The sequence below is a fragment of the Anopheles moucheti genome, chromosome 2 (genome assembly GCF_943734755.1).
Source record: "Anopheles moucheti chromosome 2, idAnoMoucSN_F20_07, whole genome shotgun sequence".
NCBI classification, from domain to species: domain Eukaryota; kingdom Metazoa; phylum Arthropoda; class Insecta; order Diptera; family Culicidae; genus Anopheles; species Anopheles moucheti.
This window is the reverse complement of record NC_069140.1, coordinates 31720333-31791540: the sequence shown is the minus strand read 5'-3', so window position 1 is coordinate 31791540 and position 71208 is coordinate 31720333. Positions and strand designations below refer to the sequence as shown.

General features: G+C 43.7%; 5 protein-coding genes across 10 annotated transcripts; 3 read left to right on the top strand and 2 right to left on the bottom strand.

The window, feature by feature from the left end:
• Positions 1 to 8347: 8347 nt before the first annotated feature.
• On the bottom strand, positions 8348 to 9040 carry LOC128298186 (uncharacterized). Its single transcript, XM_053033932.1, has 2 exons — positions 8903 to 9040; positions 8348 to 8828 (listed from the first exon to the last, which is right to left on the bottom strand). The coding sequence occupies exons 1-2, from the start codon at positions 8976 to 8978 to the stop codon at positions 8437 to 8439; spliced, it is 468 nt and encodes a 155-aa protein (XP_052889892.1). The 5' UTR covers positions 8979 to 9040; the 3' UTR covers positions 8348 to 8436.
• Positions 9041 to 11919: 2879 nt separating this feature from the next.
• Positions 11920 to 31373, top strand: LOC128298994 (phospholipid-transporting ATPase ID). Of its 3 annotated transcripts, none has more exons than XM_053034822.1 (21): positions 11920 to 12241; positions 19638 to 19696; positions 19777 to 19989; positions 20064 to 20600; positions 21283 to 21366; positions 21449 to 21583; positions 21664 to 21912; positions 23588 to 23605; positions 24229 to 24395; positions 24491 to 24614; positions 24680 to 24853; positions 24980 to 25256; positions 25344 to 25496; positions 25569 to 25776; positions 26968 to 27257; positions 27336 to 27559; positions 27645 to 27870; positions 27935 to 28038; positions 28111 to 28359; positions 28429 to 28548; positions 28705 to 31373. In XM_053034822.1, exons 1-21 carry the CDS (start codon positions 12190 to 12192, stop codon positions 29053 to 29055), a joined length of 4014 nt encoding a protein of 1337 aa, XP_052890782.1. In that variant the 5' UTR covers positions 11920 to 12189; the 3' UTR covers positions 29056 to 31373. The 3 variants fall into 3 exon arrangements, with proteins under 3 accessions (XP_052890782.1, XP_052890781.1, XP_052890780.1); XM_053034821.1 differs by lacking the exon at positions 23588 to 23605 and adding an exon at positions 22967 to 23242 and having other exon boundaries at positions 25569 to 25719; XM_053034820.1 differs by lacking the exon at positions 23588 to 23605 and adding an exon at positions 22967 to 23242.
• LOC128298995 (septin-1) lies at positions 31252 to 48630 on the bottom strand. Its single transcript, XM_053034823.1, has 5 exons — positions 48174 to 48630; positions 34455 to 34647; positions 33007 to 33265; positions 32562 to 32927; positions 31252 to 32486 (listed from the first exon to the last, which is right to left on the bottom strand). Exons 1-5 carry the CDS (start codon positions 48192 to 48194, stop codon positions 32243 to 32245), a joined length of 1083 nt encoding a protein of 360 aa, XP_052890783.1. The 5' UTR covers positions 48195 to 48630; the 3' UTR covers positions 31252 to 32242.
• Positions 48631 to 49024: 394 nt separating this feature from the next.
• LOC128297530 (cyclin-dependent kinase 7) lies at positions 49025 to 50298 on the top strand. Its single transcript, XM_053033196.1, has 2 exons — positions 49025 to 49162; positions 49233 to 50298. The coding sequence occupies exons 1-2, from the start codon at positions 49103 to 49105 to the stop codon at positions 50199 to 50201; spliced, it is 1029 nt and encodes a 342-aa protein (XP_052889156.1). The 5' UTR covers positions 49025 to 49102; the 3' UTR covers positions 50202 to 50298.
• A 2522-nt stretch (positions 50299 to 52820) lies between these two features.
• LOC128299928 (phosphorylase b kinase gamma catalytic chain, skeletal muscle/heart isoform) lies at positions 52821 to 63785 on the top strand. 4 transcript variants are annotated; one of them, XM_053036081.1, is made up of 10 exons: positions 52821 to 53755; positions 56745 to 56914; positions 56993 to 57277; positions 57367 to 57457; positions 57551 to 57687; positions 57756 to 57853; positions 59260 to 59343; positions 60244 to 60258; positions 63154 to 63312; positions 63401 to 63785. In XM_053036081.1, the coding sequence occupies exons 1-10, from the start codon at positions 53664 to 53666 to the stop codon at positions 63533 to 63535; spliced, it is 1266 nt and encodes a 421-aa protein (XP_052892041.1). In that variant the 5' UTR covers positions 52821 to 53663; the 3' UTR covers positions 63536 to 63785. The 4 variants fall into 4 exon arrangements, with proteins under 4 accessions (XP_052892041.1, XP_052892042.1, XP_052892043.1 ...); XM_053036084.1 differs by lacking the exon at positions 52821 to 53755 and adding an exon at positions 56038 to 56098; XM_053036082.1 differs by lacking the exon at positions 60244 to 60258.
• The last annotated feature ends 7423 nt before the right edge of the window (positions 63786 to 71208 follow it).

Genomic DNA, 71208 nt, shown 5'->3' with positions numbered 1-71208 from the left:
TCCATCCCCTGGTCCATTGCAACGCCCGGATAAACCGGATTTGAACATTCCCCTTTACAGTAGCTCTTTTACATACGGTTCACAGTTGTGCCACGCTAGGCATTCACCGAACGTGAAGTGATTTTGCTTGTAATGTTTGCATCTCAGCATAGCGCACTTCATAGGAGGCCTTGGGAAAAAAATAATGAACATAGACACCGGTTTGCATGAGCTGGTTGGTTTGTGTGTGCAGAGATTGAGAACAACTTGTTGCGCCGCGCATTGCATGGTCAGGTGGTTTGGAATTCCAGTGCCCGACTGCCGTATGAGAGCATATATCCCCCGTTGCACTAATCTCGGTGAGAATGTGCCGCTTCTTTAATAACCAACAAACCTTGGCACACGAGATCCGACGGCATTGCGCGGTCAATACGCGGGAATCGTCCGAATGCCGAAGGTTAAGTCATCGCCGGTCATCACCAGTCTGCCTCACGCATACCGATCTCCACCGGTCTGACCGTATCGAGGTCTAACCTGGGGCCGCTTCTGGTCCGTGTGGGGCGATATGGGGTGGTATGTCAATGTGCAACACTCGACCCTAAGTCCTCAGTGTTGACCCCTTCCTGCCAACCGTGTGGCTGGCGAGACGTGAGGCTTTCCAATGCTGTACCGCGAAGACTCGACCCATTCCACACGGGGAAATGGTTATGTAAAGATCGCAACACAAGAAATATGAAGCCGGTGGGGCAGACAGGCAGACTGATGATGACGACGGTCAGCCGTCGTGTCACCGAGAGGAAACGGGCAGCGCAACAGTGTGTGTCCCTCCCTGTCTCCACCGGTGTACCAAAAAGGCGAAACCATAGAAATCGGGGTAAACCGAAGAGCACGTGTTAGTGTAGTAATTATTCAACATTAGCCACACTGGTACACCGACGGTGTTTGTGACGCGCCGTTCCGAATGGGGTGGCCTTTCTAATATGTTTGGCCGCCTTCAAAACCGAATTAAAAGCGACCCGTTTTTTGTGTAAGAATCGACCTGTTCGGGCCCGTAAACTCTGCCGTGTCGAATACAAACGATCGGCGACCCGATCTCGAGAAGCGAGCGGTTATATTCACAGCACATCGAAGCAACACCACCACCGAAAACCATGGCCTGCTTGAATAGCGTCGAATTGGAATAGGAAACCAAATCGTCGTAGCAGCTTCCATCCGCGATGGAGATGCGTAAACCAAAAAAAAAAACAGAAACAGATCATTTAAAGTCCGAAGGACACAGTGGCAGGGGTTTTGTGTGCATAATTTTTTGATCCACCGTACCCTTGAGCGGCGTAGCTGCGCGAGGCTTTGTTGACCACGAGCAAGAATCGCAAGAGGTGGTTTCGGATAGACCGACAAATCTACAACCGAACACCCGCCAACGATCGCGACCTTGAAAGGGTGTACCTACGGCAATTAGCAGTTTACGATGGTGTGTAAGCCTGTCTGTTGCAACAATTAGTCTGCTACCTATAATTTTTCCCAGCTATCTCTGGGCGCGCACCCCTTGCATACGATGCTGCAACGTACCGCGAACCTGTCGTTGATCGGGGTAGATCGATCAGCAGACGGGGGCGATATGCATAAACAAAATTGCTTACTTCATTAGCGCCTATCGAGCACAGTACATCGATTCGTAATTCAAGATCACGATAGGGCTGTAACTTTACGGCAAAAGCTACAGACGATCAATTTTTGCTATTATACAGTTGTTTGGTAGATCATGTTTTAGTCAAAACTAGTTGTTTTTTCGAAGAACATGAATACATGATTTAGGTAAAGTTCGATGTGAATGCTTTCACTAAACAATGTTTTAGGTTCTTTTTCGTGATGTAAGTTCGGTGGGTGTGATTCATAGACTTCTGTATTTCCTTGCTGTCTACTCATGCGGAACAGCGACATGTTACTATCCCTTTCCCGACCCGGAAATACTCTATCATCTGCTTACTTGATGTCAATCTCATATGCTTATTGCCATATTGATGATACTTTGTCCATTAGTGTAGTGCTTAATGAATCATTTGAGAAGCAAATCTTCATATGAATCATTTGAAGAGAATCATACGAATCATCATTGAGGAGTCATTCAAATCACAAGTCGAAACTCAAAAGAATCATGAATCCTCAAGAACCATGCTACTAGTAAAGTGCTTTCTACAACTTTACTTAGAATTAACTAATTACTTATTATAAACAGCTTTAGTTTATAATTCGTATGGTCATGGGTTACTCAATCAAATGCTAGAAGTGCTTCTAATTACTTCATCTGCTTAAAAATCCTGACTTCTGAAGCAAAAATAAAAATAATAATTGTAAGTCTATAAAGATTCATCTGGAAGAATCGTGAATCTTTGCCGCTTAAGTATGAGGAGTAATAGATTCAGATTCAATCGTCAAATAGATTCAGATTCATGAATTTGAATAAGATTCACCCAACACTATTGCCAATGATAACCATTTATAATAGAATGCCATTGTTCGAATGAATCATACATGGAGGTGTTGTTACAGTACCGAACAACAAGCAAGAAAACTCGTTAAAACCTATAGGATAAAGCCTCTCACCATATTTATGAAGCATGTCAAATGCGAATACACGTGTTTGTCGCGCTCAAATATTTGCAGTAATGATGTCATAGACATTCAGCACATAAAACACGTAATGTGCACTAAAGTTGAACTGTTTCTTGTTGTTTTATTTTGTGTTGAGATAACCGCTAAAGTCTACGGATATAAGTCATCGTTGTGCGATCATCGCCCGTTTTGAGCTAGAGAAAGAAGGAAGCGACACTAGTCGTCTTGGTTTGTAAAATTACTGTAGAAAAAGCCACATCCATGCGAAAGGTCCTCTGCGATGCGCTGGAGGGGTAGTGTCGTAACGCAACCAGGCCATATAGAAAAAATACCTCCATTCACCTGCCCAAATCCGGTCAATTGCTATCCCCGATGGACCGTAACACACGTTCGCTCATAAATTGGCGAACTAACGCCGTAAACCGTGCCGGTTCGATCGCGCTTCGGCTCTTTACACGCCAGTGCTGTCACAAGCTCAGTCATAGAACAACCGCCGGCACTGTACACAACATCCCTTCCTCTTTCTCTCTCTTGGTAGCCTAAAGTCTGTCAAAAGAATGGGTATGACTTTGTGACCGGATGGGGTTAGCAAATCGATTTCTCTTTCGCTTCATTGCACTGCGGTCAACCTTCCGGATTCTCGTGCCGGGCCAACCATGAATTCCTAGCACCGAGAGGTTCCCGCTCACCCGCTCGGACCGGAAGGTGTACCGGTAAAGTTGAAGTACAAGAAACGGAACCAAGAACACACACACACAAGTCGAAAAATCAATTGTCATCATAAAGCTAAACGACTTCCATTGACCATCACCTTCCTCTAGGTTCTTATTAGTGTCCTCCTAAAGGACGCTTAGCGTCCAGCGAGCGTACCGAAGGTTTCGCCTCGAAACGGAAATTGTCCTTTCCAGCCATGGCCCAGGAAACCGATGTAGTGGTTGTACCACGGTTTGTTTCTTTATTCATACGGATGCAAATTTTCTCTCACTGTTTATGTGGCCTTGCACACGGTAACGTACTGGAGATGGGCGGGGGTATCTTACAGAACAGGGTTTGGGGCCGGGATCGGGTGCTGAACCAGGTTTCTTTTTCCCATAATTAGCGAATACTTACATTTAGCATGTTACCCCGAACGTGAAACGGGTGAAAGGACCAAAGTGATTGACAGTAGTGGTTGTAGAATTATACGGGCCCTAGTACTACCAGGTACGCTACAGGGCCTTACATTCTGTGAGCCGAGTTTTGTGTTAAGATTTATTTCTTTGAAAATTGACAAAAAAACCACAAATGTCCATGAAACTGAGTCTTGCAGGTTTTTGTTTTGCTCCAGGGAACGGATAAAACGTTCCTGTTTTTGCGTGGCTCTTCTTGAATTACACTAATGTGCAATAGTACGCCAAATTTACTACTACTCTACATGCGCTAATCTTACCGCTGACCTTGCAAACGTGAACTCTGAGGAACGTTCGACAGTGGTGCCATGGGCCCTGCTTAATATACAGCAGAATTTCATTAAATATTTTATGCCCCAGTACCGTACCAGCCTCGATCGTCGAGCGTTGTAGTTCGTTACCGCATTACCAAGGCACAATCTTAACCGCAATCGTGTCCTGAGTCCCGTACGTCTCTTGGACGAAGAAGAAACACCTAGAAATATGGGCACCACCACAAAACTGGCTGATAAATTTCAATTAGCTGTGATAGCGCTTCATTTCTACCACCGAATTCGGGTTGAGATTAAGCGGCATTTAATAGTCCGCGAATAGCGAACCACGTGGAATCGGAATTAATGTGTGCACGTGGACCTGGAATCGATTCCAAACGCCTTCGCACGGGCTTTGTTGCGAAGCATGCAAACCGACCTCCCCGGGATTATCTTCATTGCGCATTGATAATTAACATGGGCACAAACACCCACCGCTGGGGTTTTTGTTTTAGGGGGTGTAGTACATAGTAAACAACCGGTGGTGGTGTGTACGGTGTATGTTCGAGTACAATCAACTTCCACCCTTGTGTAGGCAAATGCGCGTAAGTTATGAGCCGATTATACCGCACACTACAGAGCCCACCATTTCAGACAGTGACATAATCGTGAGACCTTCCTTGGCGGCACTACTTACAACGAAAAATACTCCCGCATGTACTACAGAGTACCCGCAGAGTTACTTTTGTCAGTGGGCGAGCTACGAACGCAAAGCATGATAGCCAGTGCAGGTGCACTGTTATCTTCAGTGTATTTAGCTATTTTGGCAGCATGTTTGCGAGCGCCTAACCTTATTTTAAGTGCACCACCGTATGTCTTATCGTTTGACAGCTCCACGCCGTATACAGCACCCTCCGTTTATAGCACCGGGTGCAGCACTTTTATCGCCGTTACGACAAAGTACCCGCACAGTAGAGATAAAACAATTCGCTCGCCCAATAATAATACATTTACATGGTGAGTAAGTTTCTGTTGCACAACCTGTTTTAGTAAGTAGAAAGATAGTAATAGTAATTAGAATGCATCGTTCCGAAACGGTTACCGTTGGGGGAATAATTTCAAACACTTTCACCGGTTTCCGGATAGCTAATCAAACATTCTGATAGCACATTTAGAGTTCCCAGCCACGGACACGGCTGTCGCCCAAACCCTTTTGTCCATGCTACATTAGTGCTGATAATGTCTATACATCGATAGAAAATGGACTACCACCGCCGTAGTTAACTTTTGTTCCATTCACGGCTGTACCAAAAAAGTAGGTCACTCGGAAAAACTCACCCACTGTGCTCGGGTCCGCGTCGTGATGAGGGGAATGAAATGAAAATGGATATGAAATCGATCAACTTTTCAATACCCGGTCATTCTCAATCCTTCCCGGTAGTACTCACATTTTCAGTGTGCGTTGTAGTCACGGTACGATCGGAACTCGTCTCTGAACTCGGATGGGGTCATCAGATTTGCCTCACCACTACGTGCAGTACTAGGACGATACACCTGCACCTTGGCTGTGAAATGACACGTCAAACTGGCGGTCGGATTCTAGTGTCAAGGTCTGGGGTAAAGCGAGTATCATCAGGCCCGACCGTCGTCCATAACCGTGCACTTACACACACAGTATGGCTTCCCTTCGTGGGGTTTTTTTTTTTTTTTGAGTGCTGGCACAACACTACCCAAGCACACGCAACCAACCTGTTGGCCAACGTGTATTATGCCCTGCGGATCGATAGATAAACATGCCGCTTGCGACAGTTTATCGTCATGATCGATGTCGGAAGGAATGGTGCGTTGCTTCCGGGTACGCGCTTGGAAGATTTCTGTCCCCAAACAGTAATGAGGTTATTAAAGTTGGCTTCGGTATAGCCTCATCTAGCTTATTCTCGCAATCAAGTAAAATGAAACCGTGGCGAAAAATTAATCGCACCTAATGGAACTTTCTTCGTGTGACGCGTGCGCTAATCAAAACCATGCGTGGCGACGTTTCGAGTGTGGTTGCAAAACTTCCATCCCGCATGCAACGTGTGTGAAACAATCGTCACGAACCATCGACATCGGCTTGACTTTTAGCAATAAGGTGCGGCTGTGGTTGTCCAGCCATAGCGCACCGTATCGATGATTCACCCGCCCAGGTCCAGGCGATCCTTTACGCTGACCGTTTAGCTAATGATTTACACCTAATCTGCAGAGTTAAAACATTCATGCAGTTCCCACGCTAGAAAGAACGCAAACTGTGGATGTGGGTACACGTAGCAACACCAAATCGTTCACTACCCGGTTGGGTGCGTCCCCGTTTAAGGGTCCCCATACCCCTGTACGCGATGTCACGTGAAAAAGTTGGTCGTAAAAATTTAATGACTCATCCTCAATAACGAGACCCGCTTCTTGCGACCTGAAAAAAAACAAGTATTGGTGCGGTGCTAGTTTGCAGCACACGTTGATGAATTATGTCCCACGGACAGTACGGGAAACTTCGCCAAAAGCTGTCCGTGACAGAGTGTCCAGAAGCCGACACGAATGCTACATCGCTGTGCACAATCGTCACTTCCATCAATGCGTTCCCTTCGGTGGTGTAGCACTGTGGGACGGAAATTGGTTCCAGTCCATCATGCTAGGCTGTTCGCCTGCTTCCGTTTCCTCCATTAGCGCAGGGTATTAGTAACAACGTTAATGCTGGTAAGGTGATATTCGATAGCACGAACAAAAAATCTTGAGGTCACGGCTGAAGATTAGCCGCTCAAGGTGGTATCTCATTTGTGTGCTCTGCATACGGACGGCACTAATCATAAACGACCCCAAAAAAGCACTCACGGTGAATGGGCAAATGACAGCAAACAAAAAAAAAAGTCCAAGCAGTGGAATTAATCAAAAATTGCGTTCCATTTGTAGCACAACGCTAAAACAAAAGGCGAAACATGAACTTGCGGGCAAAACACGGTGCTGATGATGCCGGATGACCACGGAGGATTTGTTGTGCGAGACTCTGCTGGCTGGAAATAGGCAAATTGATCATTATGGCTTGGTTTGCACAAAAAAAAACGCTAGCAATTCCCGAACGAAACTCATTCCACGGCAAGAGGTTCTTGGGCATCCTTACGCAGTGGTTTGCGAATTTCAAAGACCTCCATCCAAGGTAAACCAAATCGCAACGTTTATTTCAGAAAGTTGTGTAACAATTAAGGTTAATGGTCCAACACAGGGCGAATCGATTTGTTGTGCGGTTTGTTTGGCAAAGCAATCGTTAAGAGATTCCCTGCACTGATATTGTGTGGTTCGAGTGAATGTCAACACATATTCGCTATTGCTTCAATGTAATAGCATTTTGCAACGATTTGTTATGAGAACAAATGGAGCAACTCAATGGGCTGCTTAGCTTAATCAATATTGACTTTAAGCTATGTTTATGATAAGACCAAGGCTTTATCTAATCGGTCTTTGTGTCAACTGTACACGTTCGTATACTTATGATGGTGTGTCCTTATTAAATCAGCAACAGTAGAATTTGTTTTGAAATTCTGAGTTACTCGATCACATGGTCTTCGTTTTGTAAGCAGTAACTGTAAGATCTGTTGAAGTTGGATTGTCTAATGTAGGTAGTACGTCTATTTACTTTGTGATGTATCATTTCTTGGTTAAATTATAGGAACTTTGTCAGATGATGTGCTTTATCGGAGAAGAGAACTGGATTTACGAACTGGTTGTCTATTCCAATCAATCATGGAGTAATAAACTGCGAAGCTCATAAATGCTAACTATTGATGCTGATTCAGAACGAAGGAATCGGTGTTGAGATATAACGTTTAGAGCTACAATACTGTAAACATTTTTGCCACTGATCTTGTGCAAAATATAGGATCTTTTTTATCCACCTTTAAACAATGGTTGCTCCAGAAGGAGGGACTATATAGGAACTAAACAGCAGAAGATCACGCACTATGTCAAAATGATTCTGCGATACCCAGATTGAAAAGCGGGTTTAGGCTGTTAAGGAATCAAACACTTCACACGTCATACTGCTGACCTGCAAACGGCTAATCGAAACCTTCAAAACATGGTTCCCCATTAGCAATAGATAGAGAAAAATCGATTACGACAAGATAAGTACTCACGCCTGAGCACAATCGTTCACGGTTGGAGTAATCGCGACCGAGCACATCCAGGGATAAGGTACCCGAATGAGACTTCCAGTACTGACTAATGAATTCGTGCCATTGGTCGTACGCAAAACACAACAGGGACAACAGAGATATTTAGAATCAGAATTCGTTTCCTTATGTTGAATTAATTTATTGCTTTTTAAGTGCGAACATCGTTGGTGTAATAAATTAGCTAACCGAGCCGTTCGTTTTCCCTCGAACTAGGTGTTAATTTCACTTCCACAACAATACTGCGACGGCCAACAGCACTACACTGGAAAGGGTTACACTGATGCTGCCCGCACCATTACACAGGTCCGTCGTGCAGAGATCGCAATCAACAATTTTGATTTGGGACGGTAGTGTATCCTGAATCAAGCTGCACAGAGCCTTGTCGTTGAACAGGCAATCCCGGACGTAAGCGTATCCGGTAACACCACCTATCGTACCCTTGGCGTACACCGATACACAGGCCGGCTCAATTTGGCGTGCCTCCGCGGGTAGAAAGACATTCCGGCCCATCACCGATACCTGACTGGCGCTGCTACATTCCACCGTTACAGCACTCGACATACAATTACTCCAACTGTCTCCACTGGCACATTGGTAACATTGAAGGGCGGACACTGTGTATTGGCAAAGGAGTAAAACGTCGTGAAAAACTGATGCATGGTACGTCACTACCGCAATTTCCTCTCACCACTATTTGCCAGGGAAAGAAGAGCACCAAAGAACGTGCACACTGCCACAAAGCTACCGAAACTGACGGACTTCATATTGTTTTAATTTTTTACCACTTGCAAACTATCGAAGAATCGAACACTTGACGCTTGGTACTGCGGACCTGCAAACGGTTAATGATGTACGTACGGTCCGGTTTCAATGCTTTAATACGTCCCTCCAAACCCAGCTACAAATATCAATTGATTGGGGAAAAAAGCGATAAGATAAGCAATCACTATGTCCACAATACACGATGGGCGCGTGAATCATTTCCCGAGCAGCATAGCCGTTGCATTCGCTAAGGGTCGCTATAGCTAATTAGTTGTGCAATAGATTAGCAGCATATCATTTCAGCTGCTAGTTTACAATAACGAAGAATTTATTCACGAAAATGAGCTCGTCCTTGGATCGATTGCCATTAGACGTTTGGAATCTGTTCGGAAACGCACACTCTATGCAAGTTTATTAAGTTTGGCATGATTGTGTTTATGAGTATCTTTAAGAGATCCAATCACTTCCTTAGATTATTGCATTGTACGTACGTACAGAAATTATGAATCACGTTTGATTGCTTTGATAAGGCACTGTTCTTCTCTCAGTCAACTGAGCAACTCAACTCTTAGCAGTTAATCCAACAAAAGGGTCTTGTCTTATCAAAAATTTAGCGTGGGTGTAGTAATACGTATCGATTTGTTTATCTTCTATTCTTACACGGTTGAGTAAGAGACTTATCTAACGTTGGTAGGGAACCACCGAATTATAAACGACTGTTACTACCCCCGGTCAGGTCAAACCAGCGGGATATTGTTCTGCCAAACATAATCGCCTCGGAGTCGCGTGCGCTGTATGCATTGTGATAAGAAACGTTGTGCGGGTTGTAAATAAAACTGTTGATTAAATTCCTGAAGGATTTTTAAGTAGACAATACTGTGGTTCCTTTTATCTGTATAACCTTGCTGTGTTATCGTGCTTATACAATAGTAGATTTATAGCCATAACTGCTATAGCCATTTGATCATTCAATCCAACACATTGTTTAATGGTGAAAGATTATCCCGTCCTGATGCGTGTGCTACACGTTGTTCATTATGCATATGTGATCAACTGTGATCTAATGTTGTTCGGAGACATTTTTATTTTACTAATTTGTGGTTTCATCTTCAATTAGTACACCTTAGAAAGGTATCAAAGCATCTACACGATGAGATCTTGGGAGATCTTGATACAACGAGATCCTCACGATTAATCGTCTCCAATGTGAAGCATAACTGTTTGCTCGCCATATTCTCGCCAACTAACTACATTTCAGCTACAGAGCTACAGAGAATTAAGATGTAGAATTTGCAGCACACGTGCCACGGACAACACGAGAGACTTCGCCAAAAGCAGTCCGTGACAGAGTGTCCAGAATTAAACAGCTTCATGAATGGTGATCTGTTTGATTCTAATGGAGCACTTGGAAGGACACTCTTAAGCCCTTAGACCCCCTCGAAATTGAAAACTCCTGCAAGCAAATCATCCCAGAGCTCTCGGCATTTTAGAACCCCAAACAACAACGTTTCTTCGACGAATGAAACATTCATCCACCACCTTCCACGTCGTCACTTTCGGCGATCATTCGAAGCAGCACCAAACAAACCTCCCCGGTTTGTGGGACTTTGCAGTAACCCGTACTGTGGTGATTGTAGGGCTTGAAAGTACGTACCATATGGTCGGATTCTCTCACTTCAAGGCTGTTCACATTCCCAGCGCTATATCCAGTTCAAATAGAATTAAAATCGGTAATAATTTATCGGAATCACTTTCTCCTCGCCGCGCGGCCGGCTTTTTCGCGGCCAAGTAACGGCCAATATCGGCCCAGACGACCTTCTTCCCGCATGAAAGCTTTATACACACATACCACCTCGAATGCACCACCGTCCCTGCTGCTGCTGGTCGGTTCCTGTTGTCCGATCCAATCAGCTTCTTATGTTGTCGCGTGGTAGAACATTCGTCAATAATTCATCTGCCGGGACCGTTATTGACGGGAAGGGCACATGGTACACAGCCGGTACGTGGCATAACCACTTACTCTAAAGCCGCTGTATGTCCAAACTTTCAAGTCGTAGCAACTCGGGCCGGATGCCGTTGAGGTTGGGGACATGCTTTTCCCCGCAGAATAATTTGACAGAAAGCTGTCACTGGATCGGAGCAGAAGAACCGCTAGGAAAATTGTAGTCGGATTTCCGTACATGGACTGATCAGTATGTTAAGTTTCTCACCGTGTGTCGAATATTGCTGGATGGGACAAGCGTACCACTAAAGCGCTGTTCAAACTGTTCTTTCCCGTGTTTCGTGTATCCGTTTGTCGGCAATGTTCAACGACTGATTGGTTCACCTTTTCTCGTTCACACACAGGGACCACATTCCGCACGTGACGCTTCTAATGGACGGGTGTCCTGTACCACGCACCGTGCCACCGTTCGAGCATTGGCTTTGGGTGCCACCGATGAAGTCGCGACCCTGGCAGTATCATCTCAAAGATTGAGCGATTTCCCAACGGACCCCCAACGCATCGTGGAAGAGATCGTGCATAGGACACGTGATTTGTTGTTCTGTTTTTTTTTCTAATTTTTTGGACACCGAGTACTTTGGTGAGCAAGTGTAATATTTATGTATTTTAAAAGTGCAAACATAAAACATCAAACAGTGTAGTGAACTCGGTGAAATAATCCTCGCAAAGCAAAGCGTTCAAGTGCCACAGTGTTAAGATTATGTTAGTTAGCGAAGGTTGAGGGAAGAAAGTAGCTTATATTTGTAAGAATCTTCAACGCATGCCGATGAAAGTGCATCGGAATGGTTCGCGTATCGTAGTTCCTAGCAGTAGTGTTTGTACTGCACGGCTAAATAGATGTGCAGCGCGCACGTATTTTCCAGTGCAATGAAAAGGAAAAAGTGCATCATCTCCTTGCCAAAGTGTGTGCGTGTGTCGTCACCCAGTCTTTGCTAGATCGTGATCTTCGGCTTCGTGTGAAGTATGTGCCTAGTGATTTGTGAGTAAGTTTCGCTTGTTGCCAGCACGATCGGTCCATAACGGGAGCGGCGTAACTAGTGGCAAACATATCCTACACGACGCCATATCATAACCACCAAGTGCAATTCATCTACCATTGGGGCCAAAGATTAACATAAAACATCGTTAAACGCCGTCCAATAGTCCATAGTAGTGTACCGTTGTAATATTTCTGGAAAGCGAAAGCGGATACATTGACCACTCGCCTCAATATGGGCGAATCGAGCAAGGTGCAGCAACAGCAGCAGGATAAAACCAGACAACGTAAGTAGACGACGGAAAACATGACGGTCTCCGTCTGTTATCATGGTCCTGCTTGCGGTTTAGTGTAACGCGTCGTTGTCATCGCTAAATCTGCCACAGTAGCCACATTCCTTCAGCACGTTCCGTAGCCGTTACTAATTGCTTTGCCTGTATCACGCTTGCTTACTCATCATCCGGCTTCCGATCGATCACAGTAGCGTACGAAATGCTGTGCCCCCGATAGATTGCATGCATATTCAGCAGTAGTTGTAGCGTTAAGTAATAGCGAACGCATTTGAATTTCAACGCACCGATTGTTATTGTTGTCGATTGCTTGTGTTTTAAAGGGTGTTCCACATTAAATTGCATCACCGTTAAAATGCTGTAGAAAATTAACCGATCTGTTGACCGATCTGTTCCAAACTTTGTGGGTATAGAATATAACCCTTAGCTAAGGCTTTTTCCAAATTTAATTCATTCATCTTCTGTACCATAACCGTTCGCTTGCAACTTGCATTTACCACCACTCATTTGGTTATGTATAACATTTCGTCGCAGTTTCTTCTGTATTTTAAATATTTTTCTTGGTGCCTGATTAATATTTGATCTCATTCGGATGTTCCCGTAGTGCTTGCTTCATAAAAGTCTAGTTTTTTATTCGATGGTCCCTAGGTCCGATGAGTTGGAGGATGGGGGGATCATGACATTGGGTGAAAACGTGACCAACTTGGCTTCGTATCAGGCCAGGGAAAAAATGAATAATGGCAAGAAAGTAGATCAGGTCAGAAGATCGTAGGAGCCGTGTTCTTTCCACAGACGAAACAGACGCATCTGTAAACATTCCTTGAGGTAAACTGTGTTTGTTTGCAAACTTTGGAAGATTTTTTTTACTTTACGTTCTCCGCAACATCAAATTTGTGTTGGGCGTTGAAGAACGGTAGCCCCAGATCCATTATGCCACACAGAGGCTTCGTCAGCATCTGGCGCTATGGCAAATTTCCACGTGTTTTCCACGTGTGGCGTGACGCCATTTTTTTTTAAATGATCAAAACTTTGTCATCGTTCGAAAAACATTAGCATCGCTTTTCAACCGTGCTGCAATTTGATGTGGAACACCCTGTACCCGATTACATTCAGTGCACCAATAAGGCGTCCCAAGTGCATCAACGGCACCGTTATGCGACGCATCCAAAATACTCGATTATCATCTGTTTTGTATTGGGTAGTATGTGTGTTCGTGCGAATAGACTATGTTTTGTGTGTTTGTGTATTGGTGTAAATGCACCCCGTGGAAATGCATATGCGAAAAAAAGGCGCCACATAAACTTCCCCGCCATAAACCCCCATCGACAAACAACTTTCCCACAGAAAAGTGCATGCCATGCGCAGTACGCGCACGACGTTCGAGTTTCACTTTCTCACAGGCGCGCATCAGCACGCGTCGTGTTTATGTTTTGGTCGTACCCCACAACAACACAACGGCAATGCATCTTCGTGCCCGTTCGCTGAAAGGGGTGAAAGGGGGGGGTGGGAAGAGGTACCGAACAGTCGCATTTTCCGAACTGGTTTTTCCCCTCCCCTTCCCCTTCCCATCAACACTTGCTAATGACAGTTATGGACGCAACGGGCAATGTTGGCAACACTGGCACAACTCACTTTTTGTGACATTTGTCGGAAAACGTCAAACTACTACACCACCACCAATGCAGCAGCGAACACAAACGGAAAACGAAAACATTTCCCAAGCTTTCTCACTCTCCCGGTGTACAATTGCTCTCTCTCTCTCTCTCTTTCTACCTCTCGCTCTCTCGCTCGTCCGTTTTGTACTGCGTTTGTGCTTTCGGTTTGCTATCTCTGTCTACTAAACGGGCATACTAATCATGAAAACTACCCTTTCTTCAGCCCGCGATGGTTTATATTGCCCTCCCGATCACCCCACCACCCCCAATACCGTTGCGTTAGTGCGTCTCTCGCAGTGAAGCGAGCAAAAACGACGACACACTGGTGGTGGTTTTCCACCGACCAAAAACATCAGCCGCAGAAGGGCACAGCAAACGCACAGTCCCATTTTCACTTGACAAGCGAGCGGACACACACACGGGGGAGACACCAAACATTAAAAGCAAAACGACCCAGGTACGGACAGCGTCTCGTAACCCGTGGGCCACTGTTTGAATCGATATTTTATGGACACTCGTGCCCGCGGGTTTGATGGTTAATTATTGCACCAAAATTGGAAAACTCTCCACGACAAACACGTGAGCCCAAGTGTGTGCCAAGCGGGTGTGTGCGTGTGCGCCCACCAAAAAACCTGTGGGGTAAATTGTGCGTACGCTATAAAACCAACAAAAAAAACAACAGTTACCGTGAAGTTGTGGTGCGGCACCCCCTGCTACTGGGGTGTAACGCCTTGATTAGTCGCGTTGCACAATATAACGTACGTGTGTGACTGTGTGTTTTTGTGTGTATTGTGGCGATTGAAAAGCTTTAGTAAGTTTTCCGAAAAGCGTTACTTTTATGTGTGTGTGAGAAAAATCGCCCTCAGAAAGGTGTCTGCAAGCGCATTCCCGATTAGAATGCAGCACTAGAAGGCGTTTGTGAGCTGAAGGATGGTACAGCAGTGTGGGGAGTGTAAAGAAAACAAGAAGAAGAAGTATTAATCCGCACGTTTGGAAGAAAATCGATCGAAGGCCCTCGTGCGCGTCCTCCACCCCCTCCGCGCCCTTGGTGGAAGATCCATTCGTATAGCAACAACGGTGTGTGGTACTTTTCCAATACACAAACCCTAAGTACACACTGGGGCGCCATCTCCACCCACCGTCCATGTTAGTGGGGCGCCTCAGTGGGTCTGTGTGCGTGACTGAGACACCGACCGACCGTGTTGGATGCGTGTCGTCCGTACGCGCCCAACAGGAAGTCATCCATCCAAGGGGGTGGTGGTGGTCCGGGAGTGTGTGAAAAGTGTGCGCGAATGTCTTCTACAGCCCGGTCCCCTTCCCATTCCAGTGCGGAGTATCGTTCCTTTCTCGGTCGCGTTTGATGTGACGCGTGGGATGTGGACCGTGAAGAAGCGATAAGAGTTGTGGTGGGGGTGGGGGGGGGAGGGGTGATATCCGGTTGGAAAGTCCGTGAAGGACGAAACAACACCCAACTGATCACCCGTTCTCGTGAGGTTGAATCCGACCGGATTTAGCTGGATGACTCATCGGCACGGAGGAAAAAAGGAGAGAACAAAAAAACACAAACAAACAGGAACACGAAAGAAGGGGGGGTGCACCTTCAAGTTTTCTTATATCCTCCCATTGCGTTGTGGGATGTGGCCAGTGATACAAAGTTGTGGGTATGTGTGGACCGTTTTTTTGTTTGCCGTTTCTGCTCTTTCTGTCCATAGAATATAGCGTAAGGGAATAAACACAGTGGCCATAAATTCATCTGCCAGGCCCATTCACGCGAAGGAAGACAATGCCGTCATATGCAGTGCAGAGCAGACTTCTTTATCCTTCTGTTGATATAGAGTGTCCTTTCTGCTTGATTCCACCGTCGCCAGTCGATGGCTTAACGCTGTCTCCCGCACATCGTCATTACTGGCAAGACAACACCGTAAAAGACGCTCGGCATGATTTGTTCCACTCCGGCCTCGTTGTTATTAAATCGATTGCACCCAAGGCGGATGCGAGCGTGGGTGAGGATACGCGTGCGATCAGGTTCCGGGCCGGGAGAGCCGGGTCGTAACGCAATCAAACCATTTCCCGCAATTAAGCCACCCAAACCGCTGCTCGTCTTCAACTTCGGCACGTCTCTGGCAAGATGTGACCCCGGCAAACAGAAAGTGACCATTTCCTTCGTATGCACATCCTCCATATGGAGGTTACGTGCGGTGAACCCTGTGTACGGAATGGATCATATTGCCACTTTCCGTGGTACTTAGAGGTCGTTTTACGCCCGATTGTAATGGTCGGGTAAATTGTAAAACCATCAACCAACAAGCTTATGCCATCAGCGCAAACTGTGCCGTGGAACTTTTTAATCCACTACCGATAATAACCAACCCATTCTATTGAAGTATCGACGTTCGTGCCAAGGGTTAAACGTGCCTCTCTGGTGTGTCCCGGCGCGTTCAAGAGTGCCGCCTCGCCCGGCAAGCGGCTTATTATCATTAGTTGTCGGCATAACCTCACAACGACCTCTCCCGGTGCTTAGTTCAAAAAATGGCCCTTTACCCCTTATTAACGTTACCGGTGGAATGTTGTTCCCAGCAGAAGGTGGAACGACGGTACTCGCAATGTGTTGTGTTTGTGTGCGCCTAAAAATGACACGCACCGGGTGTAGACCCTTTTTGCCAGCCAAATTCTCCACCCCACCCCTTCCTACACACGGCAATAAACGACACACCTGGTGCAATAATCGCCAATTGTTTTGAGTGGAGACGAAGCCCCATTACATTCTTGCTGCTCCCTACACGATACTGTTGCAAACCTTTAAAATGCACCTGCATGTCTCTAGTGTGCAATTGTGCTGCAACTTTAGCAAAGCAAATTTATCTTACCCAACAAGTCTGTAGCAATATTTAGAAATTGTTTCTCGTTGTGCTTTTTACGACCCAACCCAATCGGCAATCTTCTAGCGTGCGGGGGTTTTTGGACCACCTCCCCACTAACGATGCAAACAACTTTGTGGCATCGGGTTTTTCCACTTTTTTTCTCTCTCTCTCTCTCTCTCTCTCTCTCTTCTGTCAGCAAATTTGTCTACTACTGCGAGCCTGCGTTCTGTTCTGTTTTGTTTGTGTTTTTGAGACGCCGTTGTACTGCGGATTGCAGCAATTGCGGCTGTTTTTTTTTTATTGCGACAGATCTGTACAGTAGAAAGCTTCACCATTTGCTACGTGCGTGCACTAATTGTGACTAGGAAGAGCTGGTGTTTGTGTTGCTTGTCAGCATGAAAACAACGATAATAATGCAAGAGGAAAATACTACGCATTGTTCTTATTTGTCCAGTCGCTTCTAAATATAACCATATTCGAAGAAATGGTGCCGTCTCGAAGAAAAACCTCTCTCCCGCTATTTATTTAAATTGATCGATCGAAATTTAACCCTCCGCCACCACCCCCGCCCTTCCCCCCCCCCCCCAAATGGGACACAAATAACCGAAAGGGGATGATGACGAAGGCCCCCCTTTGACAACAGCCGTCGTGACATCAGACGCCGGTGTGACGCCAGTGTTTACTGCTTCGGGACAATTTGTCAATTTTCAACACGCCCCGGTTACGGATTTCTCTTTAATTAAGCCAATTAAACAAACAGCTTCCTCTTTGATCCCCCCCCCCTCCTCCCTCCCCCCTCCCCCCCTCCACACCATCACGAGGTCACCTCTCAGGAGTAATAAAATATCGTTGGCATTGCGCTCGGGAATCCACTTGCCTGCCGCTGTTGCTGACCTTACGGCTGCAAGTGCGCTTGAACTTCGCTTGAACTCGCACAGCCGTTTCGTGTGGGCCCGCGAACTGCAAGAACCGTGCGTATTGGGCAGTATCGATGGATGAATGTGTTTTTGATTGGGTAATAATCAAAGTGATTCTGCATATCTTATGAACGATCCCAACTGCAGGGCAGTGTGCAGGCTGATAAGTGAAGAGCTATAAAACCGATCCGTCGCCCTTGTTTGCTAAAGTGATTTAATTGACACGTACTGTAGAACAAGCGCGCGCCTCCGGGGCGGACGGGACAGTGAAAAGGTGGACATAGTTTGTGTCACAATTATATTAGCGGAGGGCACCACCGTCGCGATATGTGACTGGACCTTGCGTACCGGAACAAAGACAGATTCGTACGCGTGAACATCGTTTCCCTTCCCACCCGGGCGCCATTAAAGGGCACACGCACGGCGGCGGCGACATCATCGGTGATACGATGGTAGACAGCTGCATACCGTCCACGGTACAGCGGTTATAGTGAACGTGCCGGGTTTGACAGCATGCCTATTTCGCACGCCACCACGGATTCGGTCGAGCTGGAGATCCTGGAGATACGGCAGGATTCCAGCGACGACGACGATGAGCACGATCCGGCCGGTCGGTCGTACGGGGCGCGCAATACCCGCGGTCGACGCAACCCTCCCGCGACGGTCGTGCGGCGCCAGCAGCAGCAGCAACAGCACCAGCACGAGATAGCCCTGGCCGGCAGTAGTAGTGCTGCACGCGGTCCAGAAACGTTCGGCGCGGAACGCGGCATCATGTGCCGGACGGGATCTCCACCGAAGCGGAAGCGCTTTCGCCGCAACCATCGCAGCAGCAGCACCCGGCACAAATCCAACTCGCAGAGCTGTGGCAGCCTGTACAATCTGGCCGCGACCCGGCCACTTCATCCGCAGCGTTCCGAGCCGAACGTCAACTTCTACTCCAGTCCCGGTGAGCACGGGTACGAGGGCACGATCGACGTTAACTTCCACGTGCAGGACAGCTCCAACACGCTGGACGATGCACCGGTGCTGGAAAGTTGCGAAAGTCTCGGTGCGGGGCGACGGTCGCGTAACGGTGGTGCCGGTACCCGGTGTGGATCGGCCGGCACCGGTCGACTGCTGCTGCGGCCGGGTGGTGATGGGGACGGTTTCGGTGATGAGGCCGACGATGGTAGCTACGGCAGCGGCATGGACGCGCTCGACGACGGTGATCGAGGGGACGACGGCATGACGGCCGGGTGTCTCGGTGGTGGTGGTGGTGGTGGTGGGTCGGGTACGGGCCATCCGCACACACAGCACGGGCTCCGGGCCTCGATCGTGTCGGTGCTCGGCAAGCTGGGCATGTGGAACACCAACAAACCACCGGGCGGGAAGCCGGTCCCGGTGCTGATCCATCGTAGCGACACGAAGTCGTCCTTCGATCGTGGCCAATCTTACATATCGAACGGAGCCAGCCGACTGCGATCGATTTTCGGGGGTAAAACCATACATACGCACACGCATCCGCCGCGCATTCTGTGCCCGGTTACTATTCTGCTGTCTTGTTCCATTCCCATTTGGCCACCCAGGGATTGCATGCTTCCTTTTTGTTTTCTAACGCACATTAACACCTCATTAACACCATTGTGAAACAGTGGCCCTCGTTACAGACCCGTGTTTATATATGTTGTTGCACCATAATTGCACCTGCTTGATCGATCGCTCACATTGCCTCACATTCGCTAACTTCGCCTGCACCATTCGACTAACTCTCGGATGTGTCATCCCATATGCTCATCACATACTTCACGGTATGCATTACCTTTTGCTTCTGTTTCACTGTTCTTTGTCAATCACCATGCCAATGCCAATTCGTAGAAAGGAACTGTCAACAGAACTTTTTTGTTTTGGCTAGTTTTTTCGCCATCTTTTCTAAAGTCTCTACATACGATGATACTAATTTACATTACTTTCGTTTGCACAGAAAATGAACGACGAATACGAGCCAACGACAGAGAATACAATACACAATTCAAATATGCTGTAAGTGTAATGTTCATTGCGATGCGAAGCATTATCGTTTTTCTCCCGCCACTAACGATCGTTTCACTTTAACGTTCCAGAACAACTACATCAAAACGTCCAAATATTCGATATTAACATTTTTGCCTTTGAACCTGCTGGAGCAGTTCCAACGTCTTGCCAACTTTTACTTTCTGTGTCTACTAATCCTCCAGCTGATACCGGCGATCTCGTCACTGACGCCCGTCACCACCGCGATCCCGTTGATCGGTGTGCTCATGCTAACTGCCATCAAGGATGCCTACGACGATTTCGTAAGTGTTTCAGCGGATCGGGTTTGCAAGTGAGTTTTGCCGCACGCAAGTAACACCTTCCATTTTCCCCGCAGCAAAGACACATGTCCGACTCGCAAGTTAACAACCGACGGTCGAAAACGCTCCGCCACGGGAAGCTGGTCGATGAGCGGTGGTCCGGCGTACAGGTCGGTGACATTATCCGGATGGATAACGACCAGTTCGTGGCGGCCGACATACTGCTGCTGTCGTCCAGCGAACCGAACGGGCTGTGCTTTATCGAGACGGCCGAACTGGACGGGGAGACGAATCTCAAGATCAAACAGTGCCTGCCCGAGACGGCCGCGATGGGCCAGCAGGAGGATCTGCTGTGGAAGTTTAACGGTGAGATTGTGTGCGAACCACCGAACAACCTGCTGAACAAGTTCGAGGGTACGCTCACGTGGAAGAACCAACGCTACCCGCTCGACAACGATAAGATCCTGCTGCGCGGTTGCATCATCCGCAACACGCAGTGGTGCTACGGTGTCGTCATTTTCGCCGGCAAGGACACGAAGCTGATGCAGAACTCGGGCAAGACCAAATTCAAACGGACGACCATCGATAGGCTATTAAATTTTATAATCATAGGAGTAAGTATTGGATCAACCGGGACACAGTGCAGCGTGTTTGTGCATTGCGTTGGGATTTGTAAAATGTTTGACGTTGTGCAATATAAAACCCGCGGTCCCGCGGTGGAAAATTCCCCCTTGCACGAAGATGGATATCAACAACAGCTTGGAAACCAGTCATCGCAGCTACTGCTGCGAGATCGTGCCCGTCACGGGTGGTCCGGCGGCTGAATAAAACTGCATCCAACAGATGCATCTGCAAGATAAATAATGCAGATATCGGTGTGTGTGTGTCTTGTTGTCCCTTTCGGTGCAACTAGCATGCTTTAAACGATTGTCGTCGCTGATTGAAAATGACGGCAATCGATTGGCATTCCGTGAGCGCGCCACCAACAGCTGGGGATCCGGTCCACTCAATGCAACGCGATGGAAGTTCTATTACCGATTTAACGTACTTAATGGGGGTAGTTTAATTGCGCTACAGATGCGTCCCCGGAAGCTGTTGGGCGATGAAACGCTTTTAATGTTTCGGAATAATTATCGACATTGTCTGTTGATTAATGGGTCGTGCATTGGAGTACATCGATCGAGGTCTATTACATCATGCCCAATCGTTGCTCCACGAATCTCTGGATTTAAATGAGCAATATATGGCAGCAGTTAAGAGCAGTTAGTTAAAATTATTTTTCCACTTCCTTTGCAGATAGTGTTCTTTCTCCTATCGATATGCGGTTTCTGCACGATTGCATCCGCAATATGGGAGGCATTAGTAGGATACAAATTTCAAGTAAGTATTGGCAAAGTCGCACTCCCCCTGCCAACAAATGAGCCCGCAAATACGCTCTGCATCTGCATTCTTTCTCTTTCAGATTTATCTGCCATGGGAAAGGATAATCCCGAAGGATTACCTGCAGGGTGCAATCAGTATCGGGGGTCTAGTCTTTTTTTCCTACGCAATCGTACTGAACACAGTGGTGCCAATATCTTTATACGTGTCGGTAGAGGTGAGACGAGGATGAGGGCAGCTATTCGCAGCTTAGGAAAGTGCATCGCAATTCTTTACACCGTTGCTCTATGTTTGTAGGTGATCCGTTTCGCGCAATCCTTCCTTATTAACTGGGACGAAAAGATGTACTATGAGAAGACGAAAACCCACGCCAAAGCACGAACCACGACGCTGAACGAGGAGCTGGGCCAGATACAGTACATCTTCTCGGACAAAACGGGAACCTTGACGCAGAACATTATGACGTTCAACAAATGCAGCATTGCCGGTCGTGCCTATGGCGATGTGGTTGATATGCGTACGGGCGAAACAGTCGAGCTGTCGGAGGTAAGCACAGGACACGGGTACGGGTACAGGAATTCACACTTTAGAAAACCCTTTTCTCCTACCACTCTATGTAGACATTTAAAGAAGTGCTTGCAGTAGTGTACCTTTGCTCTTCAACTCTTTTGACCTGCATCGTAATCCGTTGTCTTGTAATGCTCGGGGTGGGGTAGAGTATGGGGGATCCGTCGGCAGGCGGCAAGCCAATCCGTTTGTCTCCAAGAACTACCTTCCTGAATACTGATACTCAAGCAACAATCGCACCTTCCCTTTTTGTAGGACCTTGTTCCACGAAGAGCGTATAGAAACCATTAACATTAGATACTATTGTAGTGTATTTGCAAAGATCCATCCATGGCCATCGGCGCTGTAACTTACCATGCTACCAGCAGCAACAAAATGGCACCGCCATATGTGCTTTTCCGCAGCAAAACGCTGTATAATACGCTCAATTTTCTTACTTCCTTAACAACAGCTTTTGTCGAGTGGAATAGCCTGGACAAATGCGTACTTCATTCCGAATGCCACCAAACAGGATTTGTGCGATTGTTTTGTTATCCTTTTTTTCTATCTCTCTCCTTCTACGTGTATGTCCGTGTGTAACATGTGTGTAATCATTAGTTCTGTATCTATGGAACCGATTCAAGAGGGGGATGGGGGACAGATTCTACTGTAATGTACATGTTTTGAAACGTGTGTCAATTTACAACTGTTTTCAACATCTTTCTTGTACTTCTTTCTTTCTTCTTCCTTCCCATTTCCTTCGTGGTATGTGTATTACTCCCTGTTCATTACATTTGCCAATGAAACACGTTCGGTTTTATTTATTGTTTTGTCTTTTATTAACTGTTACATTCTACTTACTTTTCTGTATCTCATTTATCTTCCCCGTGTAATCCGTTTACCTGTTTTCCCTACCATTTGTTAAAATGCGTTTTTGTGTGTGCGTTTTATGTTTGTTTGTTTGTCTCTTATGTTTTTCTTCTTTTTGTCTTTTCTCTCTTCTATTTCTCTCGTTTTTTTTTGTGCATTCCTTGCGCCCATACGCTTGGTGTAGCCTACATTCAACAGTAACACATCGCTTTTGTTAAACGCTGAAGAGCCGCCAGGTCGCAGCACACCACAGCCCACCACCGAACAACCCGTTCAGACTAAAAGCCCCACAAACAAAAAGCATCCACCTTCACTACATGTTAGATTCAGTCAGCACAGTAATGCCCAAGAAATGCAGACGTCCATATCCACTAAGCAAGCCACACCACAAACCCATATCCCGGCGCAGTCAACTACCGATGTACCACCAAGTGGGAACAATACGCAAGAAGGACTGCATGTATGCATGAGTTTTGTTACTGTACTACTGTGAACTTGTTGCGCTTTACTGTCGCTTTGTCATTAGTTTGTCGGAACGTTATTGTGTTATAAGTTTGCAAACTCTGTGCGTGTGTATCGTAAGTCATCGTAGAATCGGAGTAGAATGTATTGAAAATTACATACCCATATCCATTCACCATTATTGGGGAAAATGCACTAGAGTACTCTTGTCGATCATGCAGCTAACTAGCTTTTGCAACATCCACTACAATTGTTTCACTATTCAGTATACTTTTGTATTCCCTGTTCAATGTCTAATTTCTGTAACAAATCCAATTTCATTTTACCACTTTTTTCAACCTAGGTTTCTTCATATAGTGTGGTGAGTTTCCTTTGATGATTGCTTTATTGCCTTTTTTTTATTCGACATCATACCCATGTGCAACAAAGTGCTTTAAATGCTTTATTTTGAAATGCAATTTTATATATTTTGACCATTGATCCACATATTTTTTAAAATGATGTTTTAATACTCTTTCAAACATGGACAATCAAGAGTACTTTAGTGTGTGTGGTTTTTTTTTTATTAAATCGGTACACCACAGCATGTTATGATAGTTTCGAAATTGTGTCATAATTACATTCAAATTTAGTAAAATTGTTAACCAGCACAAAAAAGGCGAAATTGGAATCAGAATTTAATAGTTTGCTGTAAGTGCTTGGTACACTTTCGTTTAAGTTTTGTTACATTTTCCATGCGCAACGTATGCAACATTGGCTCGATCAACCGTGCTTACCGTTTATTTTCCTTTACGATTCTTTCTCATCCATCTACTATTACTACTACTACTACTACTACTGCCACTGCCACTTGTGCACCTCAACAACATGTGTCGTCTAAATCGTCAACTCATTTCCAATCCTACTCACTCACGAAACTACACAACCTCTACAAAAAAAAACTCCCACTCGATCATTGTGTGTACCACTACCGAAATGTGGTAGGTGATGGAGTCGGTTGACTTTTCCTTCAATCCCGAGTACGAACCCGAGTTCCGGTGGTACGACCAGGGCCTGCTCGATGCGGTCCGCGCGGGCGAGGAGCACGCGCATAACTTTTTTCGATTACTTGCACTATGCCATACCGTGATGGCGGAGGAGAAAAATGGCAAGTAAGTTGTGACTCCGCCGGACGGGTGACGAATGTTGAGCATTTTGGGCGTACACTTCTTGCAACCATTAACCATTATCTGTTCACCGCGCGCAGGTTAGATTATCAAGCACAAAGTCCTGACGAGGCGGCCCTCGTATCGGCGGCGCGAAATTTTGGATTTGTTTTTAAATCACGAGCACCGAATAGTATAACAATAGAGGTCATGGGACGAACAGAGGTATGTATCGCGAGCAGGGGAAGTGTTATTTCGAAGTGTAATTAACAACGTTGTCCCATTCGCAGGAATATGAACTGTTAAGTATATTAGATTTTAATAACGTTAGAAAACGAATGTCGGTCGTGTTGCGTCGCAACAACACCATCATACTGTACTGTAAGGGTGCCGATAGTGTGATATACGATAGGCTAGGACCGAACCAACATGACCTAAAGGCACGTACGCAGGAACATTTAAATGTGAGTATTGTTACTTCGCTTCCCTATTTGGAAGTACCGCTTCATCCCTGGAATATGTGGCGCTGGCTTGTGGAGATCTAGTATTGGAGATCGGAATATATCTATTTTTGTTTTTCGATCATCCAGAAATTTGCCGGCGAAGGTTTGCGTACGCTGGTGCTTGCCGAAAGGCGACTGACGAAGGAGTTCTACGAGTCCTGGCTGGTGCGACAGAGAGAAGCTGCCTTATCTTTAGACGGTAGAGAGGATAAGTTAGGTGCAATCTACGAGGAGATCGAATGTGATATGCAGCTGGTCGGTGTGACGGCTATAGAGGATAAGCTACAGGACGGTGTCCCCCAGACGATCGCCAATCTACAGCTGGCCGGCATAAAGATTTGGGTTCTTACTGGTGACAAGCAAGGTATGTAGAAGAATACCGCCACAAAAAAAAACATACATTTAAGCAGCTTGTTAATTGAATGCCCTCTGCTTACGCTTTGCTTTGTAGAAACTGCAATAAATATAGGATATTCCTGTCAGCTGCTAACGGACGATATGGTGGACGTGTTTGTGATCGACGGCATTACCAAGAGTGAGGTGGAGCAGCAGCTGCGCAAGTACATGGACTCGTTGCGCATCGTGAACACCTACCATCCAGCTAGTGAGTGATGCATTTTCCCAACCCCCAAAAAAAAACCTGTATTCTAACGTGGTCACACTCGACCCGTTTCAGATGTGCAAAAAGCCAACAACATGCACTCGCAAACGGTCGGCAGCAGTGAAACGAGTGCGGTGACGGCCAACGGTGCGCACAGCAGCAGTTCGGGACCGATGGTCGACATACAGAACACCTCGCCGCCGTCCGTGTCGGTGGTGACGTTTAGGTGGGATAATAGACATAAATATACAAGCATAGGAGGAAGCGAGGAGGCACCGGACAGGTACACACCGACCCCACAATCACGCCGAATGTTGTTCGGTCCGCGAGCGGCGATCGTACGGACGAACCCAAAATTTATGCTCTCCATCAAAATCCCCACTACTGCAACCCATGGATCGGTCGGACCAGACTCGATCATGAGTCTGTGTGTGTGTGCGTGTGTGTGTGTGTAATCAGTTATCCTGTATTCTGTGGGGTGTTTTCTTTTAATTTTCCTGATTTATTTCTGTTCTATTTACCACAGTGCCCTGGTATATATATATGTACTCCAGTGTATTTAAAACAACAAGTTATTTTCTAACGCTAGTATCTTGTTTTTAGCCCTGTATTAAGGTTCAAAATGTGTTTTTTTTAACTCATTCGAGGCCCTGGTATTCCATTATTCTTCACTTTCTTTCCTTCCGTTCCGTTCTTCTTACGGTTCCCTCTGAAACGGTGTTAGTGTAATTGCTATATTGTTCGTATACCTAAACGTACTGCGAGTTGTACAAAATCAATCTCCGCGCCATTGTTTCGTAGGGCGGAGTATAACAAAATGACCCACAGGACATGAATGTGGTGCGCACAAAGTGTCCAGGGGCATTAATTACACTACACGACGTGAGGCACCGAACATACATACTATACAGAAACACAAATGTGTCACGCTAGCCAATGCCTTCCTCATATGCCTGTACAGATGAACAAACAAATCAATGTAGTAAATAGTAGCGTAAGCACACTTCCCCTTATCTAACATTCCTTCTAACTAACTCTCACACTCTGTGTTGTGCTATCTGTTCGATTCTCTCTGTTCTGTCCTGTTCCCAAACTCCCTTCGTAGTGTGTTACGTATGTTTAATATCCCGTTTTACATTTGTTTCTTACCTTCCGTTACTGACCACTCCGGGTAGTGCTGCTAAGAATAGTAGCAAAACTCTTCGTTTGTTAGACGTTTTTCGTAAAGCTTATGTCAGAAATTTCCCTCTCACTTTCTTCTCGTTTCACCTTTATGTCTAAATTTTGTTTTGTCCAATTACCACCCATCACTCCATGTGCTCATTACCTGTTTGGCGTATTTGTTATCCATTTTCCCCATGTTGAAACCTTTTCTCCAACCTTTTCCCCCTTTTTTTCCTGCATCCTTTCCCCTCACTTAGCGCTCGCAACGGAGCAAGAACATCTCTAGTAATGCAAAGCCTTTCGTTCGCAGTGTAAATTGTAGCAACTATTCCGAGGGCTTTGAGAAAGGCGAACCGACGCTAACGGATATAGACGAGAACACGGGTGTCGCGCTGGTCATTAATGGGCACTCGCTCGTACACTGTTTAACGTCCGAGCTGGAAAGCAAATTCCTCGAGATCGCCTCCCACTGTAAGGCGGTGATCTGCTGTCGGGTAACGCCGCTACAGAAAGCGATGGTCGTGGAGCTGATCAAGCGTGCGAAGAATGCGGTCACCCTAGCCATCGGTGACGGTGCTAATGATGTGTCAATGATTAAAGGTTAGCGGCGCATCAGATGTGCGCGATCCCCTTGCGTGACAATCACTGTATCACTCTTTTTCTCATTTCCACACACAGCGGCACACATTGGCGTGGGCATCTCGGGCCAGGAAGGTATGCAGGCCGTGCTGGCCAGCGACTACTCGATCGCTCAGTTCAAATTTCTCGAAAGACTGCTGCTGGTACATGGCCGCTGGTCGTACTATCGCATGTGTAAATTTTTGCGCTACTTTTTCTACAAAAACTTTGCATTCACATTGTGCCATTTTTGGTATGCATTTTTTTGCGGCTTCAGTGCTCAAGTAAGTCACCACAGCTAGTGAATCATCGGGATCGGCGACTAATTAATGGTATCAACTCGTGTACCGTCTTCTCTCTGTTCCGCAGACCGTTTTCGATCCGATGTTTATATCAGTGTACAATCTATTCTATACATCGTTGCCGGTGCTGGCGCTCGGCATCTTCGAGCAGGACGTGTCGGACAAGAGCAGCGTCGATTATCCGAAGCTGTACGCACCGGGCATTACCAACGCACTGTTCAACACGACCGAGTTCATACGCAGTGTGCTGCACGGTATCTTCAGTTCGCTGATATTGTTTCTCATTCCGTACGGTAAGTCCGTTTGGCTTTGTGCTTTGGGTAAATTCCTAACACCTAATAAATGAATCTTACGCAGGTACGTATAAGGATGGTATCTCCCCGGATGGATATGTGCTTAACGATCACATGCTGCTCGGTTCGGTAGTGGCCACTATACTCATCCTGGACAATACAGCGCAGGTAAGCTGTCGTCCTGGAATTCTTGGGACCTCCTGAATTTTCAGCAACTCATTTGTCTCCCACTCGCACTAGATCGCACTGGACACATCGTACTGGACCGTTTTCAATCACATCATGATCTGGGGCAGCCTGCTGTGGTACTTCTTTTTGGACTACTTTTACAACTACGTTATCGGTGGTCCTTACGTTGGTTCGCTGACGCAAGCAATGAAGGAAGCGACATTTTGGTTCACGACAGTGCTGACCGTGATAGTGCTGATGATACCGGTGCTCGCCTCACGCTTCTACTTTGTCGACGTATTCCCCAGCTTGCCCGATAAGGTAGGCTGCAATGTGAAATTGCTTCATTTAATGATAACCTTACAATAACCTGCGCTAAATGCTTTCCAGATTCGTGTACAGCAACGATTAGCTCTACTGCGTTCCCGTCAGAGCAGTGACGTGCTAAGGACACCGTCCGCTCGAAAGGCTCGAAGATCGTTACGTTCCGGATATGCTTTTGCCCACCAGGTAATGAATCGGTCTGTGCTATTTGTTTTCCCGATTGCATACATTGGGGCGCTTTTATAATAAGTTCTCCTGCAAGTATGCAACCGGCATTGTAAATCTAACTTGGCAATGGAAGGTGTAATCAAACGTTCTTTATGGTTTTCTTTCCCACCGTAGGAAGGATTTGGTCGGCTTATTACGTCGGGCAAAATTATGCGCAAACTGCCACAGGACTTTGCCTTCCCGTTGGGGCTGGGCAGCAAGAAGCAACAATCAACCGAATCGACCAAGAACAATAACAATAACAACAGCAGCAACAATGCTAACAACGTTACGAATGCGCCCAACGGTGCCGGGAGCGTAACCCGAACCGGAACGAACACAACCGCAACGACACTGTCGGCGATGGCTGCGGGTAGTGCGGCGGCGGCTGCTAACGGCAATCAGCTGGTAAACCTGCCCGGCAGCTCAAACGGTGACCATAGTCCACGGGCACCCTGTCAGGATCTGGATACGATTAATCTGTAGAATGCATACGCGATTCCGCCCCTCCCATTCCATCGCGAGTCCCCCAAAACGAAACCAAAAAAAAACCTTACAAAGAAAAAGCACTCGCTCGTGTACGGTTTTCCCCAATGCATTGGCAGACGAACCGTGTTTTTGCTAAGCCAAAAACATACCCATTCGGAAAAAAAAGTGTTCAGCATAGTGATAAAAGTTCACTGGATGTAAAGTTAACCATGTGGGGCAACATATTTATCGTTTTCTGCCCTATCGCACTTGAACGTTTGGGCACGTTCCCCAACATGTTTGCAAAGAGAGGGAATGAGCACCTTTTGTCATTTGTGCGTATGCATTAAAACTGTTTGGCCAAAAGTTTGCTTGCATTCTGGCAGAATGGATGGTGAGCCATCCGGCACCGTACCAAATAATCGCGTTCCAGTACCAGACTCACGCGCGCACCATGCAACGTTTGAGATGTGTAAGAAGATAAGTTGACAAATAACAATAAATGCAGTCGAGTATTTTGAACCCGTAAGGGCGAGTTAATGCGTTAGTAGCTTGTACAATTTAAAAAAAAACACTACCGTATTATAAGAAAAGAGGTACGCTTTAGTGATAAGTCGATACAAGAGAGAACAAAATACAACAAATCAGATCGCCAAGCGACACAATGCCTCACGTTTAATTTTTCATATACTGTTTCGCATCCGTTATTCGAATCTCCATAGAAGGGTGAAAGCGACTCATTCATATACTTAGCAGATATAGACGAAGCGCCCGAAATCCGGTAGCGAAGAAGAAGCAGCAAGGCAACATTTAGCATTATTACGAACTTATTGTGATTGTCCTGTGAATACATATGTCGATAAATATATTGTGACAGTGGCAAGACAGCTTACTTATGATGGAAGAGGAAACAAACAAACAAACAAAAAGATAATAGCTTCTGGTATCGGTTTAACAATGATATCAACATGCAACATGTAAATAATGTTACGTCTTGGGTAAAAGAAATGCGAAACACGTTACGATATGCGGTAGAGAAGAAATAGAACAGCCTAGATATGCTAAAAGAAGAGAAAACAAAACAAAAGCCAATGCAGATAAATGTTGTGATGAAAGAAATCGACTTAAAGGTAGCAAAACGATTAAGGATGCATAAAACACACACAAGTATAAACCAACAAAACAGTTCCAAGTGGTCCAAGCGAAGAGTGGACTGTAAGAAACAAGTAAAATAAACAATGACCATTTGGTGCAGAGGATATAGGGAAGCGAGTGTATAAATGGTTTGTACATACTTTGGACACAGAAAGATAACAGTTAAAGACGGCAAACAGCAGCAAACGAAATTGGAATGCAATCATGCTTTCAAACGCTTTAAAACAACGGCTTTCGGGCGACCCAGCAATCGGCACGCTGGTGTAAGAAAGGATGCTGCTGCTGATTGTACGCGTGATTTACATGGGAACAGGATTGTAGTTTATTACCTGCTGTATTGTAAAACTGTTTTACGTTTGCTAGCGATCGTGAAAGGGTAGTTACCGTTTTATTGCATGTATTTTTGTAACGTATGCTGTCTGCTTGCTGTATCAGTCGGTCGTGGACGCTCTCGGCCAACAGAATGGGTATTATTTTTACACCACTTTAGTGTAGCTGTCTGTTTAAGCTGTTTACTGTTGATAAACGTCATCGGTTTTCACTGTTAGTTTAGCCTTAGTTTTTTGTTTACATAAACAGCACTTGTTGTTCCGTTCGTTATGTTACATTTTTTTCGAAGAAAGATTGTTCCTAGCTCCCCACTTAAACTTAACCTTACTTTCTATAAAGGCCCAAAGACAGAGAAAGTCCCAAAAAATCATTCACTGTTTATAGTTATGTACAAAGTTAGGAGGCTAAGAGCATCTAATGCAAGCGACTAAGTGTTAAGTAGGTAAGCCAAGTAGCAGCGCGGCACGAAGAACTTGGTGGATTGGACCGAAAAACGAACCAAACGGTCATTGATTGGTTCCGAAGGTTCCGTTTTAATTGCATTCCTAAAAATCTTACAGACAAACACATCTACACATGCAGAACAAAACAAAGCTAAAATACGCCACTGTGTTACGCGATCCCAGCAAACCCCGTGTACGACGAATGTGTCTAAGCAGCGGAGGATGTGAATAAAAACGGAAAACCCTTGTCACAACCATTAATGAATTAGCACTCTTGTCAGATGATTTAACAAACGATTCCAATTTTGTTTTCCAGTACATTACCATTTATTGAAAACTGATCCTGTCCGAAACCGGTTGGAACCGAAATTGTAAAAAATATATATATAGTAATACTCTAAAATATCGAGACGCTTTTAACTTTCCTTTCTGTCAGTTTCGCACGTGTACAAAATGTTACCTTTCGTACAAACTATTGCGATTATTGCAGCTGAATGACGTAGACCTGGGAAGTGTGCTTCAGTTTCTACACGCTCTCTCCACTGACTGGTACGTACTTTCTTTGGAAATTGAAAGCTACAGGACAATCAGAACAGTTTGTTGGAACTAAAGCAATCAAATAAAGAGAGACCTAGAGAGAGCGAGAACAATTTTTGTGTTGTTTTTAAGTACCCGTTCGTTGTTCAATTCCGGCAACTTAATCGACCGGTTATGTGGCGATTAACGTGGCTAATGTGTCAATAGCAACCAATCACTATCGGTAAGGGTGACGTTCTAACTTCTACACTAATTATATGCAAATATTTCGTACACAAAGAAAACGGACAAGAGTTACGTGGGGTGCATCTTCTGTATGTAAAGTTATAGAAACCACAACAGTCAGCAAACCACTACGACGTTTATAAACATACAAAATTGAAGAGATTCTCGATTAGAATTCCCGCAGAATGAAACGTTGCGTGTGGAGCGTGTGCGTGGCAAACTGATGGATGGTCGCATGGCGTGAAGCGGAAGATGGCACACGACGAAATATGGGCATCCGTCTCGTTTTTTTCTCGTAACAATTGAAATTGGGGGTTTTCTCTATATGATATGAACCGTTCAGGAAATGCTTGCAGTTTTTTGTAACAATCAAATACGTCCTTATTTTCACCATTGGAGGCATCAGCTTGGGTATGTTTCTTTTTTTCTGTTTGTGCGTTATATGAACTATGCGACCATCATTACCAAATACCACTATCGCTCCTGTTCTTGTAACTCTACTTCTTCAGGGCACATTATTTCTGTGCCTGAATTTTGGCCTGCATTTGTGCGAGTTTTTCCTGCATTCGGCGGATCTCTTCTTCCTTCTCGCGTAAAATCCGATCCTTCTCCGTCAGCGATTCACCACCGGGAACGGCGGTGGTATCTTCCTTAATGACAGAGTTCGTATTCTTCCGAACGGATTTGGCCAACCGTTCCGAGCGATAGTTTTCGTAATGGACCTCCTGAGTGACTTCCTGCAGATCTTGCATATGAGTGCTGCAAAACAAAGAAAACAAAAGTTTACTCCGTCAACTACGAAGCGCGAGCGGGAGAAACTGCTTAAACACTCACATTAACATGGTGCGAAGTTTGATGAAATCGCAATGTTCCGGGTTTTCCACCTCGACAACACCCCACGGATATAGACGACCGCGCACCTTGCGTCCCTTCACCTCGAGCAGCGTGGTCGAGCCGCACACGGCAAACGGGACCGCTTCCTTCAGCTGGCGCACTTGCTCCTTGTAGTCCTCATCCTCATCACTATCACAATCGGGCAGTGGATAGATTTTGATCCCATTATCTTCAATCTCCTGCATTATACGGCACTTGAGGCGCTGGATTTCCTTCTTCGTCAGCACGTCCGCCTTCGCGATCACCGGCACAATGTTTACCTTGCAGTGCAATTTCTTCATAAACTCAATATCGAGTGGTTTGAGGCTAAAGCAGATCGATAACGAGATAATATGATCAGATACGGAAATGGCAAACGCAAAAACACACAGCTCACATTACGTACCCATGGCCGAATGGTGAGATAAAGTAGAAGCAACAATGTATTCTGTTGTCCACAATGTTACGTCGGTTCAGCCCACTTTCGTCGCGCAAAAACCGCTCGTACTGCTCATCGATGTACTCGAGGATCGCACTGAAGCTATCGCTATTATCGATAGCATCACCGAATCCGGGCGTATCGACAACGGTCAGCCGCAGCTTCACGCCACGCTCCTCAATCTCCACCGTGGATGCATCGAGCTTGACCGTCATGTTTTGTTTTTCTGTAATAGCCCAAAACAAAGGAAACCATCAGTTAGTAAGCGATTGTACAACATATTAGCAGTTCAAACGAATAAACGTACAAAAAAAAAAATAGCGCGCGCAAGTCACCGAAAAACCATGTTGAAAACGTTATTTAACGATTCGCACAACTTCTTTCTGTGCATGTACCGTGTACACGATGATCGTAACGCTTCGGCGATAATCATTGTCCGTCTGGCTCTTAGTAACGACTTCATTTGCACGAAAGTGGCATATGTGACTGGTACGAAATTCATTCAGCCTTTGTTCACTTTCACCAGTGGAATGATATGCTTTTATTAACAGCGACACTGTTACACCTGTACGGATCGCGTAACGGCCACGTTTTAAGTTAGCCAACCAACAGCAAACGGCAAAACGAAGCGAAACTTTATCTGTTCAATATCAACAGACAGGATCAACGAATTTAATTGATGATAGCACGCTGTCTAAATTTAATAGTCCCGTCCCGTGGCTGTTAGAACGCCGATTTAATGAACGCGGAGTGTTAAGTGAAACTAATGGATTTATGTTTCACTGTAAAAAAGTGACGAAAACGTCTGCACAATTGGCTGTGCAGATATGATCTAATGGTACTGTTTTTGTTGTGTTTCAATAATGTTGATATACGTCCACGCTGAAAGCGACGTTTAAGAAGAAGAAATATGGCTTTTAGCGTCAACGCTTGAATTCATTTGAAATAGTGAAGAAATGTTTTATAAGACACAGAGGTCAGTAATCGCAACCCGAGTTCGTGGCGCAATGTATTACATAAATAATAATTTCCCGACGATGAGTTCTAAGTAGTGTTGAGTGAATCTGAATGAATCTTTGAACTGAATGAATGAGTTTGAATCTCTATTTAAACGATTCATGAATCCTGTATGGTTCCACCCCCCTCAATAAACCATTCTGATTGAGGCCTTTAAGGGACATGATCCACTTCTATAATGATTCGCGATTCTATTGAGAGTCGATTCCTGAATTGAATGGCTCCTCACTAAAGACGCACACTACTTTTAACGGCACTTTAAATACGAAGATGTAAAACGTTACAGCACGTTACAGTTGTGATCGTATTGTTAATCTCGTCTAAATACTAATCGCGTTGCCACTTAATACTACACCTTGGAAAACCAGCTCACTGCACTAACGCCACCCTTTACTCACCAACAGCATTCGGTATTACGCGTTCCGGGTAGAGATCGCTCAGGAACAGACTGTTCACCAGGGTGGATTTTCCGAGACCAGACTCACCGACAACCATCAGCGTAAACTCGAACCCTTTCTTCACCGACTTTCGATGCACCTGGTTCGGCAGATTGGCAAAACCAACATAGCTGGACGATTCCATGTTGGAAAACTAAAAAGAAATAAAAAACATTTATCAGTTTACAAGTTTAACTCATTTTCGTTTAAATTTCTAAATAGACACTGTTAAACACACACACACACACCACAGATTTGCAAAGTAACCGTAAGTCTCGCATAGTGTCGCCGTGCTTTTTTTTTTGTTGGTAACTACTCGCGCTAATTGATCCGGACAGCCACAACGATCAATTGATTATGTACGACGGGTACGACTAATTGCAAACAGTGGCGAAGAAACAGATTTTCCCCCTTGTCTCCACCGCGGGAATGCTTACATCGCACTTCTTCTTGCACTTCTTCCCCGGTTAGTAGCAAGCCTGTTGCATCTTGAATAGGAATTGTAACCTAATTTCTTTTCGCTTTTCACTATCCCACCTGGCGCATCGATTTCTAACGGGCTTTGTCCCACTCGGTTCCATACATAGTACTCGCATCGCTAGAACACTATGCGAAGACGTGACGGTATGATGAGCGGTCGCCTGTGACTGTGAACCTTCATGTAACACACTGCCCTAAAGACACATCTGCCACTCATTCTGTATGCAAAGCGCGCATTCAAATAGGCGTATCCGAAACGATCGCGTGTGATATGGTGGTGGCGGAAAGTTGCGCGAAAGTTCAATCAACTCCCCACGTTCGGTGACAGGTTGCGTAGCGTTTCACGTCCGGACAGCATATCAAACTGGCGTTAAAGTAATACACTTTTCGTGGTAATGAAAACCACACAACAAGAGCTAAATGAGCCACATTTCTCTAACTCCCGATGTTGGTTGGGAATGTGCGCGGGTCTGATAAACAATCCAACTCCGAAACCACACCAAATTCCGCCAAGGTGCGTTGGTGAAGGGAGCTGGCGGTAACGAATTATCATGATTAAAATCTGCAATAAATTACTGCTCCTGGTGCGGCGTGTTTGCTGCTTTGCTTCGCATTGGAAAAGTTAGTGATACCGAAAAATGCGGCCGAAAATAATCATCACCACGTTAGTTAACAACACGGCACGGTTTGTCCGTCGCCAATAGCCGGCCTCGGTGAAAATGGTCGGCCAGTGGTTATACCGAACGACCGTGCGCTAAATTGTAAGATTGCTTTACGTGATCAAATTTGGCCTATGTTTGGCTTTAATTTGTTTTCCATTTCGTTCGCTCTCATTTTCTTGTGTGAATGGAAAATTGAAAGGAATGAAGAAAATGGAGAAATGAAGATGGAAAATCCGGAAATATGCAACATACGCCCATACCGGCCGTGTGCTGGCTGGCTAGTGGTTAAGGTGGAAGATCGATAGTGATAATTTTGACTGATGAGGTAACTGGTAGTATGGGCTAGAGGGACTGGCAGCTTGAAAGCGCCAAGTGTCAAACGCAAGAACTTATGGTTAATTTATACATCACATAATAAAACCTTTCCAAGAAAGCGGAACTTTCATATAATGCTTTAATAGGAAGAAAATCCATCGACACGCACATCGCACGTTTGTTGATCATGATTGATGATTTCATTTTGGTTTTGAATGTGACCAAAATGAGAATTGTGCCTCAGCGTTCCAGCCGTAGGTCATGGATCGAATGTTAGCCTAATAGGTCTTCCGCCTGCTATTTTTTCAGCTATCCAGCGCGTGAAAATCGCAGAACAAGTCAATATGTCTTATCAACAGAAGTTAGAAAATACTGTTTTGTTGTTCATTTCTTATTTACACTAAGGAGCACGATCAATTGATTCAAAAGTTGCCAACGAATATTTTATTCTAAGTGCACCACAGTGTCTACCATATTTTGATGACTCGGGCCCTGGAAAATTAGTAAGAAACGTGTTAATATTGAATCTCGAGTGTTAGTAGCTTTGCCGATGATGATTTCAACCAGATTCCATCAGTTTTTAAACTCTAATCTTCGTTATATGTCCCTATTTGCATAATTTACTGAGTATATCAATAGGATATAAAATATTTATAATGTCATTATTTAAAAAAATTAAATTAAAAACTACAGCAATACAGCAAATGGAAGTAATGGATGTATAATTACTCATTTCATTTGATCATTGTTTCATCCGAATGTTCGTGTATTCCTTGGTTTTAATGTCAGCTTAATCAGTATCATCATTGGCAGCAAACTGAAAACATCTAAACTTTAGCAGTTGCTTAGCCATGGGCATCCTAGCCAGGAGACACCAGTGCACCACATTCATCCGCTGTGTTACGATTGTGTTACTCTCGCTAACGCTGTCGTTTGGGGCCAGAGAATCAAATCGAAAATTCGGCAACAATAACACGTCACACGTATTGCGCATAACCAAAATGCAGTGCGTCGAGGCTCCGTACAAGCTAACGCATCTGAACTACTGTAAAATGGTACAGTTCTCAAATGGTACGGTTGGTTTGAACACTTCCGTCGACATTCCGATAGTGCTTAACTACTTCGAAGTAACTGCTAAAGTATTTTACAAATACACCACCTACCGACCCTTCATGATCGACTGGACCATCGAGCTATGCCAGGCGGACCGTATTGGAAAATTCAACCCATCTACCGCACTAGTGATGAAAATTATGGAACAAAGTGTTCCCGAGTTTTACTATCCTTGTCCACATGGGGTATGTGTCAGCGGAATGAAGTTTGCCTATCTTTTCACAACTGGAATCTCTCTTTTTCCACAGAACCGAACGTACGCTACGTTTTGGATGTTTGAGCCAAGCTATATTCCACCAACCTTACCATCCGGTGACTATCGATTGGATGTCTACTTCCGAGATACGACACACTCAGTACTCTATGCTCTTCAAATGTTTTGTTCTATGCGTAAACAAGGACTTCTCGGTTAATTGTTGTGCTTGATTTTGAAACAGAAAACTTATGCAGTTTGCAAGCATCCTAATTTTTTTTAGAAGCGCTACATGAATTGTTTCCAATATTTGAACAAGGGTTTTTGTAAGAAAGTTCAATTAAGAACAATTTTAATTTTTAGCTATTTGCAAACATCAACATTATGATGATGCAGTTTCGAAAATAAAAGTGGCCGGTCTGGTACAATACGAAACCAGTTTTCAGTTCCTTGGAGTTTCTCATAGTTTAATTAAAACTATTCCTTCTATATGCTCGATAATTCCTTCATTGTTAAGCTATCACAACCATCTTTAGGAAAGTTTTCGCTCTATTATCAAGCAATAATGTGAAGAAGTAAGGTTGAAGTGGATAAGATTCGGAATGAACAAAATAAAGCATACACCAGGTATTTTGTTCAGAAGTCATGCTAATATCAAATTTCAGCTTATATTTTTGAACTCTCAGCATTTGATATGACCACCACCCTTTGCCTTTAGCACCGCTTCCAATAGTAATAGTAATAGTAATAGTAAAATAGCGCAAAAGTATCGTAAGTAGTAAAAAGCGTAATAATAAAAACATTATAAAAATACTTATACTTATTTTTCAGTATTAAACAATGCATTAATCTGAAAAATAAAGAAAATACCTCCCAAAAAGGACTTTTACTGTGCGCGTCTGATTTATTTTGTCCATTACTGTACCATATATCATTCATGAAGACCCTTGGATCAACGCATTATTATAAACCCATTTTCGTTTATTTTAAAGCCGCGATTAGCAAATTATCTGCACCATGGAAGCAGGTTAAGTAAAGATAAAAAGACATAATTGAGACCGAAATTTGAACGATTATCAGCACTTTATTTCGTGTACTACCGATCAGCTCCAAACCCAATCTGCTCTCATAAGGAAGCGCACGCCGCTTATCATCCCGACAATCTCTATCAATCTCCTGATAAGCGCTCACGCTACCTATTATCTACATTTTTGCGAATTTAATTGAACATTTCATGGGTTTAATTGAACATGGGTTCAGTTGGGTTCCGGGATTCTACTATCCTTGTCCTAATGGAGTAAGTCATAGAAACAAAGTAATCATACCAGTTCGCCACCTAAAAATCCCAATTATACTTCCACAGAACCGAACGTACACTACCTTTTGGACGTTTGACCTAAGCAACTCCAGCAACTTTACCCTCTGGTGATTATCGTTTGGATATCTACTTCAAAGACTCAACAAGCTCGACACTTTGCGCTCTTAAGAATTACGGTTCCATACGGAAGCAGGGACTCATCGGTTAAAAGTAAATCATGTCTATGCATCTAGAGAGGAATAAAATACACATTGGGCGAATTCGACTATACCACTAGTCTGTCAGCCCTTAATGGCAATAGGTTTGGGTTACCTTAACAATCCTGTTTTACCCAAGGTGCAGATTCTACTATTTTCATATAGTATGCCACAGATTGGGCAATTAGGTTCGAGAATCCTCAAAATCTCAAACAATACTCCTCGCACATCCTTTCCTTTTTAAACTATTTTTCCCCTATTACCACCAGAGGCGAAAGAGACCCAGAAGGTCCAAAACCTCTTAAAATATTTACAGCAACAACATGTCTATGCTCAAGGTATGTGAAAAACAAGGAGGCTCTTCTAAACAGCAGTTCTAACTGCACATCAGTTGTGTAATTTATCATTCAAAATGGTCATTCAATGTCATAAATGAAGATCATTAAAGCTTTCCGCAATTATGATTCCAATTTATTTTGAATTAAAACAACGATTTACTACGCTTGCAATGGAACGCTGTGATAGGGAAGTAATATAAGTATGATTACACTTTTCATTAAGCTTTTGTTTGTTTCATAAACTTTTAATATGTTTTCATATCTCTGGCAGTAGCAGTATTGCTTTCAAACCGAAAATAACAGTAACTTTGGCAGTTACATAGCCATGGGCATCCTAGCCAAGAGGCAACAGTGGACCACATTCATATGCTGTGCTACGATTGTGTTACTCTCGATATCGCTGTCGTTTGGGGCAAGAAAGTTGAACCGAAAATCCGGAAACAGTAACACGTCATACACTTTGCGCGTAACCAAACTTCACTGCGTCGATGCCCCGTACAAGCTAACGCATCTGAACTACTGTAAAATGGTACAGTTCTCAAATGGTACGGTTGGTTTGAACACTTCCGTCGACATTCCGATAGTGCTTAACTACTTCGAAGTAACTGCTAAAGTATTTTACAAATATACCACCTACCGTCCCTTCATGTTCGACTGGACCATCGAATTGTGTCGGGTGCACCGTACTGAAAAGTACAACCCTTCTGCCATAATCGTGTTGCAAATCATAAAACAAAGCCTTCCCGAGTTTTACTATCCTTGTCCACATGGGGTATGTGTCAGCGGAATGTAGTTTGCCCTTCCCTGCACAACTTGAATCTTTCGTCTGCTTTCCTTTTCCACAGAACCGTACATACACTACGTTTTGGACGTTTGAGCCAAGTTATATTCCACCAACCTTACCATCCGGTGACTATCGATTAGATGTCAACTTCCGAGATTCGACCCGAACGACACTCTTCGCTGCTCAAATGTTTTGTTCTATGCGTAAACAGGGTCTTATCGGTTAAATTTGTACATGATTTTCAAGCAGAACGATCATCAACAAACAGCTTATAGTGCAGTTTATAGTAATCAGTGTATCAGTAGGTAACTAAAGCTGATATTAACGCTGCGCAATATGATCCCTGATTCCTTTTCTTACGGATGCTCTGTCCTTAAGTCTCTACTGTCTGTCCTTAAGGACTGTATGTCCTAAAGTCTCTACATGTGTTCCGCAATCTCTTTCTCTCTCTCTCTCTCTCTCTCTCTCTCTCTCTCTCTCTCCCTTTCTCTTCCTGGAAAAATGACCTTCTAGGTCATGCCTGCCATTTTTCGCTTTCTTTAACATTATTTACCCGAGGCCGGAGAGTCAGTCCTTGCTACGGGGGATTGGTCCTGATGAGATTTTGGACCGGTCTTGTCGTGTGAAGACTGGATACATGGAACTACATTGAATGCAGAATTAAAAAATTAATTCACAGAATTAAATTTCATGAGTGATGATATGTTCTATTGCTAATAATCCTAAAACAATTTAAGAACGAAAAATCATTTATTACGATGAACGAAGATCGTTGGATCTATACCATGATTAGAATTTCTTTTTATTTTGCTTAAAATTAAAACCCATTTTGCTTCAAATGATCAATCAACTGCCGTGATCTGTTAAGTGTAAATAATTCATGTATGATTTATCATTTAGTTTGGCCTGTTTGCTTCAATTCAATCGAACTACTAGTGTGCAGTGCATCTAAGCAACTAAGCCATGAACATCCTAGCCAGAAAACAAAAGTGTACCATATTAATCTGCTGTGCTGTGATAATGCTTTTGTCGTTATCGCTATCCGCTATGGCAGCGCGTTCAAACAAAAAGCTCGGAAACGGTAATACTACATACAATTTACGGATTACCAAAATGCAGTGCGTTGATACACCCTACAAGCGATCGATTCTCCATAATTGTACAATGGTTCACTTACCAAATGGTACGATTGGCTTAAACATTTCCATTGAGGTGCCTATAGTGCTAAATTACTTTCCAATAAGCGTTAAAGTGTATTATAAATACACTACCTATCGACCCTTCATGATCGACTGGAACATCGAATTATGTCAGGCATTTCGTAAACAAAACTTAAGCCCTTCAACCGTTCTTGTGATGAAAGTTATTGCCGACAGTTTGCCCGATTTCTATTATGATTGTCCGCATGGGGTAAGTCATAGGCACAAAAGAAACATATCAGTACGCCACCTAAACATTCACCCTACATACTCTTCCACAGAACCGAACGTACAATACCTTTTGGAAGTTTGAGCCGAGTTATATTCCAGCCACTTTACCCTCTGGTGATTATCGTTTGGATATCTACTTCAAAGATTCATCCGACTCGACAATTTTCGCGCTTAAAAATTATGGCTCCGTACGAAAGCAAGGTCTCATTGGTTAATTATTTTGACTTGATTTTAAACATAAACGTCATTTAGTTTTTGGGCACTGTGCATTGTTTTAGAGCTGGGGTCGGTGCAATTTTGGAGGAGCGATATCAGATAATAAAAAAAATTCAAAAACTGGGGAAACACATACGCCAAACGTATTAATGGGGACACATGAACAAAACTTCATAAAACAAATATCATAAAACCATTGTAAAAACATACTTATAATGTACTGGGGCTATAATGATTTTGCTGGCACTAATACTAATAAATAGCACTTCCAAAAGAATTGTTTGTACTATTTAAAAAAATCGTCCCGATGACTTTTTTATCAGATGTTCTTTACACAATTTCAAGAACATGACACCTCTTTTGTCTTTTGTATAATTTTTCTTGTTTTAGAGTATGCCCGGAATAAATAAAACGAGTGACCAGCAGAAAATGCCTTGTGAATAATGTGTAATCTTCAGCCCATATGTGGTTGACAATACGGCCAGCAGCCGTAATTTTTAAATAGTTATTAGTAAATAAAAATTGATAAAACATTTTATTTTCCAATATCGTTTACAATTTTACTCGTACAGCCACCATACCGAATACCAAACCAATACCATACGACAGTCACAAGTATTTGACGAATAATTATAGTACAACTGAGTAATTATTTGTTCACTATCTCCCAACCAAGAACACTCAATATAACATGGAAATTATTCGGATTATGAATAAAGTCTGTTATGCATAACCTAACAACGTGTCTGATACATTTAATATCTTAACTATGATTGGCTCCAAATATTAAGACTAATCCTAGACGAACGAATTTTTAGTTGCAATTTCACCCGTCTTGTACTTTGGTACATTGATCATATCATATCATGGGATCATTGATCCACCATTATGACCAAATAATACGATTGCTTGTTATTATTCGAGATACATGATGTAATTACTCGAACATTATAATTACCGTGCTTAAATGTTAGTTCAATTCTAGAAATAACATAATTATTGCTCAGAAAGGCAACGATCGCATTAATACATTAGTTTGCTCTATCCATCCACTGCATCATGAGCCCCAAGCATACAACTACCGTTCTGTTGTGCACCTTCGTACAAATAATGTTCGTATCACTGTGCCCACAAAACACTGCGCAGCTTGTTAAAAGTACGGGAAAAAGTAACACCACGCACAGCTTGCGCATCACCAAGATACAGTGCGTGGAAACACCATACGAGCTTACCTACCTGAACTACTGTAAAATGGAACAGCTCCCGAACAACATGGTCGCTCTAAACTTTTCACTCCTAGTCCCCATGGTGCTCAACTTCATAGAAACAAAGATTAAGTTATTCTACAAGTATACCACCTACCGTCCCTTCATGATCGACTGGACCATCGAACTCTGCCAGGCGCATCGTATGGGAAGGTTTAATCCTTCCGCTATATTCGTGTTAAAAGTCATCGAGGATACTGTACCACAGTACCACCATCCCTGTCCGCATGGTGTGAGTTAAACGATCTTTCCAATTTACTAATTGAACTCCAATACCCGGTTTTTATACACCCTCTGCAGAATCGTACATACATGGCTGTGTGGCTGTTTGACCCGAAGTTTATACCCGAAACACTGCCATCCGGCAACTATCGTTTGGATATCTCTTTAAGAGACACAACAAACAAGATTGTGTTCGCTTTTCAAATGTACGGTGCAATACGCAAACATGGTTTGATTGGTTGAAGGTACAACGGGTATTCAACGAAAATGGTAATCGGCAACATCCAATAAATAGTAAAACCTTATACATTTTTTTTTATTTCCGGAAGAAACCCCAGGACGTACACCTTGAATTTACCATTGGCTGATTGTCTCAATTGGCTTTTAAAGGCTGTAGGCAGTTTCAGCTTATTCTATCATATGAATTTGTGAATCTGATTCCTTTAGATGTCACTTGAGCTATGCTATACAATTTGTGGTATACTAAATGTTCTAAACAACTGTTCTAGGATAGGTTGACTTCCACCTCACGCAGGCGTTTGCAAATCTAGTCTTGCTTCCCTCTTTTATGTCCTCACCATGTCACCTTCGATAATTCTAAAATAATCTTGACAAGAAGCAGAATGGAGCTCCAACAGCAGCTTAGCTAACGGCATCAACGATCATCCGTCGCATGATCTCCAGCTGGGCGATCTGATAAGCAGTACACTATGCGCCGCTTTTCGTTCAGACTGCGGCAGAGACGCATTCGAAATGATAAACGCTTGTTCTACAATTTTTCCCTATTTCTCATGGTTATTGCACTATTTCTGTTGACATGGGGAATTAATAGGCTACCAAAATCGGACATTCGCGTAACGCATAATATCGCAATCAAAAATAATTTATTAAAAACAATGATTAATTGTCAGCAGCAATTACTAAATCAAGCAACTTAGAGCAGCAGCAAGCTTTTAAAGAGTCAAGCTTATATTCGTTCATCATTATTGTACAGTCAACGTACCAGATGCAAACCGTACCATCTCGTAAAGCAAGTGGAAATTTTTCTGCTATGCATCGCAGAGCAAATAATTTACACGCCACTCTTCACAAAGCTTAGCACAGTTTCCGGGATTCAACAAAGGCGGTTCAGTCTGCTGTGCAAGTGCTGGTCAGCTAAGCAAAATGTATATGTTGGTAATGATTTGTTCTAATATTTCATAAATATTTTCACCAGTTAAACAATTAAACAGTATTATTACAATGAAAGAATAGCTCCTCAGCTTGGACTATTGCTGCTTGGTTTAGCTAGCGATATCTTTGGAACATACAAAGTTAAACTGTAGGTTAAACTTTCGTCCCTATCATAAACAACCCCAAGTCGCATAATTGATACATCAAGTTCAAAGCTTCCCAACCAAGAACCATTTGCAGAGTCAAACAAAAGAATGACTTTATGTCTGCGGACCATGCTACGACCATGACAGCATTTATACGCTTAACCCAACCATATAATTTATTTTATCTCAACAAAACGATGGAATTAATTAAAAAGTCGTTTGTCAAAAACTGTTAAATGTCCAAAAAAAAAACATTGTAAACGACTCAGAATTGATTTATTTGTTGTTTACAAAATGACAATAATTTATTTACAAACAACATGCGCAACACATGGACATCCATTTCAAGGCTTTGGGAAACACATCCATTTCAGTACCACGATATAACATGGAGAGAATAACATCTAGTCCCATTTCGCTGCTGCTGTGCTGCGTTTTTATACAAGCATTGATCACAATACAAACGCACGGTGCAAAACAACCGCCCAAGAAGATCATAACCGGTAACATTAATCGTACCGTACGCGTCACTAAAATGCTGTGCATAAATGCACCGTACAAACACTCGACCCTGAAACACTGTGAAATGGAACAGTTCCCGAACGGAACAGTCGGTTTGCATATCTCCGTGGATATACCGGTGGTAATCAACTACGTAGAAGTCATAGCAAAAGTGTACTACAAATATACCACCTATCAACCGTTCTTGATCGACTGGAACATGGAGTATTGTCAAGCGGCACGAGTTGGTGTATTGAATCCTTCCAATGCGCTGGTGTTGAAAATCATTGAGCAAACGCTACCCGACTTTTACTACCCCTGCCCACATGGTGTAAGTACATGGTGTAAAGCTTCTGGACCAATGATCTGTTTTGTGTTCTCTTCCTCACTGTCTTATCAGAACCGAACGTATACCGTATTTTGGCTGTTGCCTCCGAAACTAATGCCGCAGTCACTTCCCTCCGGCGACTATCGGTTGGACATCATTTATCGTGATTCAAGCAGAACGGATCTGTTCGCACTGCAAATGTTTGGAGCGGTGCGTAGGCTGGGTATCATTGGATGAACCACACAAAGCACCAAGGATAGAGGAGGACCAACGATGAAACCACTACGAGAATCGTGTGCACGACAGTTGAATTGATAGTATTTCGCCAACTGCAGACAAATAAAAAATTTCAACAAATACTGATAATCATCAGCCATGTAAATGTTACGCCCATAACCGACTTAAATGTAGCTGGGGAGGCTTATCCTCAGATGCAATCAGTATTCTAGCTCTATCAAACAGACAAATTGCGATCACACGATCATGTTGGTTGGGCGCGAAGAGATCACTTGCTTATGAACCTGAACGAAACGGTTTAATGAACAATGTATTATTTCCTGCAATTGTCATACATCCAAGTGCGAAAATGTTTAGTTGATGTTTGAGACTGATGAGCTCAGTAGTGAAACCTCATTTGATAGTGAAGGTGTGAAATATTTACGGCTCATATTTCAAACATCAGTTTTTTGGCAATTAAAATATTGAGGAACGTTCTGATCCTCCTGGTAGGATATGCCAGTGGTGGTTCCTAAAAATAATATGGCCGTCTTATGACTCATCTACAGAAACAAACGTATAACGCCTTTTGGATGTTAGAAAATCGATATCTTCTACAATCATTACCATCTGGCAGCTATCGACTAGACATTACTGTTAAAGATTCTGAGGACGAATATCTGTTTGCAATGCAACTTTACGGTGTCATACGTATACAAGGCATTGTTGGATAAATGTGCAACTGGCTGGGTGGACACTACCATATAGTACTTTGAATGGTTATTATTTATCAGTGGATTAGGTCATTGGATTTATCTTTGAAACGTTGGTTTAATAAATGCAAAACATATTACCATAAAACAGCAACGATCGAGATCGTTAACTCTCGTCCTAACGGATATGTTGTTACAATTGTTTACTAGACTTATTTTACCACGTAGCCAGATAGTCAGTCCTAGCTACGGGGGATTAGTCCGGACGATCACTAAAATCACTTAATCACTTAATCACCAAAAGACTCCATCCAGGAAAGAATAGGCTTGGTATGATGTTTTAAAGTCAGTATCAATGACTACTACGGTATGCTTGCATTAAATGTTCATATCAATAAAGCTAATCGCAACTGGAAGAATGAAATCCCCTTATCAAATCCCTATTCAATTCATTTAGGATATCTTTTCATGGTCAGTTCAACACACCGTTCTATCAGAATTTATAATTTACCGCATTATAAGTTTCTCTAATCCGCAATCTAACCGTCTACTAAACCTACTCTTACCATGACTCTTCTTGTTGAGTGATCAGTTATAATCTATTTCTTTATCGGCACTACAGTTAATGAGTCCTGCGTACCGAGGATTGGTCCGGATTCAATTTTGACCGGTCCTGTCGTGTGAAGACCGGTGCCGCTATCAATGCACCACCGAACCGCCCCAACGATCAGTTAATATTACAGTTGAATGGCTGTTTTCCTAGCACTGCCGTTGTCCTCTTACTTTATAAAAAAATACGCAAATTTTATGCCGATCTTTATTTTCTTTGTTATTCAAACAGTAAATAGACTGAACATGTACTCGAATTATTCATCCTTGCTCCGGAACATAATCCGGAAACTGTCTTGAACATTAAATACACAACATTTAATCATTTTACATCAAAACAAACTTATAAATTATGACACACGTTGAAAAATATTTGTCCTAGTCATGACACTCTCATTTGACTCTAGAACACGACTGCGTTCTCCACAAGGAATGAATAATGTTCTCCTCATTGCTGCCCTGAAGGTGAACGCAATCAATGTAAACATTGCCTTTGCTACGAGCGTCCACACACACAATCTGAAACACCGGAAGTTTATACAACAACAAGCTGATTCAATGAACGAGAATGCATTCCGCTCCGTGTGATTGAAATGAAGCTGCTAAAAGATTGCCGCTTATCCATCTCGCTACCAGCTGCTTACCGGGAGACAAACGCACACATTTGTTAGACAGCAGTTGCATAGAATGCATGGAACATAAACATACCGCCACACCATTCCAGGCTATGGTCAACAGCCTACAAATGAACCTATTTTTAATGCAGTGCTACATTATTCATTCGTTGCAGTGCGGCCACTAGCGGCACTCCAGAAAATATGTTTCGTCAGCATTTCGTTAGTTGCTGCTGAACCCACTCAAGTGATCTACATATAATTGAGGGCCAGCCAAGTAAAGATGCAATGTTTCACTTGCCGCCATGTGGGAAGAAGATACAGCAATTGATATCATCGCCGGGTTTTCCGTCTTTACCCATTCTGGGACGCTGTCCATGCCGTGTGGTTGTTGAGATGGTGTGAATGCAAGTGCATCCATGCGCTTCGCAGGCAAACGGCGTGTAAATTGGTACACAGAGCTCTACCACTGAAGCATTCGCTCAAACGGAACGCAATACTTTTTCAGCAAGTACTGTAGCTTTGCTTTTTTTCGCAAACCTCATCAACCAGCCAAAGCACCGCCGCCTTGGATGTGAGTCATAAGAATGTTGCGAACGGCACGTAAATGCGTCTGGACAATCGCTTTTGCCAGCGCATAATGTCGACCGAATGGCGCCCCTTTGCTACAAGAAGTGTGTATCAGCATGTTTTGCTTTTACGTTTTATGACGTTAAATTTCGGTACGCTTGCTACCAAATCGTTATCGACGTGAAGAAAATACGGGAACGGGTGCTGCTTTCGATAAGGAAATATGGGGAACTTTAAGGCTAAATCCGAGGTGCTTTCGAAGGGATGAAATACTTACAGGCTTGCCGGACTCGGACATCCTGTTGTTGCGGGCAGTGTCGGTTCACAAAATTCAAGCTAAAAACAAACAAAACCGATCGAACACAATCAGCAGCGAATGGAGCACTGAACGCAATTACACTACGGATGGCGGCTTCCCGAATTGACGGTCAATCCCTTCCGTAACAACAATCTAGCAACACCAACGCCTTATGACAGGTCATGCAGGACAAGGGTTTCCGTGGGATGGGTAGGTTGATTTACAGCAAAATATGTTGCCGATGCAACGGAGACCCTCTTGAGCGTACGAAGGATATAACACACCACAAGAAATACAAGCACACTACAGGCACGGTTGTTTAACTACTGTTTGGTGAGAACACTTCGGTCGGTTATGAGGTTTCGCGTCCGCGGTACAGCGTCGTCTTTGGTTGCTGTGTTTTTCGATTCAGAAACGTCGATGCTTGCTAGTTGAGGCGATGCGAGCAAAACGGATTTTGTTCAACAAGAGCCAGTACGGGGGATGTACGAGCAGAACAGGGCATGGCAACCATAGTTTGTTTCGCACCTCTTGTTAGAATATTTGAATAAAAACTACTAAAGCGATAAAAAAATTTATCGCAATCTTTTCAAGGATAAATAAACAGTAATTAGGTTCTGATAGCACTTGTTTATGCAGGAATCAACTTAAAATCGTTATCGCTAAGATACCGGTTAATTATTTAGCTTGCCTACCTCAGGAACGCCTCATCCGTCACGATTTGACAGTCAAACGATAGGTTTTCAAACCAAACGTCAAGCGTTGACGTTTCTGTTGCGGGACAACTATAAACAATCTTTCACCGGCCTAAACAAAGTTCTTTGAAAATTTTCACTCCAGCACTTGATCGCTTATTTTGTGATTCTTTGTTAAAGTTGCCATCGTTGCCTCTCCAAGTTCTATCCTCAATGGAAAGCTTTAATCGCTTGAATAGATATGAAAAGATTGATTTCCTGGGTGAAGGACAGGTATTGGGAGCATTTCTTAGTGAAACTTGTTGCCATTTGTCTAACCACGCGCTCAATCTTTTCTTTCCAGTTTGCCACCGTTTACAAAGCGCGAGATGCCGAAACGGACGAAATAGTTGCTGTAAAAAAGATCAAGATTGGTAACCGGGAGGAAGCCGCCGATGGTATCAATCGTACCGCCTTGCGTGAAATCAAACTGCTGCACGAACTGCACCACGAGAACATCATCGGACTGTTGGATGTGTTTGGGCACAAGAGTAACGTGTCGCTGGTGTTCGATTTCATGGACACGGACCTGGAGATTATCATTAAGGACCCGAAAATAATACTCACACCGGCCAACATCAAAAGTTACATGATCCAAACGCTCCGAGGGCTGGAATACCTGCACATGCACTGGATACTGCATCGGGATCTAAAGCCGAACAATTTGCTCATCAGCGGAAGCGGCGTGCTAAAGATAGGAGATTTCGGTTTGGCAAAGTTTTTTGGCTCACCGAACCGCATCAACACGAACCAGGTCGTTACACGTTGGTACCGGTGTCCGGAGCTGCTGTTTGGTGCCCGCCAGTACGGGACGGGTGTAGACATCTGGGCGGTGGGATGTATTTTGGCCGAATTGTTGTTGCGCGTACCGTTCCTACCAGGTGAAAGTGATCTCGATCAGCTCACACGAATATTCCAAGTGCTCGGCACGCCGAACGAAACTAACTGGCCCGACGTGAAGTCGTTGCCGGATTATGTGCAGTACAAGTTCTATCCACCCATTCCACTGCGGGACATTTTCACGGCAGCGTCGGAAGATTTGCTCGAGCTTGCGAACAAAATGCTTGCACTGTACCCACTACACCGGTGTTCTTGTACCGAGGCGCTGAAAATGACTTACTTTTCGAACAAACCCGCACCAACGGTCGGTCCCCGGTTGCCCATGCCCGCAAGCTACAATGCGGCCAACAAGCCGGAAGAAAAACCATCGCTCAAACGTAAGATCTTGGACAGTATTGATGGTGGTACTGTTCCGAAGCGTTTGCAATTTTGATCAATGCTGGAGTTGCGATCTTTGTTGCGAAACAGTTGTAAATAAAAGCAAGCTTCTTTCTGAAGTATCCGAATAAAACGAGACTTTTCCCTGCATCAAGATTTATTTATTTCATTTTTTTTTTTCAAAACGTTCGACCAAAAATTCAATTGAACGAGATTTTCGCGAAACAGCTCTTCTGTTGCTGCCTGAGTCCGTACCACATGTTATCATGAAGATGAACACATGAAGATTTGCGGAACCTGTTTGAACAACCCGAAAGGCTGCTGGGTGCGTTAAACAGATAGCGATGAGGCAGTACTTCAGAATGTGTAGTATCTTCCCTTGGGTGTAGTGACTAATCCGAGAAAACCAGGGAAACTGCGACTTGTTTGGGATGCCGCAGCAAAGGTAAACGGCATCTCGCTAAACACAGAACTCCTACAAGGCCCTGATATGTTAGTCCCGTTGATGAAGATCATCTGCTTGTTTCGAGAATGTGCAGTGGTCTTTGGAGAGGATAAACAGGATGCAGCATGTTGGATCCTTCAGATTGGAACGGAGTTACTTCGGTACCGCACCAAGTTATGAGATGAATGTCCTCAATATCCGATGCGGGAGAAAACGCGTGCGGAAGTGTAGCGTATTTCCAAGCGAAAGTGCGAGGCAATGTAAAATGCTCGCTAATAATGAGCCGAACCAAGGTGGCACCGCTGAAGTTGCTATCAATTCCGAGAATAGAATTGTCTGCAGCAGTGCTAGGCGCAAGGCTAGCGAAGACCGTAAATAAAATGCATAGCTTCACCATTAGTCAGACTTACTTTTGGATTGACTCCAATGTTGTAATATCGTGTCTTCAGTCTGATTAGCGAAAATATAAGCAGTTTGTTGGATCTTTAATCGAATAAATTCTGGAACTGTAAAAAAACTGTGTATGGAACTGGGTTCCATCTGGTATGAACATCGCTGATTGTCTTACTAAATTGGGTAAGGATCCTGAGTTACATCCTTCCAGTACTTGGATATGTGGACCTGATTTTCTGTACCAAGAGGAAACAAAGTGGCCAAAGAAGAACTTGCCTTCTGCAAATACAGTGGAAGATCTCAGAGGCCATCTATTGCTACATCACGAGAAGACTATACAACCAGTGATCGACTGCACGCGTACATCGAAGTGGAAAATTCTCATTCGAACCATAGCAACGTTATTTCGCTTCATTTCGAATTGTAAGCGCAAAGCTTGAACATAGAACCGCTTAGAACTAAGCGTGGTAATAAGCAGCGTATATTATCCACGAATGGATCCGTTACCCATCCAACGCTTGACTCCATACATACGACCTTTTTCGTTCGAAAGGGGTCGACTACTTGGGAAGTGAAACAGTCGAACGTAGAACTGAGAAAAGATGGATCGCGGTATTTACGTGTTTGGTTGTTCGGGCCATCCATTTGGAGGTGACACATGGTCTAACCAATCCTGCCTAATAGCCATTCATCGTTTCGTCGGACGTCGAGGTTGGCCTCTTGAATTTTTTTTTTTGATAATGGAACTAATTTCCGAGGAAGTATTAAGGACCATGAGAGAAATTGGAAACGACTGTGCAACGATCAATTAACGGATGTTACAACAAAGTGGAACTTCAACCCACCTGGTACACCCCATATGGGCGGTGTTTGGGAACGACTAGTTCGTTCTGTGAAGGAAGCTCTTTTGGTAATCAACGATGAGAAGCGGCCAACTGACGAGATACTTCAGACATCTATAGTCGAAGCGGAAGATATGATGAACTCTACACCGCTCACCAGCGTATCATCAGACGTAGATGAAGCCGAAGCACTCACTCCAAACCGCTTTCTCAGAGGGGAGTCACTCAATCTACCGACCAGACCGGCGTATCCTACTGACGAAAAGGCAGCCCTACGAGACACTTTTCAGCGATCTCAACAGATATGTGACAGGATGTGGCAACGCTGGATCAAAGAATACGTGCCGTTATTGAATTCACGTACGAAGTGGTACGAAGACACGCGAGCTCTTCAAGCTGGGGACTTGGTGTATATAGTGGACGGAAAAAATAGGAAGTTTTGAATCCGTAGGGTCGTAGAGGAGCCAATTTTTTCGCCAGACGAGCGCGTGCGTAGTGCATGAATTAGAACTAAATATAAACGGTATAAACGAGCAGTAGTTAATTTGGCCGTCTGAGAGATTGATTAGTAACCTAACTTATACACCGATATAGGTTACGGACTGGGGTATTGTTAGGCGTTAGGCGGTACAGTTGGTTTTGGTTAGTTTAGTATTTTGGGAACGGTCAACGGGAGAGTGTAGGAGAGTTCAGTAGGAAGTAGATGGCGCAAGGAAGCGGCAGCTAGGCTCCATGAACTGGACTAATTATTGAATCTTTTTATATATTCAACCATTGTCCTCTTTTCGGTTATCACCTGTTATGCATTTAGTGGCAAACATAAATTACAAAAATTCCTAAATACGTGGTGCAACAAGCTTTTCATATTGCGCTCATCCATAATGAGGCCAAGATACATAGAGCCCACAAATCTGTATTGTTCCGAATGTACCAGCCTCTTGGAAATCGTACCTAGAGTTATGTCAATTTTGACAGTTGCAGTTGCACAGAAAAACATCTTTCGCTCACAGCTCCTTGAAATTCATTACTCGGCATACTTTTTGCACAAAAACGCCGCAAAATATCGGCTCCATAGAACCATCCGCTCGTACTAATTGTAAAATTTGCATGTGTGAACATTAGGAACGCTGAGTTGTTTAAATAATCGCACCGAAAGTTTGCTGCACTCTGTGTGTTTTCTCTTCTCTGCTCGGCTCTGTTGTGTATGTGTGTGCATCGTGGCATGTGTGTGCACCCGTCAAGTTGACATCCCATCTGTGCTCGAGTGGTCCTCCACACTGCGCTCACGGCCTTCGTCCGGATTGTCCCACACATCGAGCCAACCGAGTGTGTTTTAACCTTTCTGACATTGAAAATTGTATCACTGTAAAAATTGTACCATTGCGAGTCGGAACTAAACGGCGCGCGGATTGCAATCCGGTGCACACGTACGTTTTTGTTCCAAGTTTTTGGTACTGGCCAGTGGAGTACGGTCGTCTGGCCTGGAGTTCGGTAACACGTACACGTACCAGTGAAGGAAAATAGTGTGCAGGCAGCTGAACAAGTGCTACCTAGTGGAACGTGTGGTGAAAGAATTTCGAAGCCCAACTTTAGTTTAATCTAACTTCATTTAATCGTTCCGTCTGTCCGTTGCTCGTGGTACGATAGCGATACAAGCGTCAGTGGTTCGACATCATCATCATCGTCATTATCGTCGTCGAAGTCGGCCGACTGTACCGAAACCAGCGATCCGGCCGATGCCGTCACCAGCAGTGAAGTTGACCGGCTTTTACTCCATCTAAACCGATATCGTTTGTCGTACTGTGCACCAGCGCGTAAAATAAGCCTCAAAAAAAGAATGGCTAAAGACGAGGAGGACGATCTTTTGCCCGACAAGGATGCGGCAAAAGGATTCTACGCCAAATATGAACCAAAGGAAATTCTTGGCAGGTAAGAGGGAAACGTGCGGGTAGAAAGTTTGTCTCCATGAGCAACATCATTCACTGGCTTACATCATAAATCGATCGCTATTTTGTCGTTGCTTTTGTCCTTTTTAGCTGACGCCTTCTGCAGTACACTCTCGACTCAAGTGCTCTGACGTGCAGCCGCCTTGGTTAATGTTGAGTAATCAATTTCTTTTGGCAGCGCGATCAATTTATTTCAATTGATCGAAACGCGCTTCTTCGCGCACGATTTCGGTTTATGTGCGCAACCTGGCAGACAGTTTTAGGGGCTCGCCAGTAAAATATTCACCGTTTTGTGGTAGGTTTGGCATCATACGTTACCATTTACACGTAGCCAAGAACGTAGCCCGGGTCCGTGTGTTAACAACTAACAACGTGACCCAAACTTCTATTCGGAAGGAAATTGCAATGGACATAAACATCGCAATTAAAGCCCTTAGCCCTTTGTCAATATCCACGCGTCCACCTGACTGCAAGAGAGCTTCTTATCAATCAACCAATCCAGCGGGTGAAACAGCGGGCTAGCAAGCAAGCAATTCCGCGAGCGATTTATTGCAGGCAATTGTACAAATCCACCTGATTCATTGTTTATCTCTCAGCCCTTCTTGTTGAAGCCTCGGGAGCGCTCCATGCCGTACAATGGTCGGCTGGGCTTTACATGCTCGCTGTTCTAGACATCACGCGTCTTCCTGCATTTTCGCTACACCTGGAAGACCTTGGAACCGTTAGATCTTATGGCTGCGATGCCACGAAACCACCACGAGATAAAGGGCTGGCCGTGCCAGGGACGCGAACAACGCGTACTAACAAACGCAGTATAAGTTTTCTGTTTGAACGAGGTTTGATGGTTTTGTTTTGTCTTGAATTTACTGCCTTGCTCAACGCAAGTGGAACGACGCTGTAAAGGAATGCGCGTCACCATTGACGCGTGTAAGGATGGACACTCCTTACCATGGCCAACGGCCGGTAACGGCCGGTTTTTCTGAAGCACCAAGCCTGCGACAGGCGACAGAGTGTGCTAAAATTAATTCTTCAACACAATCGGGATTGCTAAAAGTAGGATCGATTCACACGGCGTGCAAATTGGGCATAAAAAAAGAAGATGCAATAATATAACTGATTTACTTTTAGGTGATAGGGGTATTCGATACAGAGAGAGTGAGATCCGGAACCACCTCACAACAACTTGTGGCTGTTCCGTTTAAGACACGATTCTATTTCCGATTAACCTTTCTCACTTTATCCCTTTATGCTTAAGCACGAGCAACCGTTCTGTCGGATACACTGAAAAAGGGTGGTGATGGTTCCGTTCAAAATGCTTTCGATTTCACATCTAGTCTCTTTCGCATACACACAACTTCATTACTGGTTAGGGTTGTCCAATGTGCTGGTCAAAACAAAAATGTCCTTGTGTCCAATGTTGTGTCAAAATGTCCTATTGTAAACCAACTTTCATTTGCTCTAGTTCTCTGTTGAAGTACGCGGTGTTACCGGCTACGTGTCCAACATTGAAACTATCCCCCAAACATTCCCAAAGATGATGAAATTCTTTTCCTCCGACGAAACTATTTCCAATTGGTTCGTTATTCGCGATTCGTTCGCTGACGCCACAGTGTCGGGGTTCGGATTGACGTGCCCCCAAGAAAGCGTGTGCGGGTGTGTTAGTATGGTGCCACACAATGCCACAATTAAGCCTCCGCGCATGTGTGTGCTTGGGGTGTTGGAGGTGCCTATTTTTATACCAACCAAACTTACCCCCCACCCTCCCCCTTTCCGCTTTCGATCGCAATCTTCGATGAGATTTGATCGCGATTTTTAGCGAACGTTGTGTAGCGTTGAACTGTAAACACGATCGCTACATCGTAACGTTTTTTTTCTCTCTTTTCTCGCTGATCGATTTTTACAGCTTGATAACAGGACGACCCTTCGAATCAATCGCTTCAGAACGGGTGTGTAACGTGAGCATAGTCACGGGACTACAGCGAACCCGGCAGGAAAAGCATTCCAAATCTTGACACGCGCCAGCGCAGAGCAACTCGCGATCACGGGCGAAAGAGATACCAATACGACACGGGAGAGAATAAGCAGGAGAGTGACTCGATGTCACCATCGATCATTACTGCGCCGTTAGTGCCATTTGCGCGTGGATGAATGAACAGTTGGTGATGCCCTACCCCGTGTTGGCCCTCACCCTCCCATTGTGGAGGGGTCCGTTTTTTATCGACACGTAACACTGCAATGCTTGCAGCAAAACGGCAACTTGCTTCCGGACTGTACCAGACGCTTAGGTTTGCGTGTGCAAATTGGACATCACCAACCCTCTTCCGAGGTACGATGATCTGCTGAGATACGCGTGATGAAGATCTGCATCGGGTGGCGTGGATGCAAGATCAGTATGTGCGCTTGTTATGTTATTCTGTTGGACCAACTTAATGCGCACTGCAGAGAAGGTTCCTGGCTACCATATCGTTAAATGAATATCATGGCAGGGCGCTCTGACGCGCGTCAATTGAAAATTGGACGTGATTTGTTGTCCACCGGTAGAGGATGTAAATTTGCATGGTCAACTGAGGAGGAGACATGAGAGGTTCTCTTCAATGAGGAAATTAGATTGCTGGTCTGTCCAGTGGCTATTCTCGCGCACTGTCTTGTGACTAGCTCCTGGATTACGTTTTATCTGATGGCGTGTCGTAGCCTTAGTTGCACGAATTAATTCGCGGCAAGATGTTAACTAAGGTTTGCGCTCGTTCCCCCAAAAAGATCACTAAGGTTCGGATCGCTGATCGTATGATAGTCACACGTCACACGTCACACGTGCCACATGTCTAGACTCTTTTCCCTCCTCGGAATAAATTAACGCACCCGACCTAATGAGGTCTATCATAAACCCATTATCCGCTTGTCATCAATATTGAGCAGTAATCCGTCGATTGCATATGTAACTATAAAAATGTGTCTGCTCCCGCATCTTACAGGGGCATCAGCTCAACGGTGCGACGATGCATCGAGAAGGAAACGGGCAAGGAATTTGCGGCAAAGATCATCGATCTCGGTGCAGCAGAAACGGGCGATTCCAACCACATGTTGGAAGCAACTCGACAGGAAATTCAAATTCTGCGACAAGTTATGGGACACAAGTTTATCAGTAAGTGGTGGTAGCTGCGCACGTGCCATGCGACGTTATGCATTAATTTAAACATACGATTTCTTCTTTCGTTACTAGTTGAACTGCAGGATGTGTTTGAATCGGATGCCTTCATTTTCCTGGTGTTTGAACTGTGCCGGCAGGGTGAGCTGTTTGACTATCTCACATCGGTGGTGACACTGTCGGAGAAAAAGTCCCGTTACATTATGCGCCAAATATTTGAAGGTGTCGATTACATACATTCGAAGAACATTGTGCACCGCGATCTGAAACCGGAGAATATTTTGCTAGATGATAATCTCAACGTAAAGATAACAGATTTCGGGTTCGCCCGGGTACTAAAGGAGGGCGAAAAGTTGTACGGTGGGTATGAGTGATTTTCCCGTACACCGATGTAACATGTTACGCATTTTATCAAACATTGTGCAATAACTTGCTCATCCTAACACTAGATCTCTGCGGTACTCCTGGATACTTGGCACCGGAGACGTTAAAGTGTAACATGTTCGAAGATGCACCTGGATACGCGAAGGAAGTGGACATGTAACTATCCTCGAACCCTATATTCCCGAATATTTTCTCCACCGACTAACTGACTGTCTGTACACCGTGTTCGTTACATTTTCCCGACAACAGATGGGCCTGTGGTGTCATAATGTTCACGCTACTGGTAGGTTGTCCCCCGTTCTGGCACCGTAAGCAGATGGTAATGCTACGTAACATAATGGAAGGCAAATATAGCTTCACGTCCCCTGAGTGGGCCGATATTTCCGGTGAGTATATTGAGGTGTTAGGTGAGCATTAAGGGATGTTGCTAATGCATGATGCCTTTTCTCCACAGAGGATCCAAAAGATCTGATTCGCAAATGTCTGGTGGTAGATCCATCGAAGCGAATCACCGTCACGGAAGCACTGAAGCATCCGTTCTTCAACACAGTAGTAAGTAGGATAGCTTGCCGGTGGCTAGTTCTCGTTTGACAACAGCGCTGCGTGGCTTTGGAATTAAATTTCCGATTCGTTACCATTGCTTTAACTAGCCATTCCCTCGTCTTTTTTTTATTGGGCACTTCTTGCGCATTTTCTGTACATATTTTCCATTGGTTTTTAGTTTATTCCCCTTTTCTTTCCTTTATAATTGATCGCTTTACTTTTTTTCCACAACACCATAAGAGTCTATTTCATTCGATTGTAATGCACTGAAAGATCGTTGGTGATTGGGTGTAGTAAAGGGAATGGAAATCGGCAATTAAACTCAGCGCGTGCAGCTACACTAACGGTGTGGCACATCATGAAGCGATAGCATTGGTATAGCTTGACGAAAGTGTCGCGTGATCTGCTCATGGTAGAGAAAACGTTTTAAAAATAACCCGTACTGCGAACCGTGCACGCTGATACGCGAGCAAGTTGATACGCAAACGCATTATTCAGTATTGTGTGTTGTTTTCTTCTTTTCTAAATTGTCTCCCGTGATCTCTCTTGCTTGCGACCCGTTTTACGATTGACGCAGAGCGCATCAGAGCGCATCTGTTTACCTCGGACAGAATGATACTCTAATGTGTGTGCATTTTGTTTGCAAAATATGAACCGCCGTCAAGAGAGACAGCCACCATTTAACAGATAAAGAAGGAATGAATCGTTTTGTAGATCGTTTTTCGATTAAGCTATACTAATGCTACGTTAGTGGCAGATTCTTGCCTTCCGTAGAACAATAACACTAGCTACAGTTTACAGCTCGCTAACATTTGATGCAAACCAGAGCACATTCGGAGCAAATATTAACCATATCCTTTTTGTTACTTTTTTTTACTTCCTTTTACGTTTATTCACACTACCCATTGATTGACGGATTTGACAAAACCCGTGGAAACCTTCCAAATGCGTTGGAACGTTTTTACAATACAAAACACACTCACACACGCACCCCAACATATTGCACACAAATCGGTGCAATGGTTAAACCTGTTGTGTGGTGCATCAAAAACAATGGACTATCTATGCACGGCCTACCCACCAACCCGCTGGAACATCATGGCTCTTCCTGGCAACGCGCATCCTGCGCCCTTCCTACCGACATCATCTTCCAAATTCGCCTCTCACTATCGTAATGGTTAAATGGCGCACAACCACTTTCCCGCAATTGGATCGCTCATCCCGATTCGGTCACGGGGGAAAAACAAACATCGTATCGAACGCTAATGGGGACGCAAACGTTACAAAACCAAACGTGTACCGTCCGGTTTGTTTGTGGTTGAACAAATCTCCACACCGGTAATGACACGGTGATTGGTAACTGGTCCACCATACCTAACACTCCCAATCCGGCCGGGATGTGTACGGTTACATAGCTTTTCGAGCAAGACATTGGACCTCTGAAACGGAGCCTTTCGGTTAAATCGAGACGCTTCAGTCGCATTGCTGATCTGGCACTGGTAATGTTGATATACTGTTATATTATGTTTTATATTTTGTTCGTTTCGTGTTTCGCTGTTTGTCGATCTTTTTTGTTCATTGTTTATGTTTTGTTTATTTTATTTGTTATGTTCATGTTAATCGTCACATTTGGTTTTAATTAGTTATCTATAGTATGTTTATCTGCGAAAAGGTTGGAAAAACGCATTTCTACGTTATAACTTTTTTTAGTCTGGTGAGCTCAAACTGTTTATGTTTTAATTAATATTTTTGATCGCAGATAAAACGTATTGAGGTTGCTGAATCGAGCAATGATACTTGTTGTCTTTAATTCACATTCAAACATCACCATCGTTTTGCTCCAGGCCAGTCCAGGCCAGTCCATACTGTCTTATGTTCCTGTTACCCTTTTTGATCTGCGTAATGACCGAACCGTTCAACAACCCAGAGAGACTGGTTGAGCAATTTTCGCGTTAGTTTGTCACAATGTTCGACGAAGTTTTGTCATATTATCGCTAATTTTGTCCCTATTGTGACGAGTTTCAAACGCGTGTTCGTAGCTACTTCGCTGCAGCTCAGTCAAATGATGAATACGATTGAAGATGGAGGAAGCAAATAATCATCCGCACGGATAAAATTTTCCAGTGATTGAACTAGTTTTAAAATGGATAAAGTGAACACGGTGCTATAGTTCCACAACGTGCGGCTGTGGGCAAAACGATGGTGATTTTGTTGTGTTTTGATTTTGAATTATTTTTCTTGTCATTACGTTTCTTTGTGCTTTTTGTTTGGTTTAGCTTACACATAAATTTACAAGACAACAGGCGAAAAAACCCTAACACATCGAATACATCAAATGTGCATCATTAATCGGCGGTCGATACTGACTATCGTTTCTTTTTCTCATACTTGTCTTCCAGAACCCCACGGAAAATGTACGACTAGCAATCAAAATTGAAGCGTAAAATTTTTGAATACTAATTTTAGTACTATTAATCACTTAGTGATTATCGCTTACGCAGTAGCTATGACCTGGTTGTTTTTTGCTTGCGGGAAAATCGTTGGAATAGTATGCTGACTAGAGAGAAAAAATCTTTAAATCATTAAAAGAGTTTTATTTGATTTTTCTCTCTCTGTTGCCTACGAACCGAATCGTTTTTTCCACCAGGGCTAAAAGCGCTTTTTGCTAATCTGGCATAGATGTGGGCTCGTCTCGGACAGTCTATCGTTGTTGTGTGGTTAGGGCGCACGCACACGTATGCAAATAATCCATTTTATAACTGAAATTGTTGAATTGAAAGCGTCATTTGACGTTGTACCTAAATCTGTTAACACTGCCTACTCTATATAAAAATAAAATAAAATTTGCATACATTCAAGCGTTATCTGCTCAACACACAACTCGTCGGAATTACGTCATGGCGAGTCAACAATTTATGCCAGTGATTTTCCTGCGACCCTTTCACTTGCTATCGTGCTTTCCACAGTTGGCGTGGGGTAACATAATTTGCGGCTTTAAATAACAAACGCTTTATGCTTAGAAGAAATTATTATAAATCACACCTTAAATGCTCTCTACTTTTACCCCGATTTACTAGTTCGCACTGTGTACTATCCTTGTGTGTTTTCGTCGAAAAGAATGCTACCTCCTGACGTGTCTTTTGTATACATTGTATTTTGTCCTGATTGCATCATTCACTAACCAATGTCGAAACACACTCGTACGTTATTAAATACGCATGGTTTAATATCTTTTTTATCAATCGTAATTTGTAATCATCCACAACTAATCTTGGCTGTCCTTTGTTTGGTGAGGGAGAAGAAGATTTTCGCAAAATAAGAGCACACATCATAAGTGATTGTATGACAAGCGCATTACATACTTCAAACCCACCGTTTCTATTCATCGATACAATTGTTTCTTTTCTATCCCAGGTAGCATGTAGGGCACTGAAACTAACTTGCATTACCAAGCGAGTGAAGGTAGACGTTTTCTTATTTGCTTCTATTATGCATACGATCGTAGCGCATAATAGTTTTGTTTCGCTATTTGAACACACTGGCTCAACAGTAAACTACAAACAGAAGTAACAGAACACCTTCAGACGAACCTACATTTACACGAGTATTGAAGAGAGAGAGGGTGGTTTTTACGACAGTAAGGCTAGTGAATAATTGTCTCCTGGTTTGCGTTTTCGGTGTATTTTGTCTGATCGACACACACTCTTACACATGCCACTGAAGACAACGAACCGATAGGGATTAGGATTATCCTATACTTCCACAGCACAAACCCTGGTTTATGTATGGTTCAATAGTTAAGATGTAAAGTGATCGTGATCGTTTTCATTTTATCCGCTCTATTTAAATTTGTAAAACAATTAAATGTAAGGTGCTTTATGAACGTGTTATTAGCAGGTTCTCGTGCTGGGATAAGATTTTGGCTTTCAGTGTGTTGTGCATTTAAAAAGAAACATTCCTTACACGCTTGTATATATGCTTATGCAGTATTGGATTTGTATTACCAAAAATACCAAAAAGAGAGAGAAATTATCTTTTGGATTGTTGATAGATATGGCAAATTTTGAAAAATTCTACTACGGCAGTTATGCCGACGCGACTGTACATACAGGTGATCAAAAATGGCTGTTAGTTATATCCGGGAGGAATAACGAAAATGTCGCACGAAAATTAAAATACACTGATATTGTTACAACTCTTACCATTCAAATTACATATTACAGGCCTACATGCTAAACTGTTAGTCGTGTAAAGGCATCTTAAGAATGCATTTCCCTCCTGCATCAACTTAAATGCCACCTTATTGTTCAGCTTAGCTTGTGCCAAGCGTTTGAAAAAGCACTGTTTTCTGCGTGATGTATCTGTGCCTGCGTAAACTGTTGAAGGCAATTATTTTGGCTTTGTTTGTTGCTGAAACCTGATGCATTAAATCCCAAAGGGGAAGGTTGTTCTTGGTACTGATTTGTTTAAGCTTTTTCCCCCCTCGGTGCAAACGAATGTGGGTGTGTACATTTGGGCTTACCAAAACCTTTTTGTAAGAGTGCTGTGTTGCAGTGATGGTGTTTGTTTTCCTTCCGTTTTGTTGTAATGTTGTAACACACACCGGCCAATATAGAAGCTTACTTACTCAATCCCCTGTATACAAAACTTACATTACCAGAGTATCGAAATTGTAACGATCGTACCAAATTTGCCTATCTATCTATTTCTCTCTCTCTCTCTCTTTTTTCTTCTACTACCCTTTTTCTTTCTTCATTCGCAGGCTACAGTTTACCAAACCAAACAATCAGAATCCTTTAACTCAAACCATAATCAACATTTGTGCTCTTGTTTCACGAATATCCTCTCTTGTTACATCCATGTAAATTGCTACATTCTACTACTGTATTACGTTCGGACGGACGGGACAGAATCGTGTAGAGCGATATTAACGGATTGATTTCTTTCTCTTTCTCTTTTCTCTCTCTCTTTCTCTCATTTTCTCTTTTTATATTAATTAAACTTTTGTGTCCTATCATCTTTCCATTAAACTGAAAATTCAAACCATATTTTGGAACATCCTTCCACACCCTCGTGTAACTTGTTTCATCTTTCATTTATGTTGCAATCTTTCACCCAACTCATTTACAATTAAATGCAAAACAATGTCCTCATTTCTACATCCCCCCGTATTTAACCTGCGCTTTTCTTTCCACCCGATCCACTTTGATTTAATCCCTGACAACAACAACAACAAAAAACCAACGTCCCCATCTCTTTTCTGCATTTACTTTTGTTCTCTTTCGCGTCGCTGAACACTAAACTTACAGTTACGTAAGCAAAGCCAGTTCAACGCTAGGAAAAAGTTTCAGTTTGCTATACTGTGCGTACGCGCTATGATCCGGATCAAGAGGCTACGGTACACGCCGGAACCGCTGCGTGTCGAGGATGCGCTCAGAGACCCGTATCGCGTTAAAGTACTGCGCAAGGTAAGTTGATGACACGCGCGCGCGCTTCCAAAGCGGCTCAAGCAGCTAACACTTTACACCGTATCCTTTTTTCTCTGTTTTCCACCAGGTCATCGATGGATGTGCATTTCGAGTGTACGGCCACTGGGTCAAGAAGGGCGAGGGCCAAAACCGGGCCGCTCTGTTCGAGAATACGCCTCGATGCGAGGTTTATAATCTTTATATCAACAGCCTTAATCGATAGGCTGTAGACAAAGGAGGGCAGGATGTCGTCCGCTAAGAATCGTTTCGCAGCCAAAGACCGGATGGTGTAGGGGTTTGGATTTTGTGGCGCACCGCGCCTAGGACCACACGGCAAACTACACCACACCCGATGAGAAGTTGGGCAACTGTACACAGGACCTTTGGCAGCATTATAAAAAATGGTCACTCAAATCGCAAACGGCGGTTATTTTTACACTGCTGCAATAAATTCGATAAGCAATGATAGGGTAGCGTTAATGTGTAGGAATTTATCATCGTGGCAATCGCGGTGTGAATTATCCGTTTCAACCAACCAACCACCTACTTAAACGTTCATCCACCCTCATCCATGTAATGATTCCTATTTCATCTCATCTGCGCTTTCGCTGTGCCGCTGTGCTGTAAACGGAGTCGACCGATTATTTGTAGAATAGTAAAATAAGGCGGAATTACACTGTGCTATCCGCATATCCCTACTTTGGTTGGCTGTCGGAATTGCAGCAGGACTGGAATGTGCAAGCAGCGAGCGATCATGGACACATAGAAGCATTGAACGACGACATTGACGGTTCACGTGATTATGCTGTAAGGAGAATCAGAAGGATCTGCTTCTGGTATCGATATTAGGTTTTGGCCTTTTGTTTTCTTTTTATACAACCATAGCTCTGTACACTACTGTTAATAGTTGATTAAGCATTAGTAATATACTTATGAACTATATGAAATGAATATTGTTGTTGATCTTGTTTCCTAAACCTGGATATTTAGAGTTAGAACTGTGTAAAACATTTATTTTATGCCGAACTACTATAATCAGCTGATTTCTTTGCAGCTTTAATATTTGGATTTTGTTAATCTTTTGCTTCATAGCAGTTCTCCGCATAACTTGTTTCATCGTTTCATTTAACAGGTGGGCTGATAATTGTTTGGCTTATGACAGTAAAACACTTTTTTTTGGCCAAATTATTTTTTTGTATTCAACATACGTCCCTTTAAGGGCGATTCACCGATTTTAGCGGTCTTTAAATTTTGCGATACCCCTTTTGTAGTAGTAGTACTAGCTAATCGACCCGGTTACAGGGCTATGCAACAGAATTTTGTTGTGTACGCAAACTCAAAGATGTTTTAAAAAGTGCTTTCTTCCCAATTGGAGGAAGTTGTTAGTTTTATTTTATTTTTTTTTTGTTCAGTTAGAACGGCCTGGCCGTATCGACATTTTATTTAGTTTAATAAATTATCAAATTTCTCATCTCACCTTAGTTTAATAAATTATCAAATTTCTCACCTCGGGCCCCTTTGGCTCTCATAAAAAACTATTTGGCAAAGCATATTCCAAATCACATAGAGCAATTCTTGTTATTTTAGGTTTTTACAGACATTGAGCCATAGCGGCTTCGTCTTTTAGTCTGAGATAGACATTCCTCTGATCTGGACATCTAGCGTCGTGTTTTGGATATTTGATCTTTGTGGTTGATAAGTCCCGAACCTTGGTCAGTTATCACGAATGAAATGTATCGTAAAATTATACGACACGTCATGTTTACGTTCAGCTCCCATATGCAACATATCATTTTAACATGAGTATTCCAAATTACACTAAAGCACTTCTTAATATTTTTGCGTCAGATCCCCAGTTGCTTGCTATGCATTTATGCTTTTCGTAGGCATCGCACATAATTTCGTCGAAAGACGACGTCTTTCACAATTAGATAAAAGCAGCTGATTGGATATATCTAAGGTTAAGTAGCCATCCACATTCAGGTACCACAGATTTCCAAAGTTTTTTTTCTAACTTTTTCCTCACAGACAGTATATTTGAGTCATGTCTTTCCAGTAACAGACACATACATGTTTAAATTTCATATGGTGCCATTTAATCAGATGTAGCGGCGCCAGTTTTCTTTAGACAGGACCGGTACAAAATTACAACCGAAGCAATCCCTCGTTCCCAGGAACACCTATCCAGGTTAAGGGTAAATAAAGTTAAAAAAGCCTAGAATTTGCTGGGCAATATCTCTTGATGTTGCGCTTGTGTCATGGGTTATTGAAATACAGACGATTTGAAAAAAATATTGACCCTTCTAAAAATCTTCTCGGTTACCTGGTTTGATAAAAATTTCTCTATTTAAACTGAGAAGTAAACAACATAGCATAACAACAGCAATTACTCCTGAAACACTCTCGCATTTCCGTTAGTGAAAAATAAAACATGAAAAATTGCAGCGAATCAAGCAGTAAATAACTTTAAAATATTTATAAGCTACTGTAAAGCATGGTATTATTTTAGAAAATAATGCTGTTATTTTCGTGGATTCAACGACCATTTCTGGTCTTCCTTGTTTTGTATTAATCAGGATAGTGAGTCGCTCACTTGGCACTTGGAAGCGTTGGAGCGGCCCGGTGGTTTGATGGTAGCGACGCCGGTCTTCACACGATCGGACCTGACCAAAATCCCATCCGGATCAATCACCCGTACTCAGGACTGACTATCCAGCTTCGGGTAAATAAAGATACAGAATGCCAGAAATGGCAGGTTTAAACCTCTTAGAAGAAGTGAGTGCTGCGTACACGGGGGTACGGCTCGAATAGGTCGTTTAAGAAACCGTTCACACTGTATCACCGACCAAAATTAAAATCTTTTTGAAAATCTTGTAAAGGATCCGACTGAAAATGCAAGAAAACGCGCGAATACCCAAGGACAACACATAAAAACATTCACAAATTGCGCGTCTGTGGATACGTGTAAAAACCATTTGCTAAAACCATAGTATACATGGAAAAATAAATTGTTGGCGAGAGGATCATAGAAGGCATAGCAAAAGAAAGAATTTTAAAGAAGAGCAGTGTAATCAAAAATGCTCCACACAAAAAAATGATCCATGGATGTGGGAAATAATGTTACCATGGCAACGTTATGCGTCGCCTCCAACTAAAATTTGTATAGCGGTTTGTCCTTTGCCTCAAAAAAGGCCTTTATTTCGGCGATCCCCTTTTCATACGACGAAAATTTCTTCTCAGAGTACATCTTTTTGAGATCTGAGAAAAGGAATTAGTCACTGGGAGCCAGATCTACGAAATACGGTGGATGGCGAAGCAATCCGTAGCCTAATTCATGAATTTTTGCCAATATTTTCGCTGGTTTGTGGCACGGCAAACCAATTTTTTTTCTTTGATTGTGGCCGTTTTTTGGCGATTTCGTCCCTCAAACGCTCCAATAACTTGATATAGTTGCTGTTAATGGTCTTTTCTTTTTCAAGATAATCGATGAAGATTATTCCTTGCGAATCCCAAAAACCTGACGCCATAACCTTGCCAACTGATTGTTGCGTTTTCCCCGTTTTGGAGCTGGTTCATCGCGTCCAGTCCACTCGGATGACTTTGTAGTGAAATGGAGAAGCCAAGACTCATCCATGGTAACATATTGATGCAAAAACTCGCTCTTTATTTCGCTCAAACAGCTCCAAATACTGCTCCGAATCATCAAATCGTTGTTGTTTTCGGTCAAATGTAAGCACGCGCGGCAGCCATTTTGCACAGAGCTGTCTCATATCCAAATACTCGTGAACGATATGTCCAACACGTTCCTTAGACATCTTTAGGGTGTCAGCTATCTCGATCAACTTCACTTTAGGGTGTTTTAATAAATTTGGAGATTTTTTTACCGTTTTTGTCTGTAACCACCTCTTTTGGGCGTCCACTGTGTTCACCGTCCTCAGGGCTCATTTTATCACATTTGAATTTAGCATACCAATAATTGATGGTTGATTTTGTTGGAGCAGTGTCCAAAGACTCTTCATGAAACCAATTTTTGGCTTTAACTGTATTTTTCTTCTGCAAAAACCAATAGTTTAGCATCGCGCGAAGTTCCTTCTTTTCCATGATTACTCAAAACACAAAAGATGCATCACACAAAATGCTCTAGCTCATTAGGTTATGGCCCGAGTGCTGTCAAATTTGGACAGAATTCGTTTGAAGGTTGGTACAATCTAACTATGATATGGATATAAATCTTCTAGCACGATATATGTGTTAGGCTAAACAGTTATCAGCCCACCTGTTATTTCATTGTCACCCTAAGAATATGACCTACGTGTTTTGTTTTGAATACACTTAAAGGTTTTTCGAACGTATGTAACGTATGATTCACCAGAGACTTTACGAGTCCAGTGATCGGTAAAGTACGATTCTCGATTGGATCTTTGGCATTTTTATTGTAGCACTTCGTCGAAAATGATCCATCCCGCGCCAAGCTTGCTAAAATTTTGCCACAAATTGTAACTGCATTTGATTCTTATCGATGATTCATGAGAATGTTCCTATACATGTAAGACTTTGGTGAAATTTTCCTTAAGAACAGTCAGAGCTTAAGAGCTTTCTATATATATAAAAGTAGATACTAAAAACCCACTCACATACGCTCGGTCGTTGAAAGCATCTCGTGTGTAACGCACTGTTCAACGCACGTTTCATCCAAGACACAAACCGCGTTCGCCTTCCTACAGATTCAATTGTGTGTTGCACACAGGTAGGTAAACGTTCCTTGGGTTGTTTTGCACCGTCGATCCGTGCGTTCGGTTTATCTCCAGATCCCGTCTTGCTCCGATCAAAGTGCTCTCTTCTGTCAGCCGGAACGCGTGCGCATCGTGTTTGTTGTTATTATATTGACCGTTCCGTCACGTTTGCCGTGAGTTTTATGTGATTTTGCATCGTGAATCCTTTTGCAAACAGATTCTTTTGCAAGGAAATCGCCCAGTTTCATCAATTTCCAGTGTGCCGAGCATTGGGCAGAGTTCGTTTCGCTTCCAAGTTTTCTGGGAGACGCAGATACGCTGAGTCAATCGCTGTTACGGTAGCGCCCTGTGTCTGCACAGTAGAGTGAGATTACAACTAGAATGTGTACAAATTTGGGTGTCCTTCGTGGTGATGTTTGGTAAAAGTTGGAAAATTCTTCGCTAACCTCCACAGGAGTGTTAAAAATTGATTGGATGAAAAATGTGTGGAATGTGCCGATTGACCGTCTCGCTCGCTCTCACACTCGCGCTAGCAGTGATCTCCAGTTGAAGGTGTGCGTGAAAAGGAAACGTGTCCGAAAGGTGTCAATTCGTCGTCGAGTGTTGTGTGTTTTAAGCAATTTATTATAATGTATAGTAGAAAAAAGTGTAATTTAAATCCCTGCTCCAAGTTCTGCTTCTTCTCGTTTGGCTCTATTCGATCACCAATTGCATCATGAAGCGATCGGATGCTGTTTGCTGTTGCTGCTGCTGCTGATCAATTATTGTGTGTAGTGGTGTGATCGCATAGAAATCCCCTTCGGCGTACAGGTGTCCGTTAGTGTGCCGTGGTGTGCGTGCAGTGGTTGTAGAACGTGTTTGTGGCGTTTTTTTTGCTCTCCTGCTTCTTCGTCACGATAAACGGCACAGCACGAGAAAGCGAGAGGGAGAGAGCCGGAAAATATTTTTCCAAAAGGGTTTTTTTTTGCCTGACAGTTGTGTTAGCCATCGATTCAAATAGAGTGTAAAATATCCGAAAAAATACTCAATTTCTTCTATTCAACTAAGCTGCACACGATTTAGCCCTGTCATTCGTACGGGCAAAGCGACAGCCACCAAAACCGGACGCTAAAGATTCGCCATAAGCATAAGAACTGTCCCATTCACGTTCCATCACTGACTTTGATCGACGCACATCTGCTGTCGCTGTGGTTGCTCCGGTCCAGGTATGTTTTGTACGCAATAGTGACTAGATGATTCGTGCCCGATACAGGTGGATTGATTCATTCGCGAGCTTCTGGAGATTCCGTGCCTACGTACGTTTGACGCGTAAATACAACACAGCGCACTGGTGAAAAGTTTAACGAGTAAATTTGTGATAACTCGCGAGTGTTGTGTGTTCGTAAGGTAGAGAAATGATATTGTAACCTAGTTCCAACAATAAAACGGAGATCAAAGTCTCTTGTCAAACAGTACGCTGTCGCTATGATGATGCAAAGAAGTAGGCTACAGTAAGTCAGTGAACGTTCCGTATTTCTGCGTTGGAATCTGTGCTGTTGCAGCATACGATGGGAGGAATCCGCCGGAAGGCATGGGAACGGCCGCTCATTCCGAGGTGAAAGATTCAAGAGTGCTCCTATCTGTCGATGTTCAAGATAACGTAACGTTCCCGCCGCACGCAGTTTCGTTGTGAGAGGTGACAAGTGTGCGTTTCTGGATGCTGCGGCACGGCAAACGGGACGGCTACTGGGTTCGAAAGTTCCGCTAGCAACCCTCACCCCGCTTTGAGTGAGTTGGTGTTAGTGTCAATGCACTCACCCAGTGTTCAAGTACTTCGTGGGCTCGTGCATCCTTTCCAGTCTCATCACGCTCTCGGTCGTTTCACCGCAAAACCCACTTTGTGCAATCGACAGACGATAGATCGATTCCGGTTCATCATCATCGTGCCTCATTGTCAACGTCGTCGTCGACGTTGCCTTCGTCCGCTTCGTCGCGAAGCCCCGCACGGTAGCACATGACCAAGGTAGACCGCTCCACCGGGAGAGCAGAAGCGATTTTTATCAGCACCGAAGAATGCAAGCGGACTGCCAGCGGTTGCCTAGATTAGCATGCAGATGAGCATCTGGAGCTGACGGCACAAAAAAAATCGTAACCGGTAAGCAAACAGTTTAACAGATCTCCCACAAACCCTCATCTCCCGTTTCCGTCTCGAGGAATAGGTCGGTCGTTTACGAAACGAAAGACTTCAATGCCGGTGGTTCGTATGCTTTAACGCATTTGGCTTCCGTATGAATAAGCGACGAACCTTTTTTTTTCGTTTTCTTTATTGCACTTTAAGCAAGAAGAGCTTTTGTGATCTTTTAGCTGTATGTTTTTTGTTTTTGTTCTTGTTGTCTTCCCTGCGCCGTGAAAGTATGTACAGGATTGTAATGATTAGTATTTAAATGACTTTCAAGCTAATTCCGACTCGGCTCGGAAGCGGAGACGCTTCGCCCACCACGTGACACCTTTGTTTTCCTTCCCTCATTTCGTTCCGGTGTGTCTTACGATCAACTTACGATCATTTATCAAACGCTGTGCTGGTTGAAGCAGTTGTGTTTTTGTCGCTATTTCCTTTGCTAGCATTAATGTGAAATGATTTACAATCATAGAACAGCGATTGCGTCTTTTCGGTTGGCGATCGCTTTCGAACGGCTGGTGGCGGGAGCTTCTGTGCGTACCCAGGACCTGCAGGACAGGGCGAGAACCGGATGATTTATGCGGAAGCTGTTGCCCCTTTGGCACCTTCCTGGCGCAGTGTGGCAGACGGGCAGCAGGCAGATCTAGACACCGGTGTCTTCTCGGCTGGCATTAAATCAAATGACAAAACTGGCACAAAAATAGCAAAAAATCTCCCTTCTACTCCGGGGTGTGTACCGCGTGCTTTGGTGTGAAAACTGTACCGAACAGGTGCACCAGCGGCGGGTATCGCTGGGTTTAGGGTTTGGTTCTCCGCCACCGTTCACTGGTCATGTAGATGCACGCATAAAAACGGGAGCTCATGCGGCTGATTACAAATGGCACCAGGCTGATGGTGGCAATTTATATTGCTTCTATTATTAGAATTATTTCCAGCACATTTACTGCTGTCATCGGCCGAGTGGCTACTCGTTAAAGAGTTCTGCATTATGTATTTTAAAGGAAT

Coding starts and splice junctions, on each gene's coding strand:
- LOC128299928 (XM_053036081.1), top strand. CDS start 53,664: ATGGCTAAAGACGAGGAGGACGATCTTTTGCCCGACAAGGATGCGGCA. Junction 53,756..56,744: donor CCAAAGGAAATTCTTGGCAG/GTAAGAGGGAAA, acceptor CGCATCTTACAG/GGGCATCAGCTCAACGGTGC. Junction 57,458..57,550: donor TACGCGAAGGAAGTGGACAT/GTAACTATCCTC, acceptor TCCCGACAACAG/ATGGGCCTGTGGTGTCATAA.
- LOC128298995 (XM_053034823.1), bottom strand. CDS start 48,194: ATGTCCGAGTCCGGCAAGCCT. Junction 34,648..48,173: donor TGTCCGAGTCCGGCAAGCCT/GTAAGTATTTCA, acceptor ATTTCTTTTTAG/TTTTCCAACATGGAATCGTC. Junction 32,487..32,561: donor AAACTTCGCACCATGTTAAT/GTGAGTGTTTAA, acceptor TTTGTTTTGCAG/CACTCATATGCAAGATCTGC.
- LOC128298994 (XM_053034820.1), top strand. CDS start 12,190: ATGGGCGAATCGAGCAAGGTGCAGCAACAGCAGCAGGATAAAACCAGA. Junction 21,584..21,663: donor CTTTATACGTGTCGGTAGAG/GTGAGACGAGGA, acceptor CTATGTTTGTAG/GTGATCCGTTTCGCGCAATC. Junction 25,777..26,967: donor AGCGAGGAGGCACCGGACAG/GTACACACCGAC, acceptor TTTCGTTCGCAG/TGTAAATTGTAGCAACTATT.
- LOC128297530 (XM_053033196.1), top strand. CDS start 49,103: ATGGAAAGCTTTAATCGCTTGAATAGATATGAAAAGATTGATTTCCTG. Junction 49,163..49,232: donor ATTTCCTGGGTGAAGGACAG/GTATTGGGAGCA, acceptor TTTTCTTTCCAG/TTTGCCACCGTTTACAAAGC.
- LOC128298186 (XM_053033932.1), bottom strand. CDS start 8,978: ATGAAGTCCGTCAGTTTCGGTAGCTTTGTGGCAGTGTGCACGTTCTTT. Junction 8,829..8,902: donor TCTTTCCCTGGCAAATAGTG/GTGAGAGGAAAT, acceptor GCCAATACACAG/TGTCCGCCCTTCAATGTTAC.